At 36.1% G+C, this 72,089-nt stretch overlaps 5 protein-coding genes and 1 pseudogene across 7 annotated transcripts; 3 read left to right on the top strand and 3 right to left on the bottom strand.

Moving 5' to 3' along the window:
• Positions 1-12,905: 12,905 nt before the first annotated feature.
• Positions 12,906-14,168, bottom strand: LOC104597403 (NDR1/HIN1-like protein 1 pseudogene; annotated as a pseudogene).
• Positions 14,169-16,616: 2,448 nt separating this feature from the next.
• LOC104597404 (remorin 4.1-like) lies at positions 16,617-18,142 on the top strand. 2 transcript variants are annotated; one of them, XM_010258904.3, is made up of 2 exons: positions 16,617-17,470; positions 17,597-17,735. In XM_010258904.3, the coding sequence occupies exons 1-2, from the start codon at positions 16,886-16,888 to the stop codon at positions 17,615-17,617; spliced, it is 606 nt and encodes a 201-aa protein (XP_010257206.1). In that variant the 5' UTR covers positions 16,617-16,885; the 3' UTR covers positions 17,618-17,735. The 2 variants fall into 2 exon arrangements, with proteins under 2 accessions (XP_010257206.1, XP_010257205.1); XM_010258903.3 differs by having other exon boundaries at positions 16,661-17,470; positions 17,621-18,142.
• Positions 18,143-20,723: 2,581 nt separating this feature from the next.
• On the top strand, positions 20,724-25,268 carry LOC104597406 (translocation protein SEC62-like). The gene is made up of 5 exons (XM_010258906.3): positions 20,724-20,974; positions 22,528-22,842; positions 23,789-23,990; positions 24,304-24,532; positions 24,794-25,268. The coding sequence occupies exons 1-5, from the start codon at positions 20,882-20,884 to the stop codon at positions 25,047-25,049; spliced, it is 1,095 nt and encodes a 364-aa protein (XP_010257208.1). The 5' UTR covers positions 20,724-20,881; the 3' UTR covers positions 25,050-25,268.
• Positions 25,172-27,804, bottom strand: LOC104597405 (pentatricopeptide repeat-containing protein At2g33680-like). Its single transcript, XM_010258905.3, has one exon. The coding sequence runs from the start codon at positions 27,535-27,537 to the stop codon at positions 25,237-25,239; it is 2,301 nt and encodes a 766-aa protein (XP_010257207.1). The 5' UTR covers positions 27,538-27,804; the 3' UTR covers positions 25,172-25,236.
• Positions 27,805-45,431: 17,627 nt separating this feature from the next.
• On the top strand, positions 45,432-49,137 carry LOC104597407 (guanylate kinase 2-like). The gene is made up of 11 exons (XM_010258907.3): positions 45,432-45,901; positions 46,351-46,385; positions 46,583-46,690; positions 46,791-46,867; positions 46,944-47,073; positions 47,254-47,616; positions 47,922-48,043; positions 48,137-48,272; positions 48,407-48,452; positions 48,567-48,672; positions 48,751-49,137. Exons 2-11 carry the CDS (start codon positions 46,383-46,385, stop codon positions 48,866-48,868), a joined length of 1,209 nt encoding a protein of 402 aa, XP_010257209.1. The 5' UTR covers positions 45,432-45,901; positions 46,351-46,382; the 3' UTR covers positions 48,869-49,137.
• A 1,660-nt stretch (positions 49,138-50,797) lies between these two features.
• LOC104597408 (nuclear transcription factor Y subunit A-1-like) lies at positions 50,798-63,967 on the bottom strand. 2 transcript variants are annotated; one of them, XM_010258908.3, is made up of 6 exons: positions 63,675-63,967; positions 62,424-62,732; positions 58,759-58,880; positions 58,494-58,565; positions 56,951-57,115; positions 50,798-51,760 (listed from the first exon to the last, which is right to left on the bottom strand). In XM_010258908.3, the coding sequence occupies exons 2-6, from the start codon at positions 62,689-62,691 to the stop codon at positions 51,326-51,328; spliced, it is 1,062 nt and encodes a 353-aa protein (XP_010257210.1). In that variant the 5' UTR covers positions 62,692-62,732; positions 63,675-63,967; the 3' UTR covers positions 50,798-51,325. The 2 variants fall into 2 exon arrangements, with proteins under 2 accessions (XP_010257210.1, XP_010257211.1); XM_010258909.3 differs by lacking the exon at positions 56,951-57,115.
• Positions 63,968-72,089: the final 8,122 nt, after the last annotated feature.

Here is a 72,089-nt window from a genome sequence, read left to right as displayed (position 1 = left end):
GCAGTAGAACCTAATACAGTTTGGATGGACTGAAATCCAACAGCTTTCTTGCTTTCTGAAGTAAGCCCAACATGGATAACCTATGATCTATGTTTGGTAAAAAATCCAAAGAACCCAAATCCAATGTCCATCGGTCAGAAGAACTTTTCCTTCAACCTTTTCGAATAAATTATCTTGATTGCTTCAAAACAGCTGAGCCAGCTTAGCTGAATTTCAAAACAAACTCTATGGACATTTAGGTCATGTTTGGTTTAACTCTCGTTATTTCCCATTGTTACCCAAGATGAAATTCTGAAGTGAACAACAATGGGTGAAAATGGGCAAATGAGAAAATATTGTTATCAACCAAACATTTTTTTTTCTAAAAAATGATTTTTTAGGACTGACAAGTGCCTTATGTTGCTCATTTTTGTTCTTCAAAAAATCCTATGCAGTCATAAACTACTGACCTAGGTCTCCAAAACTAACTGCATAGGTGTTGGGTCAATGTCCATGGGCATAAGTTTCCATGGCAGTCCGCCAAAAAACATTTATAGTGACAGTTTTATAGACCTAGGCCGGCAGTTTTACAACTGCTAGCATAAAGTTTCTTAAAAGAATGAAAATGAACAAGAAGAGACATAATTATTTTTCATGCTGCAAATTATCTCAATTTTTATACTAGAGGTTGATTTTTCATTCTCAAAAGAATGAAACCCATGGCAAGAATTTTATAACTGAACGCTCTAATACAAGAATTAAAAGAATAAGACCCAAAGCAACAAATCAAACATGGCCTTAAGTACTTACACCAATGAAACCAATAAGCACATGGTGTTGCTCAATGTCTAATTTCTTATATTTTGAGTTTGTGACTAGCAAAGATGGGTTCAAAAATAATACCATACGCAAAAATTGTGTATAAGGCAAATTAAAGCAGTCATACTCTTGCATTAAACATATTTCGAAATGAACCATGGCATACTTGGAAAGGATATTGACCTTAAAAAATGATCAAAACCGATGCATTGCAATACTTTGAACCTTTGACAACAAGTTGAAAGGAGAGAGGGTAAGGATTTCAACCAAACCTAACTTATCTTCTCCCATAAATAATACATATAAGTGGTCACATTAACAAATGTTCCACCATCATCATCTCCAATATATGAATCCTATTGTACCACTTTGTTTAGTGCCATATCGTTATATTATAAGCACTTAATAAACCATTTATTACTATCTCAGCCTATATCTTTTTTTATCTTAATCCTTCTACAACTTTCTACTAGGTGCAATGGATCGCTTTCTCTTTTCACTTTTTAAGTTTAGGACACAAATGTGATTCAAAGCATTCAATTGACCGACATGTAATTAAATTGAACTAATGTCAGCCCAGAGAAAAAAAATTCAAGCATTTAATACAATACTGGTTTTTTTAATGCTGTTGAATTTCAGGATTTTCTTCGGGATCTAATCTCTTGAACTTCATGAAGGAAGACTATATGCGGTTCCCAGTCTTTAGGTTGGATTGGTGTGTTTTTTTACAGGGGTGAGTATGAAAGGAAATGTTTTCCTTTCTAATTCATTTTCCTTTTGATAATGACTCGGAGGGGGAGGGTTAAGTTGGTCACCCAGTAAATTGACCATGACCCCTTGCCGCTATATTGGGTCTTATAGTAGGTATTGATATCGAAAGGTGGGTAAACAACTTACCCTCCCATGCCTCTCTCTTTACCTGGGTAATTTGTATCACACATAGACTTGTTAAAGTTGGGCGCGGGTTCGGGTTTGGGCTTAAAACATCGGGCTCAATCTTTTTTTGAGTCAGGCTCAGGCTTTTTCAAAAAAGCTCAGCTTGAGTCCGAGCCTGGTTTGGTAATGTATTTATTCAATAAAAATATATTTTATTTCTTTATTATTCTTATTTTTTTCAAGTAATAGTAAGATCCTTCATTATTTTTATGATTTGAGATCTTTTAATATAAATAAAATTATTTTTTATTGAATAAAAAAAAAGTCTTTTCTTTTTTCAAATTTTGATCGGACTCGGCGCTGGGCTTCAAACTTTATATAAGGGACCTAGGCCTGCTGGTCAAGCCAGGCTCGAACTCGGTCCTGAATATATTCTATTAATATAGAGACAAAACTCAACTCGGCTCGGCCATGAATAAGTCTAATCGCTAGGGCTGTTCATAGGTCGGGTTGGTTCGGTTTACTGAGGTTTTTCCAACTGACCCAACCTGGTCGGGTTACCTAAGATGGAAACCGAAATCAACCCAGTGTTATGCAAAACCGACCTTGTCGGTTTGAGTCGGGTTGGGTCGGTTTCGGCTCTAAGTTCATCCATGCCCCCTATGGCCACCTAGTTTTCTGGAAATATATTTAAAACTGAAATATGTATTATATATATAAACAAATATACATACAAATATATTGGAATATATATTTTCTGGAAATATATATCTGACATATTTTATAATATAGATTTTTTAGATATAGATATTGGAATATATATTTTCAGATATTTCAGTTTTTAGTTAAGTAGAAACTAAGCCGGTTTGGTTCGGGTCAGTTTCGGTTTTCACACAAGAAAATCAAAACCGGCCTGAACCATCGATTTATGAATTTGTACAACCAAAAACTGACCGGTGCTGATGAAAACCCGGCCGACTCAAGTTGGGTCGGTACAAGTTGATCGATTTGATCGAATTGGGCCTTCTTATGAACAGCCCTACTAATCGCACAAGAATGTTGAGCGTCACTTATCTAAACAAGTTTTACCCAAGTAAATATACCTACCTATGTAAAAACGAATGGGGCCTATATTGCAGAAAGATAGTGGGCTTTTCCACATTATGCTAGTGGTGGTGGGCCTCATATGCATCCTGTTATTAGTTCTACTTACCAGTTACCCCTAGCGTCTTAACTAGTTCCGGTGATATTGTTTGGTAATGTTAAACTCTGAAATCTAAACATAAATCCAATTAAGGCTGAAACCCTGCCCGATCCACATATTGTTAAAAAACAATTAACTTTCATGTATTATGTGTTTAATTTATTAGTATTTTGAATTTTATATAAAGGATGATTATTGGGGAAAATCTATGATGCCGAAAATGTATGGTATGGAAAGAGTTTTGATCAATCAAAATTCACTCATGAATTTTGATAAATGACACTTTATTCGTTACAACGTTTATGGTTCCAATTTATTGGTCAGTTGTTTTTCGGATATCATATATTTTCTATATAATAGTTGAACCCATTTTTTATATATTTTAATCAAATAATTGAAAATTTTGATGTTTGTTTATGCTATTTTATTTATTTATTATATATATAACAGAAAATAATAAGAACTTATATGTGGATTCTAAACCTAATCCATCTTACCCATAAATGTGGGGAGGGTAGGACTAGATAAGGTTTGTATTTTCATGTACACGAGGGTTTAGATTCAATAAATCCAACCTGCTATGGATTTTGGGATAAGTAGAGGTTGGAAGGTTTAGGGAGACAGGTAAGTTTTAAAATTTACAAAACTCATCCCATTGCCATCCCTAATCCCTAATCAGGATTCTAATTTTGTTTCAACCCAGCACCATTATTTTCCAAAATAAAAGCTGTTGAATTGGTAAAAAAAAACCCCATTGATCAGGAACCGAACCATCAATCCATTACAGCTGACCCAGAAATCCGTGACCAAAGAGGTTTCAGTTTCGGATCGATTTTTGATACATTGCACGACACAAAGAGTTCCAAATTTGTCTTCAAATAATCGAGGTCTCGGTTGTCCAAACTCCAAACAAATAAATACGCTCTTTGGAATGGGTAGTTTTGTCAATTTACTGACAGGGCGTTTCTACAAAATGTAAAGCTTTTCGCGTGAAGCTTTTGACGAAGAGGGATAGTTCCGTAACTGAACCACAAGCATTGAAGCGGACCGCGGGCATCATCCATTGTTCATTAGTCAACATTTTTTGCCGACAACGTTGATGTCCAACCGTGGCCCTTTGGTATTTTATGATTACTATTTTTACACGTGGTTAGCCCTTATTGGAATGACATCAGTGACGTGGCAGTTCTTCTAGAAAGCCCATCCTAGATTTCGCGTCGCTTGCGTTACTCACGGAAGAAGAGTTCCTTTGTTCACGGAGTTGCTCTAAAGCATGATTGAAAAGTCAAATTTACCCTTTTTAAAAGGATCCATTAGTCGTCATTAGCTTACATGCGTGTCATTTGACGCTTAAGATGTCACAAGCTGACCGGCAACCGTTACATTTAAAATTTTAAATTAATTTATTTTATTGTTTTCTCGACTAAACCGTCGAATTCGGGTCCACCGGACACGTCGATTTTCTTCCGGGCTTTTTATGTCGTTCCCTGATTTCAATTCGGTAACGTGTTCGATATTTTAGCCACAGTTAGGGGCTTTTAAGTCAATGATAAATGATTAAAAAAAGATCAATTCTGTTTACAAAGGAAGTGGTCTCAGGGGTACTTTCGTCTTTTGAAATTTTCGTGCATGGAAAGAACAGATTTCCTTTTAGAAGCGTGCCAGTCAAACTCAAAGATTTTGACTTTTCAATATAACGTTTGAAAATTTTTCATTTTTCTTTAGTCTGCATTACGTTATCCATAGGGGCCTTTATTCAGTGCAAGTAGTAGTCCCATGTGAGGGATTCATCCACTGGCCATTGAATCGGGATTGGAATAATTGCATCAAATAATCTAAAAGGGTTTAGTCAAAGGTCTTTGTAATCAAAGCGCTCAGGCATTTGACGGGCTTCAGCATTGATTGACCCATTTGGAAGGGCTTCAGCATTGATTGACCCATTTTACTTTTGTGAAGCTACCCAAACTGGTGCCCGTTTGGGAGGGCTTTCTTGTATCAGCTTTTGGTGTTGCAACTTGCAAGGTAGGCTTGACATGGGAAACTAGGAAGTTGTGCTTGGTGAAAACCTTGAAAAGCTGAAAAGCACCGCCATAAAACTGAGAAATCAACTTTCAGGTGAAACTAGTTCAAGTAGCTTCTTTGAAGCCGTTCAGTCAACGCAGCCAAATCAACATAATAGCTAGCCCTCCCAAACGGGCTCCTAATTTCACTGGAAAGATCAAATAACTATAAGTTCAACGCAAGAAGTATTTCTGGGCTTTTTGGGCTTTTCTTTGTATGTAGCACCTATCTTGCAACGCCAAAAGCAGTTGTGTGAAAAACCTCCCACAGTCCCACCACACAGGTAGGTAGTCAAAAAGGCTGAACTGAAGCGGATAGTGCTTCAATTGACGGATCGACAGCCATTTTGCCTCTCTAGATTGATTTTTCGTTTTTCACTAACATAGGTTGTATAGGCCCCACAACAGACAGCCAGAAGGGCGCTGCACCTCAAGCCCTGCCCCTGCCAAGTCCCAAACACGCACTCAATCTCAATTGGACTTTAAATTCTACTCTAAGCCCAGCTCGGCCCCTTAGGCCTCTTAAAACTGCATTGGACTAGGCTGGGCTTGAACCAACCCAACAGTCTATTTCGATTTTCGACGGGCTGACATTTTCATATCCTAGGTGAGGGAGGCATGGAGACTTAACGCCTTTTACGCATCTACAACTACAAAGAGGATATAGTTAACTAATTCCAAGATTAATCTGATTGGGTGAATGGGCCTGGTTTTGACCCAACAAGCAACAACTAGTATTAGTTTAAGTTAAATAAGTTGGCTCTAAGTTAGACTTGGGTTGAATTTAACAAATCAAGCAAAAGCAAAGCTCAAGCCAATGGTTTGGTTCATATAGCTGGGTTTTGGTTCATCAGCTCCAACCAATCCGGACCAGTTTCTTGTGATAATGGAGAATACTTAGTTCAAAAATGAATTGCATTCATTGGCGTTGGCTGTAGTTGTTAAATCTTGTATTTTGTATTGTACAATTGTTTTACTCTTTCCAAACTGAGCCATAGGCTTTAACTTGGAAAGTAGACAAAATCATTTAATTTAAGGCCTACAGTTTACCAAGTCTGTAGACTGTAGAAGAATATTCATATTTATTAAAATGAAAAAGAAAAAAAAATAGTCGAGAAAAGAAAGAGTCTGAATTGGACATAATTGGTCAAAAATTTTACTTTCTATTTGCTGGGGGTGGGTTCAGAATTTTAATCATCAGTGGTGGGTCAGCATTCTTGCATCCACATGCAGTCTTTTGCAACACTAAGCAAGGAGGATCGACTCTCCCTTACACATATCATTGAGTATGGTCAAAGCCAACGTGACAAAACTTGTCATTTGATTTTAAGACTAATGGAAGTGGTCCACCACACACAAAATCAGGTGGCTCCTTAATTTGCACTTGCTTCGTTGTCTAGCTCTAGACTGGCCAAGATTTATCCAGGTTTCATTAACCAGTCAAACTGGTTTAGCCCAGAATAGCCCCTTTATGGGGGTGTCTCATCTCATCTGGGATTCTGGGTTGCTTATGGTTTCTCTTTTTTAACTCCTTTTTATAGTTAGGATACCACCAGTCAAACTGGTGGTGATGGCGACTCCTGCACCATCATTACTGCAATTGTTGTTTTTCTTATAACAGTAGGAGCCGGAGCTGAATCACTTCGATACATAGAGTCGCACTCCTGCCAAACTGTAAACAAATAACTTGATGAAGGGTGATTTGGCCTGACCTAGCGAGAAGGGGACATGTGGACACGATCAGATTAAGAGATGACAGTTCAGCCTATCAAGCCTACTTCGCAACATTTGAGTTCGGGTATTCAGTCACCTCGGCCCAAAATTCACCTTGGTGTCGAGGCACCTCAGTATTCAATCCAGTTTGAAACTAAAGAATCGAAGTATCAGCTCGGGGCTAATAACCCGAATCGCCACGTAACCGACTCCATAGGTCTCTCCAACGGATCTCAAGTTACTCGAGATCACGATAAGCTCACAGATCCCGATTTTTCCGAGATCACGATGAGGACTCATCCCGGCCCCGCCAGAGTCGGAAGTGAAACGATAAGCCTTATCTATGTACTGCTCATTCGGAAGCAGAACGAACCCTATTTCCACACCCCAAAGATCCTGGAGCTCTTTCGTGAGACACACAACTACTCCAGTATATAAAGACGAGAACCTCAAGACAAATGTACGCGTGATTACTCTACTCTCTAGCTCTCAAGCTCTCAAGCTCTCAAACACTCAACTCGCATTTATAGCATACTAACTTAAGCATCGGAGCGACCTCGCCAGGTTAGCCACCCCGGGTTCTCTGATAGATTGTTTTGCAGACCGATCCAGCTCGCCATCCACCTGGAGTTCGGATCGTCCTCCAGCTAGGAGTAGTTAAATTGCGCACCATCAATTGGCGTCATTTGTGGAAAACGATCGACAGGCAAAACGAGCAACCGCCACGACAGTTGCTAGAAGAGAGACCGACCCACGGGGTAATTAACATGATTACTGACGGGTCCATTATCGCGGGGTGTACCTCGGCAATCGGGAGGACCTCGGTGCACGAGCTAAAAAACAAAGAAGAAAACCCACCAAAACGACCTCGGCTTGAAGGACCGATATACTTTACTGAAGATGATGCACACGGGATCCAATATCCTCACGGTGATGCCCTGGTAGTAAAGCTACAAATCAATGACTTCGAGGTAAAGCGGATACTGGTAGAGTCGGGCAGCTCGGCCGACATACTCTTCAAAGAGATGTTCGACAAATTACAGCTACAGCAAGGCGACCTGAAACCGACAGACACCCCTTTAGAAGGGTTCAGCGGCGAGGAGGTCAGACCTCTCGGAAGAGTCACAGTACTTGTAGAGGTCGGCACGTGGCCAAACATCATGCGGTTCGAGCACACCTTCCTGGTAGTCGCGACTCCCTCCCCCTACAACGCCATAGTAGGTCGGCCCATCACGCATGTTTTACGTGCGGTAGTATCCACTTACTATCTGGCAATGAAGTTCCCGACTGATTACGGGGTGGGAGTCGTGCGAGGTGACCAGCTCGAATCGCGCAAATGCTATGTAGCTGTTCTTAAAGGGAAGGCGAAGCTAGTAGAAGACATCGAGCTCAAGTGAACTGTGGAGTACACTGATGAGCGAGCTGCCCCGACAGAGGAGACAGTCCACATACCGGTCTCTGTTGACGAACCGACCAAGACTTTCTAGATCGGTGCCTCAATCAACGAAGCACTTCGCTCAACAAGCAAGGACCCGTGCGACGCACGGGATTTGTTAAGGGTCATTTATTAAAACACCCCTTATAGTTTCATGGATTTACTAAAATTTACCCTATAGTTTGTATTTTACTAAAACACCACTTATAATTTACTATGGATTTAATCAATCTTCCATTAGATGATAGTGGAAAATGATAGTGTCAACCCTAATGTTCATTTAAATAAATTTTATCAAAAGAAAATAAAAATGAAAATACCATTTTTACCCCTAATATGACACGGACAACCACTCTATTGGCTATATTTGGTCAATTTTGTTTTTCTATACATAAAGTGATAAGGGTATTTTTGGAATAAAAAACCATGGCCCTAATGGCAAAACAAACACTCCTTAATAAAAGGTTGATTAAGTAAATGAGTTGTAAAATATATGAGATATTTTATTAAAATGAAAACTATAAGGTATGTTTAAGTAAATATGTAAAACTCTAAGGTGTATTCTACTAAATGACCCTAATAGAAACACAAAAGAGTATACAACTATTTTATATTTTCAAAATTTTAAATAATTAATAATTATTCATATTTTATATACTACTTTTAATAAAATTTTTATAATACAAAAATAACAATAATTAATTTCAGTTAGATTTATACATTAAATTGATGAAACCAACCAACCCGATCAACTTGACCTGACCATATTGGATTAGTTTCGCTTTAGCCATTTGTAAATCGACCAAAATCGGATGACATGACCATTGATATATATTAATATTTTATATTTTAAACATAATTTTTAATATGGAAAAGTGGGAAATTTCCCATATTTCTTAGTATAAAATGTTTTATATCACAAATTTCATTTTTAAATTTATTTTTTAACAATGTCACTATAATTTTTAAAATTTAAATTTAATTTTCAAGTTCAAATCTTTTGAACAAACTATCCAAACCAAAAAATCAACCCAAACTAATACAACTTGAGTGGGTCAATTTTCACAAATTGTCGGTCAATTTCAAATGACCAGGTCAATTTGGTTGGCAAAACAACCTACAACCGAAACGAACCAACTCATGAACACTCATAATTTCAGATAAATTAATAGTCTCATCTTTGATAAATAACAATATTTTAATCTCCAATAATTGTTGAAAATTTATAGCAAAAATACACAAATTTTGAAATATATATTGATAATGAAAAAATACAATAATTGCAAAAATACAATAAGTATTAAAAATATATTAAAGTAGTCAATAAATAGTATAATCTCAAATAATAGTATAATCTCTAATAAATATTAATTAATAAGTTATATAAAAATACAATAAATACAATAAGTACAATAAACAAAATTTAAAAATTTCAATAACAGTAGTTTAATCTCCAATAATTATTGAAAGTTTTTGATAAATAACAAAACAAAAATAAATTTATACATAATTATATTGAAAATACATTTATCACAAAAAACAATAAATAATTACTGAAATACTAAATATTATTATTAGAATATATAATTATATAATAAATATATATTAAGAGTTTAAAATTATTATTAATAAATATTAATTTTTATCAAAGTTACTTTCTCAAATTATTAACTGATATAAGTGAAATTAGTTACTTTAAATATTATGTAAAAATATTAAATTATTATTAAATTTATTTTTTTATTAATTTTGTAAAAATATTAAATTATTATTATTTTAAATATTATGTTATACTTATTTTTCAACTATTCATATTTTTTAAATTTATTACATAACTTCTTTATTTTAACAAATTTAAAATCTAGTTATGTTAAATATTTGTTATTAAAATATTTAGTTATTTAACTACTTAAATAATATGTAAAATATTAATTATTTATTGAACTTAATAATCCATAAAATTATAATTTATACTATTATTACATAATTTTCTTATAAATTTTGTAAGATATTGAATTATTAGTAATTTCAATATTATGCTATAATTATTATTAATTTATACTATTATTACATAATTTTGTTATTTTAACTATTTAAAATCTAGTTATGTTAAATATTTAGTTATTTAAATATTTAAATAATATGTAAAATATTTATTTTTTTTGTAATTTACTGAATTTAATAATCCATTAAATTATAATTTATATTATTAATAAAATATTTCATTGTTAATTTTGTAAGATATTAAATTATTATTAATTTCAATATTATGTTATAATTATTTTTCTAGTTTTATTAATTTTTTTTAATTTATTACATATTTTCGTTATTTTAACTATTTAAAATATAGTTGTGTTAAATATTTATTTAAATATTAAAATAATATGTAAAATATTTATTTTTTTATTTGAATTTTATTTATTTAAAGCTATGACATACTACTAAATATTTTGTTATATACTTATTCATATGTTTATAATATTTGTTATTTAAGATATTTATTTATTGAAATATTTAAATAAGATTTTATTTTTTAATGTTAAATTTTTATTATTTGAATAACATTTAAATTGATAATCCATAAAAACAGAATTTAAATTGTTACAATATGCTTTCATGATATATTTTATAAAAATATAAAATTATTTTCTGTGTTTTTAATAAATATTTTAAAGTTATTATATAATTTTGTTAGAATATTTAAGTAATTATTAATTTTTTTAATCCAAACTTTCTTTGGATAGATATGGATAAAATGTTGGGGAGAGGATAAATAGGAATTAGAGATAATTTTGGAGAAAGTGGGGGATAGTGGGGGATGTAGTTTAGGAGAAATTTTTGGAGATGAGATTATTTAGGTTATTGGGAAAGTGCATATCATTGGTTGTTTAAAAAATAACATGTAGTAAAAAAGAAAAAAAATGAAAAAATTTCTTGACCGCTTTGTTTTAATATATATATATATATATAATTATTCATATTTTTATATATTACTTTTAATAATTTTTTATAATACAAATTAACAATAATTAATTTCAGTTAGGTTTATTCATCACACTGATGAAACCAACCAATCCAATCAACTTGACTTGAGTTGCTCGGTTTTCTAGTATTTTAGGTCGGCTTTGGTTCAAAATTTTTTCAATTCGACCAAGTTGGATCAGTTTCACTTGGGCCATTTGTAAATTGACAAAAATCGAATGACCTAACCATGGATATATATATATATATTATATTTTAAATATAATTTTTAATATGGAAAAGTGAGAAATTTCTCATATTTCTTAGTCTAAAATGTTTTATATTATAAATCTAAATTTTAAATTTATTTTTTAAAAATTGCACTATAATTTTTAAAATTAAAATTAATTTCTAAGTTTTATTCTTTTGAACCAACTAACCAAAGCAAAAATCGACCCAAACCAATACAACTTGAGTGGGTTGGATTTCACAAAAGGTCAATCGATTTTACTTGACCAACTCCCCAACCTAACCGAGTCAATTTAGTTGGCCAAATAGCCTACGACCAACTCAACCAAGTCACAAATACTCATAATTTCAACTAAATTAATAGTCTCATCTCTGATAAATAATTAAGAATAGTTTAATCTCCAATAATTATTGAAAATTTATAGCGAAAATACATAATTATTGAAAATATATTGATAATTAAAAAATACATTAATTACAATAATTACAAAAATATAAGTACTAAAAATATATTAACATAGTCAATAAATAGATAATCTCACATAATAATTTAATATCTAATAAAAATTAATCAATAAGTTATAACAAAAATATAATAAATACAATAAGTATAATAAATTAAATTTAAAATTTTCAATAATAGTAGTTTAATCTCCAATAATTATTAAAAGTTTTCTGTTAAATAGCAAAACAAAATAATCTTATACATAATCACTGAAAATACATCTATCACAAAAAACAATAAATAATTACTAAAATATAATAAATATTAATTTTAGTATATATAATTATATAATAAATACAGATTAAGAGCTTAAAATTATTAAAAATAAATATTATTTTTTGAAATTTATTTTCTCGAATTATTACTTGATATAATTGAAATTAGTTATTTATAATATTATGTAAAAATATTAAATTATTATTAATTTCAATATTATGTTATAAATATTTTTCTACTTTGAATTTTTTTTTAAAAATTTATTACATAATTTCGTTATTTTAACTATTTAAAATCTAGTTATGATAAATATTTAGTTATTTAAATATGGGTAAATTACAAAGAGTCCCTTGTACTATGGGGTTAGTGATAAAGTCCCCCCTGTACTTTAACCGTTAGACAAAGATCCCCTTGGCCGTTAAATCAGATGACGAAAAGCATTAAATTACCAAAATATCCCACTAAACTTTTTCAATTTTCTTTTTCTTTCTTATCCATTTTCTTTTAAAATCTATTTAACCTATTGTTTTGCTTATTTTTGAGTTTCACTTCAGATACCTTGATGTTGTCTCTGATTAAGTCTTCTAATTCATCATTCTTCCCATTTTCCTCTTTATTCCGTCATAAAAGGCGCCAAGAGAGAAACGGAGATATAAGGATACAAACGGCGATGGCTCCTCGTTCAGGGAGTAAATTCCCTGACCTACCCTTCATCAGACATCAACCCCACAGGTTGGGTTGCCCATTTGGACGAAGAGGGAAGAAGAAGAAAAAACAAAAAGGAGAGAGAAATATCGATAGAGATTGCGTGTACCGGTGGCACAACCATCCCCGGTGAACGGTGTAACAAGGAGAGTTTAGAGCAGAGGAGGCATGACGAGCCAAAGAAAGAAAGAGGGGAATCTAATAATGATAAAAAGGTTTGGTGGGTATTCGAATTTTAACAAAATAATAAATTATTCATTTAAAAGTCAAAACGGCTGTTAAATATTCCTTTCCACTGCTCCATCACTTTAATCTGCAACCACGATGCAGACGATGTGAGCTCCCACAGGGTTGCACTAGCTGATACTTAAAGGTGGTTCCGACGTGAATACCGGTGTTCCGGCTGCCAAACGTTAAATACACCGGACAATTGACGTAGATATGGTAGTGGCCTGAGATCCAAGTACCCACCTTCCATCTGACCCGTCCATCGACCTTGATTTTGATCAAGACCGTCCCGATGTTCTGATCTTGAGACAGCGAGGCCGCCAGATAAGGTGCAATCGGCACGTTTGATCCGTAGACGAACGGCGACCCGATGTTGATGTCTTTGTGACCCTCGTACTAGTAGGGAGATTGATCTGCTGGTTGCTGTACTCCACGAACACATCGAGCCTGTCGTAATATATGCTGATCTTGTCGTTGGGGTTCCTCGACGAGAGGGTTATCTGCATTAGTTGAGCAAGTTCGAACCGGTGACGTTGAACTGGAAAACCGTCACGTCTTGGAGCGTGAACTTAGGCTTGGTTGGCCGAAGGATCGCCTATACGAGGAAGACGACGAACAAGATTAATAGGATGAAGAAGAGAATTCCGGCACATATTCGCCGGATGAGCTTCTTCCTCTTATGGCCGTGTTTGCCATAGTCCCCCTTCTCCGACATCGCTTCTCGCTGAATTCCGGCCCACTTCGCTTCCTAAAAGCACCGTCTCTGTTTCAAAAGACAACTTTGTCTCTCGAGCCTTGTTTGAGAGCAATACGATTGTTTCGCAACAACCCGGAACGAATGAGATACACCTATCTCGAGGTTGGACCATTTTATTCTGTTTCTTTGCTTTGGTTACTTAAGCTCATATTTATTGGTTTATATCTATGAGCTCCCTATAAGATACAACACGGATTGGATATTGAATGAGAGATGCAGCAACCATCTCTTTGCAGCGGAGGTGGCTATACACAAAGGATTGCTGGATAGTGATGTATGGACACTCAATCCATGGGTAGTCCGGACTCATAACACTTGAATGGAGAAGACAATGAACAGTATAAAAAGGGTAATAAACAATTGAATGAAAACATTTTTTGAAGTTAACTGACAGAACATTAACGGAAGGGGGTCTTTGTCTAACACTTAAAGTTCAGGGGGTCTTTGTTGCAAAAAATGTACAAGGGGGTCTTTGTAATTTACCCTTTAAATATTTAAATAATTTATAAAATATTTAAAATTTTTTCTTATTTGAAGCTATTACATATAATTAAATATTTAAGAAGCATTTCAATTGATAGTCCAGAAAAACATAATTTAAATTGTTAGCACATAATTTTGTGATATATTTTGTAAAAATATAAAATTATTTTTTGTATTTTTAATAAATATCTTAAAGTTATTATATAATTTTGTTAGAATATTTAAATACTTTTTAATTTTTTTAATCTAAACTTTCTTTAGATAGATATATATAAAAAGTAGAGGAGATGATAAATAGGAATTAGAGATGATTTAGGAGAGAAACTCTCTACTAAATTACACATAACTTTGGAGATAAATAGGAATTAGAGATAATTTTGAAGAAAATAAGGGATAATGGGGGAGGTAGTTTAGGAGAAATTTTAGGAGAAGAGATTATTTAGGTTATTGGGAAAGATTGAGAAAATTTCTTGACTGCTATATATATATATATATATATACATATATAAAGAGAGAGAGAGAGAGAGATGCATGTAATGTCACGTACAGGTACGAGTTGGGTATCAATTTGAAGATTTTACACTACATCGACCTGGGATTTTAAGCCAGCCGGATCCATTGCAACTTTAATAAAACCCTAATCTGCCCAAGTTGCATCCCTATGTCTTAACCTGATCCAAACCTAACTAGAATTAAAAAGTCTAAACCCTAACCCAACTCTCGATCCAATTAATCCCTATCCTCTTATAACATGAAATTGGCTTTCCTGTACAGCGCTTTACCTCAACAGGACTCTTAAATCAAAGGCTTAAAAATTGACTAGCAGAATTAAACTCAGTGATAATTTCTCTTGATATGTAGTAGACTAGTAGTGTGTGGAAACAATATTTAAGATGAGTTGTTACGCATTGAATGGTGCAAGGACTGTCATTGTCTTTCATTCAGATTTTTGTTGACACAGTCTGTAACATAAGCATTCATTCCTTCAACTCTTGAGATCTGCCACCATTAATGGATGGCTGAGAAATGTAGTTCATTCTTTTTTTAGCTCAGAACCACAATTTAATAATTTAATTTAGGGCCCAGTATTTTTTATTCTTATTTAAATCAAACAGACTATGACAATAGATCATTCCAATTTCGATTCAAGAAATCTTGATTCCGACTATGAACAAAGTTTTACTGAATTGAGTAGGGATAATCATAAAAAACGGAATCGAACCGAAGAAACTGAACTGAAAAAAAAAAAAAAAAAACTCATTAACCAGGTTCTTAGAATGGTTCAACTTCAAACCGTGAAAACTAAAACCCAAAAGGTCTACCAGATCATCGGTTCACCAGTTCGATACTTACCAAAAAAGAAAAGTCACCAGTTGGACCGTCCACTCTAGGCCGAGCCTAACAAGGCTGAGTTGAGGTATAGCATAAGTGAAGAGTCTACTTGGATAAAAAGGCGGTCTCCTTGGCATTTCCCGTTTATTATCAAGTATAAAAATCTAAACCAATAAACAACAGACACGTGTATCGAACTTTGTAGTAAGGATGGACAAGTGGCACCAACCACAAACATCAGTTCACTTCCAAACAAAAATGGAAGTGTAGTGATGGTAATTAAGATTAGATAATCATATTCTCTGATGTTTCCCAGAAGCTAATACATGATACATACATCCATTAATCAAAGCAACTGCTCTGGATAACATGGATCACACGTATGACGTGGACTTGCCAGCCAAACGCGTCCTCCCAGATGTTCTCAGCTTACATGCATTACCTCATAAATTGATAATTGATGTTGGACTCACCACTCTGCCAAGATCCACTACGTGTCATCCACATATCCGTGTATTCAGCAATTCACATACGCGTATCATAGTGGTGGATTGGGCCTAGCCCACTACGTTATACTGGTGGGATTCCTCATTCCTCCCCCGATCTCTTGTGGCCGACAGTCCATAAAAAAAAAATCTAAAAACAGTTTTTTATTTAATGATTATTTGCAATTTATTTGACCAATTTAATTAGGGTTATCGATCAGGTCACGTCATCTCATCATCTACTCATCTTTGTTCTTTCTATATAAAAGACAAAGGTTTTGATTGGATGGGGGAGGTGGTAACCCATACAGATTATAATTATTCCCTGCACGGGCCAACCCCTTGCAAGAGTCGGTGGAAGAATGATGTGGACAGCTTGGCCCATGGCCCATTTCGGAGTACTAATTAGGGGAGGGGACCCATTTTAAGAACCTAACGTGTAACCAGTTGACAATAGCCGCGCGGCATCTCACCATGAGATAGGTCTCATTTGGATTTGGGTACCTACCTCTGACTCTGAGCCTCCATGAAGCTTCAGAAATTTTCATGGAAAGACAGCCTCTAGTAGGAAGTCTGCCACGTACGTGATGTAGGAACTAGGAAATAGAGTGAAGCTTTCTTCTGAGCTGCCACATGTAGGATTTACAGTCGTGAATAGCCCTGGACGGTCGATCTAGTCTCTGTTCAACGTGTGACGAGAGCTCATGTGTGGCCAAAATTCCTGAGATGCTTCAGTGGAAGAATGTGAGAGTAATCCTTTTGTCCATAAAAAGTAGACTTGATTATGCTTCGTCCTACTTTCCTCCTTGTTAATTTTTTTTTCGAGCAACAGTTGCACGCTTCTACTACTAGCTAGCCACGATCTTTGAGTTCTTCACATGTCGAGTGATCAGAGTCAGAGAGATACGAGCAATGGAAGAGAAGATCAAGGTGACCATCAGGTTAGGGACATCCACGCTCTAACGCCTCCGAGTAGCGGGAATCGAGTTCGGCAGAGAGAGTCCTGGGATACGAGTAGCGAAGGAGCTTCCAGCGAGAATTTTACAACCATGAGTCGTGAATTCAATGCTCTCGTGCTCGCGGGCTCTGTAATCGGCGGGAACGGTGCCAACGAAAACGACGGTGGTATCACCGTAAATAACCTTGCGAGGATTGGGGAGGAAGAGCAATTGCCGGAGGAGACGAACCCATTGGCCATTGTCCCAGATAACAACCCACGGCCGGACCCCGTCCCTTCTCCGAGACGCGCCACCGCCGGTGGTGGTGGGTCTTCGACGAGTCTCATAACCGAGGAAGTGACCATGCAGAGGGTAAGGCGGGAGGAGACTGAATCGAAGATATCGGCGTGGCAGACGGCCAAGATTGCGAAGATCAATAACAGGCTCAAGAGGGAGGACGCCATCATTAATGGGTGGGAGGGAGAGCAGGTCCAGAAGGCAACATCTTGGATGAAGAAAGTTGAGGTACGTACGTAAGAATTAAATTAAACCCTGGCCTTTTTCTTCTCCTTCGATCTTGATCGTTCATCTTATAATAGTAATTCTTCTCTGTAAATCCTGGATGGTTTAATTGAATATTGATCTCATCAGGATGCTGTTCAAATGTTGTAACAGAGAAAGCTTGAAGCGAAAAGAGCGAAAGCACTGGAGAAAATGCAGAACGAGGTGGCGAAGGCACATAGAAAAGCAGAGGAGAGGAGAGCATCGGCGGAGGCCAAGAGGGGAACTAAAGTGGCTAGGGTTTTAGAGCTGGCCAACTTGATGAGGGCTGTTGGTAGAGTTCCTACTAAACGATCCTTCTTCAAGGCTTAATAGATACCAACAGTGTTTACAATAAGCAGCTAGCTAGCTTGCTAGCCCAGTAGACAGTACAGTAGTGGCGCCCTTCATCTTTTGAATATTGAAGGGTGCCCTGGTTATTGAGAGGTTTAATTTATATTTATTAAAGACTTTATCCCATCAAATAGAACACAAATTAAGAACTGTAAATGCTTGCTTAGGGTTTAAGTTGATTTTTCGGGTGTGGTTTGTTAATGTTACATTGTTGGTTATGTGGGTGATGATCGAAAAAGATTTTCTTTCTTTCATCTGTCATGTACAGTTAAATTATATAGTCAGTATACCAGTTTGCTTGCTTATGGCGGTGCATCTTTGGTTTGATATAAGGGAAATAGAAGGCTGAAGAAAAGTTGTTAATATTTTGTTTGTCTCTGCGTTAATTGCAAATGAAGTAAAAGATTAGTATGAAGCAAAGTAATTAAACTCTAAAATAAAAACCAACCAGAATGTAAATTCTTTTCATTAATTTCTACTTTCATGCATTTGTACCAGTACAAATGAAATTTGCATTGCAAATAAATGGAGCGTTAATTCGAAATTTGTAAATTGTAATATTTATTTGTACATCTACAATTCTACTCGTAAGAATTGTGATACTTGGCCAGTCTTGATATATACAGTGTAATTCTGTATCATGTAGGCACTCCTAAATACGGATTGGATTTAGTCCTTACAACACCGAGCTAACACCATACTTGTGTATTGGAAATATCTTCATAATTCTATACTTTTATTGATGGGGAGATATTCCTAATGCAGAGATAGGATCTCTAACTCTTTATAGCAGAGATCATCCCGCTGTTTTGATATATACAATCTCATATGTGTTGGTTTTTAGGCTTACCAATGTAATATAGGTGGGGTGGTCTCATTTCGTGGGGAACGGATTAAAATATTGATATACCCTATACACTCTGGTTATTGATGCTTAATTGCTTATGGATATGACTGATACTTTTGATTTTGATTTTTTACTTTTTTTTTTAGTTTTATTGGTCTTAAAGGGTCTCACATATTATTTTAAAGTTAAAACAAAAAAAAACTCTTATTTTGATGTATTCAAGTATTTCTAGATACACCAATATAGATATTTAATATGCCCTGATATGTTATAATTTGCTACAAACCAATGGATATATAAATGTAATTGCTAAGAATTGGACGCAAATGATTATCCAAATGAAAAGAGGAAGGTTTTTAGATTTTTCTACCACTAAGGTGATGTTTGGTAGTGTATAAATATCGTGGACGAGATCGTTTTGGTCCTGTTTATGGTAAGATATCGTGTTTTGCTATGTGTGGATGGTCCCGTCCACAAAATAGCGTGGATATAGATGGGTAACACCCCAATTTATCATCCATAGTATTTTTCTCGTGGATGGTCCCCACTATGGTGTGAAGATTTCAGTGTAATACACCTGTGTTACATTGGCCCAATTACTCACATTTTATTTAATTTTTTAATATTTTATTAATAAAATAATAATTTTTAATATTAATTCTAGCACAAGTTAGATGGTTCTCCTTCTCAACTCTTTTTTCATTATTTAAATATTATTTTTTAATATTTTTATCAATAAAATCATATTTAAAATATTAATTTTTTATTTTTAATATTTAAAATAATATTTTTTAATTATTTAAAAAATGCAATTGTTGTCATGCATTTTTTTCAATTTATTTACCATATAAAATGCAAAAGTTAAACATTTATGATCAACTGTGTAGATCTCTCATAAAATGTATATGAGATACATGGAATCAAAAAGTGTGGTGTGAGACAGTCCACAGTCCACACCACTAGGCCTGTTCATGGGCCGGGTGGCCCGACGGGCCGGCCTGGCCTGGCCCGACCCCCGGACGGGCTTGAATATGCTTATAGGCCCGCGGACTTAAAGTCGGGCCAAAAAGCCCAGCCCGCAATAAATTCGAGCTGGGCTCGAGTTTTGTCAAAATAGCCCGACCTGACCTAATATTAAACTTAAAATTAGTTATGTGATTATGTCCATTTGAATAAATTTTTTGATTTAAGAATGTAAAATTGTGTTTTAAAATATAAAAGAAAGGGAAAAATACCATCTTGTAGGCCCATTGTTCATTTAAATAGAAAAAAAATACTATTTGAATTTTTAATTCTAATTTGAATAGGGAAAATTGTTTTTTTTTTCAATTAGGTCGGGCTTCGGGCTCAGGCTCGGGTTTCGGGCTTTTTACTAGGGCGGGGCTCGGGCCCAAGTTATAGGCCCGTTGGTCGGGCCAGGCTCGGGCTTGGGCCTAGTATATTTTCATTAGTGACAAGTGAAAGCCCGACCCGATCCGACCCATGAACAGGTCTACACGCCACCGTGGGTGTGGACTGTCCACAGCTTAGAACAGCTGTGAACTATTCGACTATGGCATGGTAGTCCACACCAAGCAACCTCTCATCTACACTATATAACACCCCCTCATGCCTCAACTATCTTAGTATAATTTGTTAAAATCATAAATACTTCACATTTTAACTTTTTATGCCATCTTTATCAACTTTTTTAAACTAATACTATAATATAAAACAACTAGAAAAAGTAAAAAAATTAATTAGTCATTCAAATCAGCAGTTTCCAATTTCCTGGTTTAAGTCATATTTAAAAATTTACGAAATTTCGGCTGAAATAAAAACATCCTGAATTTTTCATGTTGCCGCATCCGAAACAGAAATTTCGCGAATCACCGAAACTTGACATCATGGACAAAAAACAAAAACAAAACGATACAAAGGAGTCAAGGACCGTTAATCGGTTGAAAATACGGAGTGGTACATCAATACATTTGTGTGTAGAGAGCCGTTGGCGAAGGGTTTTGAGGCCCGGGAGACACCCGTCAGTCCATTTTAGGTTTTAATAAGACTCTGAACTGTGAAGGGCCTGAAGGCCGAAGCCCGAAGGGAAAAGAGAAAAAAAGAAAAAGACGGAGAAAATAAGAAAACGAAAAAGGAAAAAGAAAGAAAAGGAGCCATTAAAACGTCGGAGGAAGGAAAGAGGGAGGAGAGAAGAAATGACGAAAGCCGGGACTGAGAAAAAAAGAGCCCGACGATTCACAGCAGTTGCAAACGGCACCAGAGATGGAAGCGGCGATGCTCCAACTAGGGTTTGTCTTTTCTGTTTCTTGTTGTTTATCTATCTCCTTCTCTCTTTTGCCTTTCTTTTTTTTTTTTTTAATTTGGTTTTCTGCGATTTCGAATGTTGAAGTTGAATCGATCTTTTCCAAGGACTGTGATTTCGAATGGGTCGAGCACTGTTTCTGAACACTCGGTTTTAGGACGTACTAATTTTTGTTGATTATGAACTGGATGGGGAATTGAATTTGGATACTTTTTCATTTAACTAGGGGTTTTCTTCGTTCTATTTAGCTTGAGCTTTGCCTTAGAAATGCTATTTTTTTCTAGTCTTTCTTGAATTCTACTTGCTTATATGGGCTTTTGACATCCTATGGTTAAGAGGATTCGTCAATTTTACCTGAGAAATGGGGTTGTGTCTCTTTGACACTCCATAATTAGATACCGTTTAGACCTTACATGCCCAACGTCAGAATAAAAAAAAAAAGTGATTTTGGATTCCTGAGATATCACTTGGCGCTGGTGCCCCCTCATCTTTGTACACTGAAGTTCCTTAGGCAATAGAAGGATGATCTCAGCCGGAGTGCCAATGGTGGGAAAGGATATCCAGCTCAAGTACACAAATAGTTGGTTTTATTGGAAGGGCAACTTATCTGAGGAGGCATTCAACATTTTTTTTTTTCCTGAGAGCTTTTTATTTTATCAGCTCAATCGATACTGTTAATAATATTCATGATTCATATAGTGAAGCTATGAAAGAATAATAGTAAAATGGCTACACATTTTTTCTCAACCAGTAATAAAGATCAAGGCTTTAATGATGAATATGCGAAAACCTCTCCTATAAAGTGCATAATAACTAGGGATCTATTACAACTGTATTAATACCAAAGCAAAGAAAAAATACAGCCTACAGAAAAATGCGGACAAGCCCGTATACATGATATCTTAGTTGATTTGCTACCCCTGTGATTCTGGTACTGCCAGTCTTCCTGTTCCTTCTCTGGAAAGAGAATCTTCTAGGGTATTAGCTGACTGTTGGATCTACTTGAATGAACTGTTCAATAGGACAGCTAAGACTTTAGCCTCTAAAATAGAAAGCCTGAATGACCAAGGACATTTCTCAATTCTCAGCCACTGTCATCCACCTTATCACTACTTCATAGTCCCACTCAATCAATAGCCGACTCAAACATGAAGAATATGGCAATGTTAAGCCTTTTGTGAGGAGCAAATGGTTCAGATATAAGACACATTCCTTATCCCAATCAACTCTAGAGTGTCTGGGGTTGTCTAACAACTGACCAAAGCACATTTTTCCTTAACCTCTTGTACTAACATAATTTCATACAAATCCTCTCCTTGATATTGGCTTGGATGTTTTGACCATTTCCAATTGAGGAGTTAAATTTATACAGAACATTTCATACAATTCTCTCTCTCTCTCTCTCTCTCTCTCCCCCCCTCCCTCTAATGGATAAAATTGTGCTTTGGCTGACTGAACTGAGAATAATTCTTTGAATGCAGTATTTCGGTTGCTTTGTTAATACAATTTCCTAATTTGTTCATAATATTCCTGTTGCAGAAGCAAGGTGCCAAGAAGGATGCGTTTCAATTGTTTGCTGATAAGGTGAGGGACCATAAGGATTTGGAATCTAGATGGGCTGTTTTACAGGAGACACGGGTTGAATATTTCAGAGGAAAGGATTTTGTTAGCTTTCTGAGAAATCATCCAGAGCTCAAGGAAGTACTGGAATCTGATAAGAATTTAGAAGCAGAAGATATTGCTAATATTTTGTTAAGGAAGAACCTTTTAGTCCGATGTGATCGTGTGGTCAAAACTGTTCGGCCTGGGAAGAAGAAGTTATCTACTTGGCCTGCACATTTAGAGATCTATTCTGTAAGTTGCGTTTTTCACATCTACAACACCCATAAGAAGAAGTGCAATCTGTTGCAATTTGAAGGGGCTAGAAGGGCTAGGGGCAGACCAAAAAAGGACATATTAACAGAACAGAATGGTGAAACAGGATTAATGTAGCCAACCTCATATAGTAGGGGATAGGGCTTAGATTATGATGATGAATGCATTTTTCGCCTTTCTTTCTGCCACTTTTTTTTTTATCTTCTTTGAAGGAAAATTTGAGCATTGATGGTGCTTTTTCTAAGTTATTCTTACTTCAAGGAGCATTTCTTGTCACTGGATGTTCTTTCTGCTTATATTGTTTTTGGTGCAGCATATGAATTAGTTGGATATTTAGTTATTCAATGTTCTGCTTCTCCAAAGCACTGATTTTAAATGTTTTTCATGACTTGATGAAGCCTTTATTTATGTATTAAATGGTGTATGTCAACATAAGATCATTCTCTTCCCCTGTTGGTATTTTTAATGTTGGGATGTTTATCTGGTGCTATGGAAATAGGTTAAATATGATGTGTTTTCTAAATATTTGTCCAAATATTGCTTTTGATGAATTGTCATGTTTCAAAAATTTATCTAATATGTTTATGGTTCTTCTATACTACAAGTGCATCTCATATAATTTACTTTCTCATGGTGTATTTTGTAAATTGATAGATTTGAAAGAGGATTTTGGTAATGTGAACGTAACAACCCTTTGTATTAATATATGGAATCTAGCCTTTCGTAAACTGGATATGCTTTTCTGTTTTTCCTTTCCATTACAGAAGTTCTGAGTCTCCAATAGCAGAGAACAACAGATTCCAGGTGTCTTTGAATAGTTAATGACATTATAATGAGCTTGTAGCAGGTCAATAGCGTGTCCCATCATTCCTATGTGCATCAAATTCTGTTTCATAACTTGTCTTCATCACCTTTTGTTGTGCAGGATCAAGTGTTCTCCGAAAATGATGCCTTTTTTGCATGGACATTTGCAAAACGAAGGCCACTTTGGCAGACAATTCTCTCATTCCTTTGGCCTGTGTTGACACTGGCAATTTGCTTGTTCCCTGTGTTTCCCCATCAATGCAAATTGCTAATACTCTACTCCTGTGCTGGGGTCCTTTTTCTTATACTCTCCCTGCTTTTTTGTAAGTTTTAATCTTTTTAGTTTAGAATTTGTGCCAATTTTATTTGCAAGTCTATATCTTATCTCTTTCTTTTTGTGAAAAAAAAATTGTTAAAGAGTAAAGAGTGTCAAAGAAAACATAGCATCGGCACATTTTGTTCCAGAAATAATCTCCCTTTCACATAATATTTGGTATATGTAATTAGCTGCTAAGTGAAAAAGAGTAGATACTTCTCATTCCTGTATTTCAGTTATAGTGTCAATCTTTGTCATCAGTTGTGAAAAAAAAGCTTTCACTTGCATGTATTTGATGGTTGTTTTCTTTTAACTTGCAGTGAGATGTGTTGTATTTGGTGCTATATGGATCATTCTTGGGAAGCGTGTATGGCTTTTCCCCAATATACTTGCAGAGGAAGCAACATTGAAAGAACTATTCCAGTTTTGGCCCAATAAAGATGAAGAAGAACAGCCTAAGTGGACGGCAAGGCTTTTCTATGCAATAGTAGCTGTGCTGGTCATATTACTACTCAGGCACCACGCACCTGATGAGGCTGCTAGAGCCAGGTTAGTTGTAATATCTGATCTTTCATTTTGTTTGGCAAAATCACTTGTGCATGCATGGTGCAACACTTAGCTTGCTGCTGTGGTTTGAGTCATATTATACAAACATGTAGTGGAATTTATCTGGTGGCTACACAAAATGTTTTGAGGGCTAATTAGTCTCCAAAAAAAAAACAACATACATGAATATAGTGGTTTATAAAGTCAACAATTTCATTTTTTCCCCAAATGTTTAGTCTCAAGAAGAAATATTACTTTGTGCAGATATCAGAAGCGGGTTTCAAACATAATTGATGATGTTCTGGAGTGGTCACCAAGACTAGCTTTGTCAGGAATGATGGAGAAGCAACAGACTGTGGTTAATGTAACAGAGGCCAACAGTCATCCCAGTGAAGGGAGCACGGCAAGTAAAGAGGAGGCAGCTCCACCTGATGGCATGCAAGAAGAAACCAGCTCATACCAACCTGATGTTGAAGTTGATGAAAATGAGGGTGTTGATGATCATCATCATGATAATTAATAGCTTCTTTTTTTCCCTTTTTGTTTCTTCCCAATCTATTTCTAGAGCGTATAAAACTGTGTAATAGGGCCATGAGCATTTGGAGTTAAAAAAAATTGTGTTTCTTTTCCCTAACAAAGCAGTTGATCTCAATCCTTGTCCTTTATTTTCATTCATGGATAATAAATTTGGGGTCCCTTCCAAATGGCTATTCTAGATTCCAGGGCAGTTTAAGGTCAATTGTGGGATCACATTTTTCTGCCATCTGTGCCCTTAATTTATGCAAACTTGCATAGATTTCTCTACTTGCTGGATGGTCTTTCCCACTTGCCACAAACCGATGTACTCTATTCTCAATCTCAATCCAGCTGCAGCCTACTTCTTTGCTTACCTTCCTGTCATTCATCATTGTTCTCACTTTTGCTGCCTCATTCAACATTCCCCCTGCGGTATACAAGTTAGAAACAAGTATATAGGAGGCTGCTTCTTCAGGTGCCAGATCTAGTAAAAATTTTGAAGCAACCTTTCCAATACTGAAGTCCCTTTGTAGCTTACACACATTCACCAAAGTTCTCCAAAGCAGAGGTGACGAGGCAAATGGGCTTCCCTTAATAAACTCCATTGCTTCGGATAAACGCCCACCCCGGCCCAAAAGATCAACCATGCAGGCGTAGTGCTCAATAACCGGCTTTATCCCAAAGCTTGGTACCATAGCATTGAATAAACGAAACCCATCTTCACATAGGCCTGAATAACAGCAAGCTTGAAGAACAGCCAGTAGAGTGAGCTCATCAGGCTGATATCCTCTCTTTTGCATTTCTTCAAAGAGAAACCATGCTTTTTTCCCTTGCCCATGAAGGGCAAATGCAGAAATTGCAGCATTCCAGGTGATGGAATCATGGGTGTCCATTCCATTGAACATCTGGTAAGCATCTTCTATGCTACCACATTTGGCATACATGGTAACTGCAGCGTTACCAACAGTAGTCTCAGATTCAAGTCCCGCTTTGATGGTGTATGCATGTAAGCTCTTCCCCTGAACTAGAGAAGCTTGATCAGCAGATAAATCAAGCAGCAATGAAAAAGTAACTGCGTCTGGTCTTATTCCAGCTGATCTTATTCGACTAAACAAAACCATGACATCTTCGTGGCCTCCATCCGTCTCTATGTATCCCGTCAGAATTGCATTAAATGAGGTGATGCTATGATTGGATAAACTATTAAAAACCAGAGCTGCAGACCTAATATCTTTGTGTTTGGCATACATGTCTACTAAAGCAGTCCCCACAAATGCATCTGATATATACCCAAGCTTTTCTACAAACCCATGAACTTGAAGCCCTAATCCCAAGCTTTTGTACTCTGAGCAACCATCGATAATAGTAGCCAAACAGTTAGAATCAACGAACATTCCCATGTCAAGCATCACCATGAACCCGAAAATGGCTTTCTCACCATAACCATTTTTAACATATCCAGATATAAGTGCCGTCCGAGAAACCAAATTCCTCTCATCCATTGTGCAGAGCATTCTCTCGGCATCTTCCATCAACCCATGCTTCCCATACATTGTAATTAGTGCATTTCCAACCGAAATTTCTCTTGTGAAACCATATTTAATGGCGAGTCCATGAAACTGCCTGCCTTCTGCTGCACCAATTTTCCCATGGCAAGCACTAATGACATTGGTAAATGTATAATCGTTTGGCTCCAAACCAGAAGCTTGCAACTGAGAAAAAGTCCTAATTGCTTTCTCCCCATCTCCTGCATTCCTGTATTCTAGGATCATCGAATTTAAACACCGAACATCAACATCATCCAGCTCCTTGAGCACTCTCTCTGCGTCGTCCAATGAGCCACTTCTCGAATACATGGAAACCAAAGAGGTACCCACGAAGACATTCTTCTCGAATCCGCTTTTAATGACCAAACCATGAATCTGTTCTCCTCGACTTCGATCTTGAGGGAACCCACATGCCCGCAAAACCACCGTGCAAGTATGTTCATTGATCTCCTCTCCGGACCGATGCATCTCCTGTGCAATCCGAAAGACAGACTCGAAATCATTGACACCAGAGTACCCATTCATTAGTGAAGTCCATGTGATTGTGTTTCTTATTATCATTTCTTCGAAGACCCCTTGTGCATCTTCCAACCGGCCAAACTTGGAATACATATTGATGAGGTTATTGCCCGGGAAGGCATCATTTTCAGGGCCCGATTTAACCAGAAGCGCGTGAGCTGCCAGTCCTAACAAGATGCCTCTAGATTCAATTGAGATTTGGAGGAGCCGAAGCCAGTGGTTGACCAAAACAGGTGGTTGAGTAGCTGAGATGCTCGACCTAAGACGTAACCGGGTTGTCCTGGGAGGTTGGTTTTGTGGGTGGAAGAGTTTACAGAAAGAGCTGAAGCGGCTGTCAGGCGGTTTCGTTCTCAACGGAGGGAAATGGTGATGAAACTTTGAATTTGGAAGACAAGGAGAAGGGGTTGAGGGAGAAAGGACGGACATGGAATTCTATCAAACGTTTGAAATTTTGGTTTTCTCAATGAGCCAGTTTTTTAACCATCGGCTCGCGAAAGGCTTAAAACAACCGACTGCAAAACCCGTTTGTGTTTGGCAACTCCCTGCCTTGGGTTCATTTAAGGAGGCAACAGTCAACAGAGACGCATGATCTTTGATTCCTGTATCATTGCAATGGTAGGGGATGGATTGGACGGACCAATAAAATACATTGAACTGGACCAGTTCAGACTTGATGATGGTCCAAATATTTATTAGATTGGATCGAACCTGGTGCATCTGTAATGAATTTATATTGGATTAGGTCAGATTGAACTAATATCCTTATCCATCGATAAAGATAAGAATGCAGGTGTCAATGGATCAAGTTTGGGTTAAAACCAATTTGAACAGATTAAATGTTTAGACATTGAAATGGATCAGTCCAAAATATTCTAAATATTCATTGAATTGGACCTGATCCATCTGTAATGGACTCATATTAGACCAGATTGAATTAGACCAATATCCGGTCAATTGAGATGGTATCTTTTCTTATACAAGCAGTAAGAAGGGATAAAGGTGATCTGAGTTCCCACTAACTATTGGACGGGAAGCAAACAGAGTGATTGATGCACCTGGGATGGGTTTGCTCGAGATGAGAAGTGGAAAAAAAAAAAAATCAAATTCCTCTCTGAATGACCAAATTTTCTGCCTTTTTCAGTAGGAGTGCTCATGGACCGAGTCGTGGCAGGCTTTCTACCTATGTTATGTTAAGGGCTATAGTTCAGGCCCAGACTCCGCCCGGGCTGGGCTTTGAGAAATATCATTTATATTTAATGAGAAATATTGAACTGCTTTGACTAATAAAAAAAAAAAAAAGAAAACATGAAGTTTTGATGAATGGCACCTACCACATGTCCACATGTCGGTTGATGGCAAGGCTTAGGCACTATATAGAGAGAGTCAAGTAGGTATAGTTTGATATGGGGGTTTGAATGGATTTGATGGTGTCTTGTTCATGTATTACACTTGTAGAAGTAGAACCTTTAATAGGGGATCTAATAAACGTCTAAGGTTGGGCTTGAGGCAGCTGAGGTTTCAAGTGAAGCTCAACCTGAGATAGGATGAAGTTCAAGCGGCAGGTTCTACTTCTACATTGTATGCATGGGCAGTGTGAGTCATGTGTGTACCCACTACCCTGCTCTGTGCTCTGTCCTTCCCCCTGAGTTTGCTGTAAAGCAACAGAAAACTATATATATATATATATACTGCCAAAGAAAATTACATATTCACATGGTATGGTAGAGCTGAACGAGGGGGAGGGGATCCATTCATCCACCATTCATCCAAATTCCAAAGCACATGCTGACATGCCCAAGCCCAACGGAACGGTGGTTCATCCATTCATCCAACAAATTCATCTTTAACGGAATGGGCGCCTTATAGGCACATCCACGGAACATCTCCCATGAATAACAACTAATAAATATGGAAAATGTTCCCAATGCATGATACCTGTGAGAAGCAGATCCCGTCTCATTGGCAATTAGCATTCTTGGGTGTTGTACATTCATCAACCATGCATCCTTTTTTCACTTATTAACCACACACGTGAACGGATGGTGGTTGCGTCCTTCTTTGGCTTGGCTGGACTATAGTTAAAATGCCTCCACTCAATTGGACTTTTCTTTAATTTTCAAAACCGAAACCTTCCATGTGGGATCCACATATTAGGTTGACATGATCACATGATGGATGGATAAATTCGTCAATTACCTGATTAACTAATTTATCTTCTATAGAATACCAACAAACAAACAAGACCTTAATTTAAATTCAATTTGACACCTTAATTTAAATTCAATCTGACAAAGCCACATTGAGGGAGAGACCAGATGATTTCAGGACAGGTCTATTATTATAACAGCTAAGTTTTCATTAGAACAGAAACAAGCGAGAAAGAAGGGATGAGACACGATGGATCATCATCATTCATCAACACCAACAATTTTCTGAATCAATTCAAGCAATGACCTATCAAAGGAAACGACACAGCAGAGAGGCTTAGTTATCAACAAGAAAACGAAACCACTCTTTAATTGAATTGTTGTTGAGGCCTTGAGGGAATGGTCTCCAATCTCCATCTTTCATCTTGGGGTCGCCCACAGTCTTGTACTCTTGGATTATTTGAGCTACTGTACAACGTATTGATGAGCTCAGGTGTTTCCCAATTTCCAATTTGTGCTTCCTTCTTCATGATATTTGGGTTGAATTTGGTCCAAGATAATTTATACACTGGCCCCACTAACGGATGGGTTTGGATTTTGCAATCTATATGTCTTATCATTTTTGCTTTACTATATGTATATATATATATATGTCTCCACAAGTTTCAAATATTATAACTTTTAATCATTTAATATTGATTTTTTAATATTATATGTATCAATATTTATATATATATATATATATATATATATATATATATATATGATTTTCTTTTCTACTCAATAATAAATTACAATTTTTAAATAATTACTTATTCCTAAACCATCCAACAATCTGTTATGCTGCAAACTAGTTTGAAGGTCAAAATTGGAAGAGTCCAAATTCCTGGACCCACCCTCTAAGCTTTGGAATTTGCGCTTTAATTTGAAAGTCTAAAAGTACAAAAGCCACCATTTAGGCTTTATGCTTTTAGGGTTTCAATATCCTGGTTTTAGGTTATTATTTTTGCTGCCAAGATCTGCAACAAGGGAGGAATTTGAAACCCTTGAGTTCGAATTCTGTGGACTCTTCGATTAATGGAAAGCGCGCACTTGCAAATGAAAAATGAGCATGCTACCTTATCAAGTTAACAGAAATTTAACGAAATTGCTCTGTTAAGGTTGTTGGTTCGGATAAAAAAGTGAAAAAGCGACAAAACCCAACAGTACTTTTTCCTCCCCGAGCAAAAACTTATCTAAACACATTTCCATTACAACACAAAAACAGAAGGGTTAATTTCTAATCTAGGATCTTCTGATAATAAGTGGGGTTATTTTGGTCTAATTAATATAAGAAAAAATTTGGAAAAATTCTCGATTAGTACCTTGTACTTTTTACCTAGTGTCACTTTGATCCCTAAACTTTAAAATACGATAATTTACTATACGAACTTTCAAAACGTGACAATCCAATACCTACCGTTAATCAGATGTTTAGCTCCCATTAAGTGATATTTGAAAAAGATACAAATGGCCTTCAAGTGTCATTTAATTTTCTTTATCAATCATCTAAATGTTGACAAAAAATTAACAGTCCCAAATCCTTGCTTATTCCACTCAAGAAAGTTGGGATCACGTATGAGTGGGCATTCTGGTGACTCCAACTTTCTTAAATAGAAGAGGCAAGGATTTGATACTATTAATTTTTTGTCAATATTTGGATGATTGATAAAAAAAAATTAGATGATACTCGAAAACAATTGTCTTTTTCTAATGCTATTTAATGACTGGTTAACAACTATTTAACGGTAGGTATTAAATTAAATTGTCACATTTTAAAAGTTTGAATACTAAATTATCGCATTTTAAAATTTGGGGACCAAAGTAGCATTAGACCCAAAATACAGGATACTAATGGAGAATTTTCCCAAAAAGATTATATATTAAGGAACACTTGCAAAAAGTAGAGAGCACCCCTCATTTTGAGTGTTTTTTACTTGAAATTAAGTGAAATCCTTCGTACGCAGAGCAACAATCACGGAGCAAATAAAGAAAAAAAAAAAGGAAACGGAAAGTACGTTACGACTCAACTTCTAACAAACCAACTTCTTCCAAAAAAAACACAACAAACTGGGAAACTAGTTGAGGTGGAACCCGCCGGGATATGAAAGTTGATCTAACACGGTACTGACCTCTTTGTCTTTGGAGTTTCTTCTTAGGTAGAGAAAATTTATAAATCTTATCGGCAACAGCAAGGAATTAATTCTACCGGCATAGACCACAAAGTTCTATCTGTTTCTAAAGCGACAGAGGACCAATTGGCTGGATTCCTACCGTTTAAATCGAATATGAATACTTCTGCCATCAGCCTTTGTTCTTTCACTAGAGATTCACGATCCATCAATGGCTGCTCCGTACGCAATAGAAAATGAAAAGTTGTTTGTTTCTACTGGGTGTTGATTGGTTCTTTGGGAGAACAAATAAGCTTATTCTCCACGTATCCTTGTAGGGTTGGATTATGATACTGAAAGGGATGATACCAGAAAAACTTGAAACCATAAAAGTGTGATAATCAATGATGTGGTATTCATAATAGAGATGTGTGGTTGTAATTCACGGCGGGCAGAAAAAGTGAATAGGAAATCTCATTTACAAAAGTTTACCCATAATTCGCAAAAAAGTTAGGGCCCATCAACTGATATCAGTTTGATTGATCAATTCAAAACTCTTCTGGTATCATACCTTTTAAGCATCATAAATTTGTACATAGGTTCCACTATTATACCAGAAAAACTTATAACCAATATCAAAGTGGTATTCATCAAAATTCATGGAGAATTTTGATTGGTCAAAACTATTCTGATATCATGCATTTTTTTTAGTATAATAGATTCACCTATGTATTTGACTATAATAACTGAAAAACTTTTGCCTTTTTTTTCTTGGAAAAGCACAAACAAGCCTAATGCAGATTTCTGATTCCCACTGTAAAGCTATAAACATTCAAAAGGTCCAAAAACCACACTCTATGCACTCATATCTGTCCGTAAATTGGCATCTGACACCTATCAAAAATATACTTTACGCCTACAGATTCTGAACTTGGGGCTATCAGTCATTCTCCCTTCTTTTTTTACTCAAAGTGGAGGGGCAGCCACGATTTTATTAATCAATCAACCTCCAACGAAAAATCATTTAGAGGGGAGGATGTAGCCTGCCTTGTCCCAAGAACCAAACAAGCACACAACCTTACCCATTCAATCCTGACTAAATAACATTATAAAAAGCCAAAGAGAAAAAACCATGCCCATCTCATCAATCAATTCTGAAGATTGGAAGATGTAATATATCCATCCTCGCTACCTCAAATAAGTCCAGGGATTTGGGGAAATTTAATGTAGGAGGTGAACACATGAATGCCCAAGTTTGAACACATGATAACAGAAAAAAACTTATATAACTAATCAACCAGTATTAGAAAGCGGTAATCAATCAAGTGATACCAATTGAGCCACCATCAGTTGGTTTTTTTAAGGTGTAATTAATAAGGAAGCATACTGTTATTCATCTCACAACCTGTTAGATAGTATATTAACTTCACTAATAGATACGTATTAGTATATTATATAAAAAATTTATTGGATTTGATTTGGAGTGGATCCATATTTAATCAAGTTTATCATCATCATCTGAGCTTTGTCCCAGGTATATGGGATCAGTCAACATGAATCCTGTTTCATCATTCTGCTCTCTCTATTCGGCGTCATATGCATTGGTTTGGTCCAATTATACAAATAGATCAATTTTGAATTGCTTTAATTTGATAGAACAAATTGGCACCACTTCTGACCTTAGTAAGCTGATCCTAGGTCTATAGTGACTCTGTGCATTGGGATGCCTGGATAATTATTAGATATTTTTGGAGCTTTTATTTCTTCTTACTAATTTCTTTCTCAATATTCTCCTTTAAAATCCTGTAATTTCTAGAAGATAAGGGCACCAAGTGTTAAATTATTATCTACATAGATACATTCATACAAATATACATATATAATTATATATATATATATATATATATATATATATATTGTACACTTCATCCTCCCTTATTCTTTTATTTATTTTTATTTTTTCATTTTGATAACGTTTAATAAAGTCTTAAGATGGCCGTCGGGTAAATTTTGGAGTTAAAAAAAAGAGTAGACAATGTTAAGAGAAAGAGTCACTTAACTTATAAATGAAGTAATAAGGGCACATGCACCAATTCTTTATGCTTTATGGTTATAACAATTAATACGGCTCAGTAAGGAGTATAAATAGAAATAAAACCTTGTATTTTATATTATTTTGTTTGTATTTATACTCTTCAAACTAAGCCTAAAGGGATATATAATGAGAAAACCTTTGATTGTCCATGTATGAAGAATACCTGTAGATTAAAGAAAGGTTTCAAGACTGAATCCTACAGTGAGTAGACATAACCCAGTAGGTAGAATTTAGGCTCAGTTTGGAAGGAGTATAAATACAAATATATACAAAATACAAGGTTTTACATTATTTATACCCCTACCAAACTGAGCTTTAAAAAAAAAAAAATCTGAAACACAACTGTGACGAACCAAATTTATTTATAATTTTTCTTTTATCTAAGTCTAAGCTCTGTATAGAAGAATATGGACACTTACAGAACTCAATGTTCTCAATAAACACTACAGTATATCTTTCAAACGTGGACGAGATTAGTACAGTTTGAGCCTAGAAGCATTGGGTCTTGATTGGATCCAACCCTTCCTTGCCCCAGTAGCATAAATAAGAATTCTGGTCTGCTTTTCCAAGGTCACCATCTCCTGAATCCTGATGCCCAATTTAGATTGTCTATTTGTCCTTCATGCATGTGAGTCACATGTTTTCTTTTAATTATTAAGAGCTTTTTCTAGACATGAAATGGGAGTCTAAATTAACCACAAGAAGCCACGAATAACTTGTGAGAGAGGTGATTCAAATGCCTGATCAGAAATTTAATTTAATTTCCTGTATGTATTGGACTTAAGAAAGGAAAGGAACTACTCAACTTTAAACCAGACATAGGCATAGATTGTCAAAAGTTATGATTCTTGAATAATAATAATATAGACCGCGTGCTTCTTGAAACAATCCTCACTATGCTAATCTGACTTTGGTTGGGTGGTTGCTAGACATACTCTTGTTAGTTAGGGCTGTAATTGGGTTGGATTGGGATCCATCTGATTTGGCCTTATTTGAGTTTGATCCAATTATTGAGATCTTAATCCCCATTTGATCTATAATCTGATTACATCTAAGAGATTTGAAAACGGATTTAGACCCTATTGGATTTTTGTATTTAATCTGTTTTATCATTTTTATAATAAAGAAAACTAAAATGTTATAATCAAATCAATTGTTCTTTAATTCATACATATAAAAAAAAGGGTTCACTTAGGCTTTGGGCTGTGAAAAATAAAATTAAGCAAATAAGGTAGTATTGATTTTAATTTTTAACTTTACTAGCCCCCTTTTATAAACATTCTCCTATTGGTATTATATCAATCAAAAATTAAAAAAGTATAATTAATAATTAAAATCACTACTTTTTAGTATTATGAGATTTATTTATTTTTGCTTCATAAGATATACATATATATATATATATATATATATATATATATATATATATATATATATATATATATTTCAATTCATCTTCTACCATTCCCTAACGATATATACTCTTTACTATACCAACTCTTTGAACCTTTCCCTGAACTCTTAACATTAAACACATTATTTCCTAACTCATATATGGGATCTGCTTTCCACCAAAACTCTGCATATACCGCAAAAGCAACAGCATCTAGTTACACATTGAGAATATCTCTTCATGAATTTAACATACAGAGATACTTGTGGATACATTCAAGGTGCACACAGAGTTTTGTGGAGAGGTAATACGAACTCCCTTGCTCATGCTTTCAAAGGTTGCATTCATACTCTTCCTTGAACTACTTTGGTAGTAAGAGATATGCAACAAACAACATCTTTGGTTTCTTTCCCTCATGTGAAAGAGGAATTGGGCTTCTGTCAGGGCAAATCAGTACTCGCACACCATTCGAGCAACCCCTTACAACCTTGCATTGAAAATATCTCCCATGAAATAAATGATATTCCCAACGTACGTTAGGCTGTTGGAATGGGCTTTGCCCTGACGGAAGCCGGACTCATGAAAGAGGGGAGAATATCATTCACCTCACGTAGAAGTAGGGGGTTTGGGGGACCAAAGGCAAATGATGATGATGAAAATTGCTATAATGGTGACGGATAGATTGCAGCAACTTGTAGTGGTTGGAGGCTTAGCTTGGCTTATTGTACCAATTGATAGATGCTGTTGAGGAGGTGTTTGTGGTTGTGGGGGGTCACTTTTTGGCTTTTTCAGATAATTGTTGGCCACTCGAATTTCTTTTTACTCCCTGTCCACTCATTGTGGAGCAATCGACAGATCAATCTGGACTTCGGGAGGGATCATCAACGTTATACAGGACTTCCCAGTAAGGGGACTCAAGCCTCTGGCCACCAAAGAGGATCCCTTAATTAGTCATAAAAAGTAAAATGCAGGAGAAAGGAGATAGGGAGGGAGGAGGGTTTTGTACATGAATTCAAGTTGGGTATTGGTCCAAGTGATTTTAACTCAACACTGGGGCTCAATTTTGCTGAAATCATATGAGGACATTGAAAGGTAGGAATGCAAATGGATAGGATTGGATGTAAATCAGGGTATATTTGAATCCGATCCGATATTATTTATGTTGTATCTGATCTAAAGATTTGACTGAATTTGATAAAACTTGATTTAAATTCGAATCCTATAAATAAATTGGATCTTCGGATCTGATCTGATCTAACTTGTTTTCTTTAAAAGTTTATACATTATTAAAAGAAAAAATAAAATATATTAATAAAAATAAAAATAAAAAATATAAGTATTTTTAATTAATTTCATTATATATATTATATAAAAAATAAATAATATATAATATCTATCGAATTCGACCAAATAGAATGGGATCGCATCTGCCCCCCTATTTGAAGGTACAAAAGCCCTAGAATTTTAGGGCACTGTGGACCTTACAAACAAATAAATCCTGTGATTCTGATTGGTGGATGAAGGGAAGGGGATACGGAGTTGGGTGTGAGGCCAAAGCTTGTCTGATTGATGGAGGGAGGGAAGAGGATTCCAAGTCGGGTCTGAGCTATGTCTGTCTAAAATTGTACGTGTCAGCTCCGCTGGGGGAGGTAATGGGACCAGCTCTGTTGATTCATATGCGATTGTTTGGACGGTAATAAGCATCCTACTTCCTAGTGCTTTGAAATTTGACACAGGACATCTCCTATGTGTTATTGTCAATGACTCAAAGTAGTGTTTTTTTCCACCCAAACCACATGCGATGCATGTGCAGTTGAGATGTCTAGAATCTACTCATTTAAGAATTCAGAGAGGAAAAAAAGGGGATTGACTGAGCGATGTACATCTCTTCAAATACCCAAGTTAGATAAAAGTATCACAACTCCCCAAACTAATCAAAATCTTCAATTATTTTTGCATTGAATTTGAACATAAATCCCAGCAGGAATCCATTTGGTGGTCTCTGGTTTCAAAACCCAGAACAAATTGTTCCTTTAGGTTTTCTAACAAAGTATTGTTATTTATGAATTTTGAGCTTACATATCATGCAAGCTTCAGGTTCTTTCTCCTTCTGTGGTATAAAGTAGCTTTTGTAACTCATGAAATCCTTTTGGGTTTTCTTAAATTTTCATAAAGAAAACTTTTGAATGTTTCTTAAAGTTGGTTATATTAAGAAGAGTTATCCTCCTGGAAGATTGTTTCTTCAAGATAAACCATTAACTTTTCTTAGGAAGAAAGTATTGAACCACATAACTTTCTTCAAGATGCTTTTTATTAAATGTATGGGAGTTACGATTAGAATTGGAAGCTAGCCGGCAGTCGACCTTGAGTGTGAATTCTGCTTTGCTCTTGCTTCAAGTTTAATTCTCTTTTATTTGTTTTAAGGGGTAAAATGGGAAGTAAAATGAGGTAATCCCCACTTTAAGTTTTAAGGTGTACAAGCAATCAAAGTAGGACAAGTGTCCAATAGGCATTTAATGGTCTTTAAACAAGTACAAATGGAACACATGTTAGCACATGAAATGGTTCTACGCCTTGAATCAAGAAATAAAATAAAATCTTTTACGCCACAAAGTGCAGCAAATGTACACTGCTTGCTTAATTTCTTCCTTAAAATTGTTAATAAACCAACAATCATGATAGTGTGGTTCTTTGGCGTTTATTAATTCTAGACTTGTTCATTAGTTCCTTCTCTTCCAGAAAAGGAGTCAATTTTTTTTTTTTAACATATAACAAGTCCATGTCTAAAACCCCACTACTATTGCCATTTCAAAACGTTGCTTCTTTTGCATTTGCGGAGGCAGGATGAGTTGGTTTCAAGATTTAGAAGAAGAGAAATAAAAAGAATCATTTGCTTTGAATGGCTCCATTTTGGAGATGATACCATTATTCATGATGATCATTATCGAAGTTTTAGCCCTTGTCTGAGTTGTCTCAACTGTAATGCCTCCATTTTGGAGAAAATGACACCATTATTCATGATGATCATTGTCCAAGGTTTACCCCTTGTCTCAACAATATATGAATCCTATTCTGCTATTTCCTTCTATTTAATGTTACATCTTTTGTTAAATTATTAACCTTTAAATAATTTCTTAACCTAAGAGTGGGTAGAAGATGAGTCGAGCCAAATATTAGATTATTTGAGCTCGGTTTGGCAGAAATGCATAAGGCTTGAGTTCAGGCTTCGATTTGATTCCACCATCAAATACTAGAGGGAGTTCGGCTCAACTTAAAAGTTCACATGTTGGGCTTCGGCTTGGCTTGAGTTTGATAGTGAGCCAAGCTCCATATAAAATATAATATATTTATGCTCTATTAGGCTTGCAGCAAGTTTTATGAGTAAGGGTGCAAGTCAAGCAAGTTGGGTTGGATTTATGGTCAATCCAACCCAACCCAACCTTTCTAATTTGAGCCTAATCTGCATTGTAATTTGATGCACTTGAGTTAGGCTCGGGCCTAGACCAAGTTCAAGTTGGTTAATGAATTCATTCTAAAATTATATATACACACACACATACATACATACATACATATATATACAAATATTTATGCATATATGTAACCAAATATCTATATATATCTATGTATGAATGTGTATGGTTGGGCCAGGATCAAGTTGAGACAAAGTTGAGTCAAGCTCGGATCAAGTTTGAGCTACCTAATGGTTAGGCCTGAACCCATCCCAAAAAATAAAAAATACGAATTCTTAAACTCAAATCCAACCCAAAAATTAAAAATCCAAACTCAGTACGTATAAAATTTCGGAATAAATCTTATTCCGAATCGGGTTGAACTGCCCAAATTGCACCCCTATTTAAGAATCGAGCTTCATACTACTTTTGCTCAACGCCATTAGCAAAGCCTATATACTGGGCTCAAACTTGACTATCCAAATCTAGCTTTTCGCAAATCGAACTTGAATGGCTCGCAAATAATATATTGGGCTGCAGTTAGTGCTTCTGCCGGTGGGTGGAATGACTGGTCGAGTCCAAGTCCCCCTTGGATGGAGATTTTCTCAATTTTGAGAAATGATATTGTTTTGTCTGTTTTCGTTTAATTAAAATAAAAAAAAATCACTGCTATTTTAACCTATGTAATTATTGGTTTGCCCTATAAATATTTTCTTGGCCTTTATCACTTATTAGTAAAATTGTAGATGATTTTCTATACATGTGATATGTCTACTTGGGATTTATTGTATCAACAGTAATGTCAAAAACATTTGTGCAAATAAATTCATGTTGATAAGAGCTCTATATGGTGGATTGTGGGAGGAAAGCAAGGTTTAATGCATCAAAATGTATTTTCTGATACGTAATGGTTTTTGAGCTTACATATCCACAGTATCAGTTATAGCATCAGCTAATACACATACTATATCAGACCGAATTGGCGTATTGGCCAATCTGCTACTAGTTTTTTTTATTAAATCTTTTTGGTAATAGATACTGATGTAGGCGCACATGGCCGATTCAGGATGGTGATACATGGCATCGTTTAGATGGCATCCTGACTGTCCGCTGCTAATAAATTTTAGGTAGGTTCAAGTATAAATAACTGGTGTCACTCCTTAGGTAAACCATCTTGGTTTTTCTACTCTCAAGCTCTCTAGTATTTTGGTGACTTCGTCTGAGCTATCTCTCTTAGGTCTTGTCCGCTCTTTTGCTACACACTTACTAACTTGACCGTCAGAGTCTCCACCCAAGAATAACATCCGGGGCTTCTGATATGCTTCCTCTTCCACAAATCCAACTTATAGGCCCTCAGCTTCATCAGCCCTCAAATGTATCAATCCTTGGCTAAGAAAGTGAAATTATATTATTGCCCTTAGGCCAACCTTAGTAGCAACAGATTTCGTTTTCTATCATACCACGTTCGGCTCCATTCTCTCTCCTACCTTTTTGTAGGCTATTCAATACCTTAAAATATCAAATCATGTGTTATATATATATACACATATATATATATATATATTATGATTCGAGATTTACATTTTATTTGTATTTTATATATTTTTAAGATTTATTTGAATTTCTCATATATCTTAATTTATTCATACATAGCCAAATTGTATGTCTACGTCTTTTAAAATTTCCTTTCCCATGTTATTTGGGTGTCAAATGCTTTGAACCTTAATGGAAAGAAAAGATATTTTTTATGTTAATGACATCAGCATTGAACTATATGAAGTACCCATGATTCACATTGGAATATTCCACTGTTTTCAACTGTGATTACTCTAGATCATCCTGTCAATTAAGACTGCCTAACTTGAAGTCTCAATCTCAAGCAGATGAAACATTTCGAGCAATGACTTTGGTCAAGCAGTTTGTTAATTTTTCAATTAATGGGCCCCTTCTAAAAGACCTATGCCAAACTAGTTGCATAAGAAGACTTAGACTGTCCAATCCATAGACCTTTCTTCTTGAGCGCAAACATTATATTTAAGGGAAAATCTATAATATAGTATGGAAAGAGTTTTCATCAATCAAAACCCATCCATGAATTTTGATAAATAACACATGATTCATTATCAAGTCTATGGTTTTAGCTGATCGGTCAAGTGTTTTTCGGATATCATATCTTTTCCATATCATAGCTGAACCCTAGGGGTGTTCACGGGTCGAGTTGGGTCGGTTTATTGGGATTTTCCCAACCGACCCGACCTGGTTGGGTTACCTGAGGTGGAAACCGAAACCGATCCACTGATAGGCCAAACCGACCTGGTCGGTTGAATCGGGTTGGGTCGGTTTCGGTTTTGCTCTTGTACAAAATGACACCTAATTGAATTCTAATTGTAATTGCCTAATTGATTGCTTTTTTGGTATAAAAGATTATAGAAAGTTAGAAACTATGATAGATTGCCTATTCTAATTGTAATTGCATAATGGGCCTTCTAGTTCTAGTAGAAGACTAGTTATAATTAAGTAGGAAACTACTCAAACTAGGAACTACCGAACTAGTCTACTAGTTCGGTTCGGGTTGGGTTAGTTTCAGTTTTCACACAGGAAAACCGAAACCGACCCGATATATCGGTTTATATATTTGCCCAACCCGAAACCGACCGGTACTGATGAAAACTCGGCTGACTCGGGTTGGATCGGTTCGGATTGGTCGATTTGGTCGGGTTGGGCATTCTTATGAGCAATCCTAATGAACCCTATATTTAATTTCTAGTCTTCCAACAAGACAGCTGGGAAAACTTTGGCTGTCCTCATAAACGTGCGTGGCTGTAATGTGTCGTGCAGGAAGAACCTTCATTCTTTATAACTGTTTGATCTTGGATATCCAAAAGTTTCTCTTTTAGATGGAAAAATCTACGACGCAGGAAAGATATGGTATGGAAAAAGTTTTAACCAATCAAAATCCACCGATGAATTTTGATAAATAATATCTTATTCACTATCATGTTTAAGATTCCAATTTATTGATTAATTATTTTTCAGATATAAGTAGAGGCCCATGCAATGCAGAGTCTAATGTTAAAAAGATGCCCGTGTTTTATTATTTATAGAGAAGTGATTACATTCAGTTTCTTAATAAAAATATATTGTTTCTTCAATAAATAAATAATTAAATAAATAGAAATTACATTGAATTGACTGTGAGTTTAAATAATCCCATGATTCATTTTTTCATTTTTTTTTTAATTTAAAAGTACAAAATTAGATCTAAAGGGGTTGAAGCAACATGAGAAAAAGAGATCGAGAATAAGCTGATATGGACAATAGCGTACGTAGCGTATCGAGTACATGGCAACAACGCCCCTATTTTGGTTAGAAACCACTACTCATTTAGTAAATTTGGGTTTAATTTCCTATCTAATTTAGGAGATAAATAATGTTTAATTTGTAATTAATAATCCACGTTATTGAAATTAAGAAGGAGACACACATCAATTAACAAACTGAAAATCTGATGCATCTTTTAATATACTAACAGTACAGTGTTCATTCTATATGCTATTCAAACACTTCAGCCTCTCATTTCATGCAAGTTGAGATAAAAAAAGTACCACCACACACACGTGGCAATACAAGGGAAGTTGTGTGGTCACGGATTATTCTTGTATCATATAAAACATTATTCCCATGTATTATGCTACTAGCATTTACCAAAAATTAAATTAAATTTGTTGGTTAGGGCTGCAAACGGATTACGGATGGGATCAAATTAGGTAAAGGCTATATCTTATCCAATTCCATAAGAAATTCGACTACTCTGAATTTTATAAGACTATGTCCTATTTTCAAAACTATGATTTGAATCCGATTCAATTTGGATTGAGTAAAAAAAAAGCTTATTAATATAAAATTGTATTATTTATATAATATAATAATATTATTGTAAGTATATAGTGGTCATTAAGACCCTCAGAGTATAAAAGTTGTCAAACCAACACTATGTTGATGCTTGCGATGAATTTAGAACCCCTCGTACATTTGCGATGAATTCATTGTAGATCTGCAATTGCGATGAATTCATACTTGGGGCAAGTCACGATAAACTTTGGCTAGCACGAATCTGCGATAAAACTAAGACATGCATTGGTTTGTGATGAACCCCAAACACACATGGATTTCCAATGAACCCAAACATGCATAAAGCTGCGATGAATCCGATACCATTACAAAACTGTAGAATCACGATATAACATGAATAGATACCGGTTACATGTACACCTTTAAGTTACGCATGTGGATAGAATACTCATTCCCTAATGGAAATGATTCCCTTTCCTAATAAGAAAGAACTTCTTCCTTGATAACCTTAGCTTTCTCTCTATAAAAAGGGGTGAACAATCATTCTCAAAGAGACAACACAATCATAACTCTGACCTAGGGTTTCTCACAAGGGGATCCTCCCTTTTCTCTTCTCTTCTCTTCTCTTCTCTCTTCCTCACATTCTCTCTCTTTTATGCCATCATCTTCGGACCTTCGGAGATTGACCAACTTCTGCCTTACCATGGTAATTACAATTATAATATATAATATATAATATTTCATAACTTATGGATTTGATCAAATTGTAATGACATATTCCGATCCTTGGATCCACTTTTCTAATTTGATCCAATTTATTAACATCAAAGAAAGTATCCGAATTCAATTCTTACTTGATCAAATTTGAATTTGAATAAGATATGATCCAAACTTATTTTGAGCATAGTCATCATTTATACGGGTATAGATAATTCCTCTTTTTTTCATATAAAAGGTAACCACCAAGAAAAGGCATTAACAATCACATCGGCCCAATCTGAGCCGAGCACAAGAAGTTGGAGCATGTACCGAGGCTCCTCCATTTGGAAGGAGTATAAATACAAATATGTAGTGTAAAATCTTGTATTTTGTATATTTGGACTGTAAATATTTGTATTTGTATTTCTTTTAAACTGAGCTTAAGGTTGTATTTGGATGCGATATAAATCAAGAACCAATGTAAAATTATCGACGTAAAAGAAGCATTAATAATTTACATCGGTTCGCTTTTGTATGTGTTTAGTAAAAGAGTGTAATTTTGCATGTGTTTGGATGGAGTGTAATTTTACAAACCACCAAGAAAAGGCATTAACAATTTACATCGGTTTGCTTTTGTATGTATTTGGTAAAAGAGTGTAATTATTATTGACGTAAAACTACACTCCAGTTCAGGTTCGTGTGTGTTTGGATGGAGTGTAATTTTATATAGATAATAGATGTAAAACATTATCACCTTTAAATTTTTTATTGATGTAAAACTTTACATATTTTTACATCGATTTTTAAAATGCAACGATCATTATATATATGATTCAGTGTAAAACATCATAAGTGTATTACACCTCTTCCAAACGCAACCTAAGTACCATAACAATCTTCCACTCAAATAAGATTCCGAGAGATCGGTTTCAATCAGAGCAAAGCCCATTTGAACACTGTTCGAACAGTCTTTATAGCCTTGCATTGAGAATATCTCCATACTTCTATGCTTTATTTCATGGGGAGATATTCCCAATGCAAGGCTCTAATGGCTGTTCGAACGGACTTTGCTCCGACTGAATCCAGTTTTAGATTCCGAATGCAGTAAATATACACTAAATTTGGCCATAACCCGATTGGATCTAAAACCTTAATTGGATCGGTATCTTCCCAATTTTGGCCCAATATATGCGTATATGGACCACATTATCCCTTCATTATTTTGTTAATGTTCATAATCAACGGAAAAGAAATGAGGGATGATGCTAATCACACAGGATCTGCCACACACACACACAAGATGGTATTAACATAACTTCTAATGTGAACTACAACCGCACATCTCAAACTTGTATATCTTGTGATTGGAATCCTAATTGAAATGTACCGCCATACATAATGTTGAAAGCATTGTGGGTAGCGGATCCGGATCCGGACTATGCAAAGCTGTACGACCACGGTGAGCCCCCGGCTACTGATCATGTAATCCACATCCGGGCTCTCATCCCAAAGCCTGAATCTTGGGTCAGGGGTAGACTTGTTTTTGGGCCGGGTTCGAGCCGGGCTTGTATATGTATCAACAGAATACATTCAGGCTTGAGCCTGAGCCCGACCCAGCCATTGGGCCTAAATCTTGAGCCTGAGCCCATCCCTCATATAAAGCCTGGAGCTCGGGTCTAGGCCCGAGTCCGAATCCGGTCAAAAATTTGAAAATAGAATTTTTTTTATTTAATAAAAAAATGTTTTATTTATATTAAAAACCTTCAAAACTCAAAAATAATAAACATCTCATTATTACTTGGAAAAAAAGAGAAGAAAAACAAAGAAAAAATATTATATATATATATATATATATTTATTAAATAAAATATATTTTTATTATTTAATATATAGTATCAAGTTTGACTCGGGCTCAGGCCGGAATTTTTTGAGAAAGCCCGAACCTGCATTCCTAAAATTATGATCAAACCGAACTTAATAACAGGCCAGGGCCAGCCCATCGGGCTTCCCAGCCCAGGTCTAGTCAGGGGACACCATTCACAAATAGGTCCTAACATGTCCAATATTTCCAGCCTCCAAACCTACACTTGATGGGTCTACCTAGTAGATTAGTTTTGATGGGGAATAAAGATTGAGAGAGAGAGAGACATAACTCTACAAATAATCCCCCACATTGACTTATTTAAAACCATCTGATTATCCTGATTTGCCTTACCCCATGTGTTTGTTGGGACCTAGTCAATGAAGGGTCCTGATTTATATCACATAGAGCAAGTTGTAAGTTATGGAGGGTCCAGATTCATTTTTAAGTATCCCAAGTCTCATTCCCTAATATCCTCCCCCACCCCACCATAAATTTGAAGAGAAAAGAAAACCCTAAAAAGTAGGGGGTGCAAAGGCTGCTAGCTGAGAGAAACCCTAAGCTTGCAAAGATGGTGTCGAGCTTATAAAAGAAGCATTTTAGTTCTATTGGTTATAAATTAAAGACCCAAAAGGAAGCTTCCTAAAACCCGGGCTATGAAGTCCGGTTTTGTGGTCTGGTGAATTGAACGAGACTCAAAAGGAGGTAAAGACAAGAGGGCCAGGGGAGGGACAAAGACAGCTTTTCTTGAAGACCCTTTTTCTCCCTTCTCCGTCTCTCCTTACATATATACGCCATGAAATCATGAATGCAAACCGTGTTTCTTCAGACCCATTCCAGTCTTCTCCACTCACTCTTTCCTAATTCCTTTCGAAGTTTGAAACCCAGATACTCGAATTGAGAGGACTCTCGAGTTTTTGACTCAAAGGCTTAGGCTTGATTATTGACCTATTTAACAGCAACTCACCTCTCGAGAGAAGAAAGCAACAAAAAACCTTCGCTTCTTTTAGCGGTTGTTGGTCTCATTGAAATCATATTTTTGTTGTTTTTCCTTACTCTTGTCATTGATTTTAGCTCTGCACTATCATTAATCAAAAAATCCCATCGAGGTTCAACTGGGTTTTAAATTTCTTTCTGCCTGGTAAGTAGATGCACCACGCCGTTGCTTTTGCATTGTTTTCCTGGATTTCTTTTTATTGTCCTCGTTGGTTGGTAATGGTTTTGTGAAATCTAGGAAAAATACGTATATGTTTGTCTGAGAATAAATAGCCTATGTTTTCACAGAAAGGAGATCCTCTGTTTTTATTTTTCTTGGCCATTATGTTCTTCTCCCTTTTTTTTTTATTTTACTTTGTGGAATTACATTTTCTTATCTAGTTTCGTTGTAATATGGGCATCTGGGTTCTGAATTTCCTTTTTTGTTTTTCATTTAACTTTTCATGTTTTGACTTCTAAGAATGTTAGCTGTTATTTCTTGTGTTTACTTAATGGACTTCAACTCGTGCTCTGTTCTATTTCCATATTATCCATGGAAAATGGTGGTATTTGTGTTTCTGATCTTCTCTTCCTTCTCTTACACCTCTTCGTCAGGTTGAAGCTTGAATTGGAGAGCTAGATTTTCCATGGTGAGATTATTATTTTTGGTTGAACTTCTATTATCACTTTCTTCTGACATTATAAACCTAGTGAGAAAATAAATAAAAGATGCAATTTTGGTAGACTGATAGATCTTGGATATTGTTGTATTTTTGTAGAATTCCAATCCTTTGATATTTTTGTACACTAGTACCGAGCATTAATTATTTTGGGTTTTGACGATCAGGGTGAAGTTCAAGAAATCTTTTCGGATGATGTGAAGGAAGTTTTCGCAGTTGGGCTTGATTCAGAAGCCAGAGGCTACCAGACAGCAACTATCTTGGGTGAAAAGATTGTAAGCAAATCCGACATGAGGATTGTATATTCTTTTTGTTTTTTTTTGGTGTAATCTCCCCTATTCTTGTTTGTAACGAGAGTGCTTGTGTTTTGTTTAGTTTGTCATTGGTGGATCTTCTGATGGTTCAACTTTGTCAATTGACGTCAAGGTTTTCCACAAATCAACAGGGAAATGGTGAGTTCTTGCTCGTGCATTGATACATTTGAATCTAGATTGAGTGGGAATCACTGATTTATGGTAAAATTGGCAGGAGTGTTCCTAAGGTGTTAGGTACAAAACCCACCCCATGTAAGGGTCATTCGGCTGTGCTTCTGAACAAGGAAAGAATCTTGATTCTCAAGAGGGACTCTACCCCAGAAGATTGTGCTTGGTTTCTTGAGGTTTGTGTTCTAAACCTATCATAGATCCATGATCCAACAATTTCAGATGAACTTTGATCTTATGCAGTTATAATAATCTAGTTCACATCCTGCCATTTTCTATTAAGTGTAAGGTGATCTAAAATTTATGACCCATTCCCACAATCCTAAGCTGTTAGATCTTTGTTTTATTATTGTTAGGTGGACACACCATTTATTAGAGAGCAGAAGAAGATCTTGAATGTGGATGTGGTTGCTTGGAGTAAAGGGGTTAGAGGTTATAGTCCTAAGCCAATAGTTATCAGTGGTCCCTCTGGAGTTGGTAAGGGAACATTAATAAACAAGCTCATGAAGGAATTCCCATCCATGTTTGGGTTCTCTGTGAGCCACACAACCAGAGCTCCAAGGGACAAGGAGAAGGATGGAGTCCATTATCACTTCACGGAAAGGAGCATAATGGAGAAGGAAATACGTGATGGCAAGTTCTTAGAATCTGCATCTGTTCATGGAAACCTGTATGGAACCAGCATTGAAGCTGTTGAGGTTGTAGCTGACGCAGGAAAGGTATTACTGTTTGAGATAAATGGAGAACCTCCTGATAATCATTAATCTTCAATATTTTAAACCACTGCACACACACTGTAACAAGTTCCAACCAGCTGAACATAGGGCTTAATTTTCAATATTGGAACAGTGTGGGATTGAACTATAACCTATCCATGGCCCAACCTTGCATTAGGATGACACATTTGGGTCACCATATACACTATATGCATGAATTTCATGCGCAGACAGTGTTCTTACCTATTATCTCTGATATGCTAAAATGTTTTATATCCACATTTGATATGCCTTCAGTTTTATTGTAGAGGTGCATACTCGACATAGATGTTCAAGGTGCCAGGTCCGTAAGGGTCAGTTCTCTTGATGCAGTTTTCATCTTCATTTGTCCACCTTCATTTGAGGAGCTTGAGAAGCGACTTCGTGCTCGGTTAGTCATACAGCTGAAAGTCCAATATATTGTAATATCAGGACTGAAATTATTATGGTATAGTGGTCTAAATAAACTCTTGCTTTGTTATAGGGGCACTGAAACAGAGGAACAGGTCCAAAAGCGGCTCTGCAATGCAAGATTAGAGCTTGAGCTAGGAAGATCTTCAGGACTTTTTGATCATATTTTGGTAAACGATGACTTGGAAACATGCTACCAGAGCCTTAAGGTGCTTGTTTCTTCTTTACTAAATTTACATATATACTTCAATCCTTTTATACCTCAAACTTGGTCAATTTTGGCAAGTTGGCTAATGTCTTCTAAGCACTTGGCCTGATAACTGAATATGAATCTTTGATGTAGAAACTGTTGGGCCTAGATGTGAGCATGGAGGCCACCCAACAACAATGTGAGTACTCTTGTATTGTTTAGTTCCAATGAGATAATTCTTCTTTTGTATTCTGTTTGCTGTATAAACCCTCTCTGAGAATTCAATTACTGAGACCTTAAAAATCCCATCCAGCTCAAAAGATGGTTGATGCTCCTTTGGGAGATTCAGAATCAGAAATGGATCAGAAAGTCTTGATACAATGCAGAGCTTCTGAACTAGGAAAGACATCGAAGAACTGGTAAGCATAGCTAAACTGTGCCACCACTAAATTGATTCTGATATCCAAATAAATTCTCATCCTATGTGGGTTGAGCAGGTTTGTGCTTGACGTTTCTTCCATCAAAGGAGGGGCCCCAGGCCGGACAAGAGGAATAAACATGTATGCAATCGACCCATTTGCAGATGGTCAATATGGGATTAAAACATCTTCATGATATTGAGCGGATTGACATTGAACTAGTTAGTACTAACGGTGGCCTCTCGGCTTTCGGTTTTGGATTATTAACACAAGGAGTGAGGATTGGTGATATATCTCTTATTGCAGTGCAATAAACCAGAAAAAAATCCCAAATTAATTCACATGCTGTTCTATTTCCCCCCACATTTTTTATTGTTTATTGCTGAGATAAGAAACTAGCTCTTGGCCTCTATTACTGTAGTAGAGTTAGGCTGACAGAGAAATTTGCTTTTCTTTTTCCTAGTATGGAGATTGTGGCTGATGGTCCATGGGCTACGTAGTACATACATATGTATCCTGCTTTCTAGATATTTCCTCGATCCTTGCTAAAAGAGGAGAATAAAATATGAATGCAACAGTGATACTAATTAACTATACAAACCTGATCTTAAGTGGGTTTTTGGCTGCTTAAAAATTGTTTTGACCTGACTGGCAGACTTGGAAGGATAATTAGCAATGAGCCAGCCACTGGATATGAAAAAGAAATGAAATGTTTGACTAAGGATTGAATCCGTATGCCGGCTTGGCTAGCATTTGATAATTGGTTTCCACCTAAAATAAAACAAACACAAAACCAAAGGAGTTTCTTCGTCATGGTTTGATGTTTCGGCCCTGAAACGAGAATTCCTTGAATTAATGGACAATGACATCGGATGCTTGAGGATATGGACGAGTTTCGAGTCGGTGCTCAGTGCTTCCTGGTTGGCAATAGGCTTTTTTCTGGGACTGGGACCATTTCACCATTTAAAACAAAAAGAAAGTAAAAAAGTTAAACAAACACCAGTTGTTTAAACGCCAGCGTTCAAACGCCAGCTTTCCACAAACCCAATTTGACACTTGACTTGAAGCATAACATCACTACAGAATACAGATGGATGATTTTGAAGTGTGGCTTCGAAAGAACTCGAAGACAACAGTTGTGAACGCACCCTGTCACAGGCCCCACCAGGACTAAGGACCCCATGCCACCGGCACCTGGACAACAGTCGTGAAAGAAAAAGAATGAATTAGAAGAGCTCTTCTTACGAGTTGTTGCCTCCACGAAGTCGGACGTGGTGGAACCGACGATGAGGTGTGTCTTGTAGCCAGCTGTTACTACTCTTGGTCTTGGGAAGTTGGCCGACTGGCTTGGGTCGTCAATTGCGGTGCACGAGACAAGGGGGGGTCTTCTCTTCGTGCGGCTTGTATTTTTCCACGACTGCCGACCTTTTTACCTCCCACTTGTTCCTTTTTTCTTGTTTTTGATGGGATTCTCTTTAGTCTACTGGTATTCCGTGTGAAGTTGAACTGAGAACTCAGAAACACTCTGACCTCTACGAACACTGAGACTGCAAGTTGAAGCTCAGCCTTTTCAGTTTTCAGGTCTATAGTAGGGAACCTAAGCTAGGCATCAGGCAAGTGGGGTACGAATCCTCTTTTTCAGGTTCAGTGGACCCCCCTCCCCGTTCTCATGAACAGAACATTAGCAGGCCCTGGCACCAGAGTCTCTGTGTTCTAAAGACTGACTGGGTTATTAACAACCCCCTTGCTCCCTCCCTGCACCTTAAGGACAAAGGTACACACCAATCACATTCACATTGAAGGGGATTTTACAGAATCACACACACACACAAAGTGATCAACAGCAAAACATGACCACTCCACTGATTGTTGGACCATCTTTCGAGTTGACCAAGTACCAACGGATCAATCAAACCACACATTGGTAGGTAGGCATAATAACACTGACCACTCCACTGATTGTTGTTTCTTAAAATCACCATCAGAAGTTCAGAATCAACATGGTAACCAGAGTGGCAATTTGTTCTACTGTATGTGTAGTGTACATACGCGTACATGTTTCATACATGCACAAGTGCATATATAACAAAGGAGCAAGGTTTTCATTCATTTTAGAAAACAGATCTACTGCCAACGAGGCTTCATCTTTTAAACAGAGACATTTTCACAAACCTGGGTTCTAATTGTTCGGAATCTTCAAATCCGACAGAGATGAAAGGAAAAACAGATCTTTGTTCATTATCCTTCACATTTGCTTCGTCTACTACATTACTTTCTTTGTACATGATAACATGGGGAAGTGGCAGTGGGTGGATGGTGGACTAGAGAAGTGGCACATCACACCAATACATTCCTACTGCCTATTCCCCTCCAAACAAAAGCAAAAATACCAAGCCAAGAATGAATTGCCTGAGAAACACCAGATAATAGTGGGTTCCCTCCCTGGTTACGTGGGGGGCCTCATGCCTCCAGTGCCACGTTCTATTACCTCTTCCATGGAAGATGTAAGGAGCCACGCACGAGAGAAACCTCTCCACAGAGCTACAAAATTATGAATGCAAGACCACCACCACTAAATTGGTTACAGAGGTAGCAGATATGACCAGTAAAGTGACGCTGGGGAGACCGACCAACCCCATGCAAGGGGCGGCTTTCACTGTATGGTGAGGGCCCTATTTGGGGCCTGATTCACAGGAATACTTCCCCTCTGCTGGCCCAAATAGTCTCCTTCTTCCGCTCTCTCTTCTGAGAGAGAGGAATGAAAATTGGACAATGGAAATCCCTGATTATGTTGGTAGCAGCCATTGCCATTGGAGTAGGTCTGTTGTTGGTGCATATCCTGGACCGAGGACCCTTTTCTTTCTTGCTGATTATTGGAGGAATTCACATTTGTTGCACAACCAGAAGGTAAGGGTTCTAAGGCTGATGAGCTTGCCGATTGCGTAGAAAGGGGTGCAGAAGAATCATTGCCCTTCTCATCTATGGACTTGGCAGATTCCTCATTGAGTTTCTTTGTGTTAAGAAAACGACCCCCACAACCCCTTGCTCTTCTCATAGCATGTAAATGCCGAGATTCATGAAGGTAAGGCTGTAGAAAATGGCAAGGCAATCCACACATCACATAATTCAAGTTTGCATACAGGAAATTAACACTATGAAAACATACTTGCTATGAGAACACTGATGTTACAAGTCACACATAACAAATAAAGATTCTCATAAAATGTACATATAGGGATATCATCTAGCCTAACCTTGGACCTTGAAAACTATGATAGAAATATATAGAACACAGAGAAACTGAAAAAAAAAAAGGGAAAAAAACATTATCTTCCACTTAACATGTAATTCCATTATGTTTATAATCCTTGCTTAAATTCTCTTCATACATATAACTAAAATTACACAAGCAACTAAACATTCATTTAGCGCCACCTCCCTGCCTCTGGCTTTTCCGTTTTTCTCTGATTTCTCTTTATTCACTAGAGAGACAATTGAGAAGAAACATGTACAGTATTCATCCTTGAGCTAAAATGAGTCTTAAGAAAACCCTTCACCATTGGGTATGACTCCACTTATGATCATACCAAAATATGTAAAATATATTTTTCCTTTTTTCTTTTTTTTTTTTGGGGGGGGGGGGGGGGGCTTCAATATAACTTTACCAACTGCTTAAGCTGTTTTTCCTCCCCCCCCCCACGCCCCCCCAAAAAAAGCAGTGAACAAAAGCCAATATGTAATATATGTATGTAGTCCTTTATGGTGTCCAACATGATCACATAGTTCCCATTTACCAAGACAATCTCATACAGTAAAACACTCAAAACAAGACCCAGATTCCCCTACTTCTATGACACGTTCAGGGCATGCTTGCCCCATCTTGTCCATCAGCTTAGAGAAATCAAATGGGACAAAAATAATGAGAAAACAGTCTAGTGGGAAGGCGCCAAAGACCAACTAACTAATTAATGCAGGGCCTCGTAGATACAAGACAAGATAGATAGGTAGCCTTGCTTCAAAATCCAACAAAGTATGTTCTAAATATAGGGAAATTTCCAAATAATAAATGCTAGGTTTATTCTAGTTGGCAGAGAAATACTAGAAAATAATAAGAGCACAGAAATCACAAGTTTCTCTAACACTGATTTCAAGAGGACAAGAAAAACAGCACCTATAGAGATGAACAAAAAATAACACGTTCGATACTATTGTTTTGGACAGATTTACATGTATATGTAATTATGTAGAAATCCTCAAATCCTTGATTTAAATAGAAATTTTGCAATTACTAAAACTACAGATGATTTCTAATAGGGATCCTAGAAGCACCTAAGAAAAGAACCTGAGCAAAACAGTAGTTGATATAAATTAATAGTTTCCTAAAAAGTTAGAAACTACTAATTATAGACCTTCTAGAAGATAGAAAACTTTCAAAATAAAATAAACGATGGTTTTGAAACATAAAATTAGAAACTACTAATTAACAAAACTGCTGTCAGTTTCCAAATCTGGGTGCAGCCATTTGTTTGTTGATTTATTTATTTATTGATCAGTATAATCAGAAATGACTTGGGTATACACAAAGCTCTACTAGCCACCTGTCTCAAATAATGATCAATACAACTAGGCCCTAAACATTTGTTCCCAATAGAACCATGTTAGCCAAAGCATCTGCCAATAATTTGCTGATCTTTGCACCCATTGAAAGATTACACCTGTTCCCATAGCCAGCCAATTTAACTCAATTGCTTGTCTGTGCTGCCACATCGCCTTGCTATCCTTGGCCAATTAATTACAACTTGGGAGTCTATGCAGCCATTTATTCCCCCTTTCATTTGTTTTAGTGCTTGTCTGGAAGGGCTGAACGCAGCCGCTTCTCACTTCTTGAGGTGAGCCTCACACAGAGAGTCCAAATTTTCCTTGAATAGCTTATCTAAAGTGTTTCAAAGCGGCTAGATCAGCTTAGCTGAATATTCAGCTCAGCATTCCCAAACGAGCCCTTAGTAACTTTGGGATGCTCAAATCTATCTAAAAATTGATTTGTTGTATTTTCTATTGCTATAGCCAATAGGAGGGTGAAATATCACTAACCTTCTATTTCTACCGACCCTTCACTGACTGCTCCATTTGTTTCTCGTAAACATTCTAGCTACCTACTTCATACAAGACATTCAATTGTTGTCTTCAAGACCAATGCCTCACAGGGATCAAATTTCTGTTTGTATCAATATAAGGAATAGTAACACAGTATCGAGTCCAAGCCTGACAACACTGGGTGAAACTGAGGTTTTAACCTAACTACCCCCTTCATTTATTTATTTATTTTTTGATTGTTAACTGTTCGCTTTTATTAATTAGTGATTAGTGATAAAGAATGGATATATTATTGCAAAGAGATTGTGCCAAGAACTTCATTATCCCTATGTAGCTTCTGCTACCTTACCTGTTTGTCCCCATCAGTTTACATACATACTAGATCAGTTTTCCCACTAATCATCCGCCCCCCAAATACAATCTGTCCTGTTACTCCCTAACTGCTCCTTATTCATTTTAACATCATAAATATTCCCCTTAAGTTTCACTAAAAGATCCTTCTATTCAAGATATTAAATTTTCTAATATTCTCTCTCCAGATAGCTTAGTGGATATTGCAGACCCAAAAGCTCTTCTAGATCCAATTGCACAGCAAAATTAACTATAACAAACTTTCTTTCACCTTCAAGTTATGTTTCTTGTGTCACACAAAAGCTCTTCTAAATCCAATTACACGGCCTAATTAACTATCAAGGATCAAAATTTTGCGAAGTATCGACCCCTACATATCGTATTGGCAACCCCCTGATACACCCTTTTTGGATAGGTTTCAGGGTTTGACCTGTTTCAGGGGGTAGACAAACCTTAAACTGACCCCCCTGAACAGGTTTGAAAAACAAATTAAAAGAAGCGCTCCACGATACATACACCCCATCCAGCATATTAACCTGTATCAATATTTTGAACCATGTTAACTATAACAAACCTTCTTTCAATTTCAGTTATCTTTCTTGTCTCAATCCCCCTCCACTTCCCAAGTACTTCTAGGATTACATACATACATATATAAGGCATTTAGGCCTACATTACCAATTCCTTTTTTTACCAACTTAAGGCCTACATTACCTCAAAATCCACTTTAGTATTATTCTTGTGTCCCAGGAAGTAGCATACTTCTACCACCCAATAAATCAAAGGATTTCTCACATCATCCCCTATTATTTTCACGCCAACTAATAGATATATGAAACAAAACTGGAAATAGTTATCACTCAATGACATCTAACTCTTATTGTCTCCTAGGATTAAAAGAAGAAGCGCTCAACAATACAGACCGATACACCCCATCCAGCATATTAACCTGACTTCTACCACCCAATAAATAAAAGGACTTCTCACATCATCCCCTATTATTTTCATGCCAACTAATAGATATATGAAGCAAAACTGGAAATAGTTATCACTCAATCACTCAGTTATCTTTCTTGTCTCAATCCCCCTCCACTTCCCAAGTACTTCTAGGATTGCATACATACATATATATAATGCCTACATTACCAATTCCTTTTTTACCAACTTAAGGCCTACATTACCTTAAAATCCACTTTAGTATTATTCTTGTGTCTCAGGAAGTAGCATACTTCTACCACCCAATAAATAAAAGGATTTCTCACATCATCCCCTATTATTTTCATGCCAACTAATAGATATATGAAACAAAACTGGAAATAGTTATCACTCAATGACATCTAACTCTTACTGTCTCCTATTTAGGAAAAATGTGAATAAACTTGGCTATAGCAATGAAGAAGGGACCTAGACTAACAATTGAAGACATGGGCTCTAAACAACAATACACAATGACAAGTCATGATATGTGTATGATTTCATCATGAGAAAAAAACCATTGTATTTTGCTAATAATGAAAAGCAAACAACCTGTCACCACACTAGTATTATTCCCGGGCCTAGAAAGTAATAAAGTTTTACCCAGTGTTAAAGTGAAAGGTACAAAAAAAGTGCAAGGGGCTTTTTGCATCCAAAGCACAAAGCACAAGGTAAGCGTGTGCGCCTTCTTAAAGCAAAGCACAAAATTTAAAAAAATAAAAAAATAAATTGCAAAAAAAGCAAAAAAAAATAATATATTAATTAAAAAATGCATACTTAGATTTTAAACTAAATGTTTTAAAAGCCTATTAGCTCAAATTGAAATGCATAAACATAACACATAAAGCATATGCACCTTCAAAAAAAACACATAAAGCATATGCAAAGTGAAAATGTAAAAATAAAATTAAACATAACATATAATTTAAGCATGCAAAATTTATTTCTTTCCCAATAGCATTATTCTAATTCTACAAGCTACCATTTATTGAGCCCCTTGAGGCAAGCCCAAATAAGTCCATGCTAGGGTTTTATTCTTTATCCCTACTTTAAAAAAAAAATGGTTTTATAATTTAATTTTAGTTCCTTATCTGTAAAAAAAATGACTTTTATTAGGAAGGATGAAATAAAGAATACATTAGCAACAACGGAGTTCTCAAAACATAAGCAAGCAAGCGGGAGTGGAGTAGAACCCCTTTTTTGCTAATACAAGACATTTTTAAAAGATAAGGAACTAAAATGAAATTATAAAACCAATTGTTTATGTAGGAATTAAAAATTTAAGACCTTAGCATGAACTTATTTGAGTTTGCCTCAAGTTTTTTTCTTTTTTTTTTCTTTTCTTTTTTTTTTTTATCAATGCCTCAAGGGGTTCAGTCAGCCACAAGGGCTGAGGTGCAAGGTGCACCAGGTGTGCACCTTTCTAAAATGGCTGCCTGGGCCTAGGCGATGCAAGACTTGAAATGCACCTCTCTTCAATCACTGGTTTTACCACCCAATAAATAAAAGGAGTTCTTACATAACCCTTATTATTCTCGTGCCAGGTTGCATGAATGAAGAAAAACTGGAAATAGTTGTTACTCGATGATATCTAACTCTTATTGGCTCCTGTAGGAAAAAAAAAGGCCAATAAATTTCACTACTGCAATCAATAAGGCACCTAGACTTCAACGGTTATAAAGATTTGACCTCTGAATAACAATGCATAATAGCAAGTCATGATGTGTCATTTTCATCATGAACAACAATCATTGCATTTGCAAATAATGGAAGGCAAACAACCAATACCCAGAAATGTGGACATGTAATCAAGCTGACACCAATATCTCAAACTGATAGATCACAGCACCAATAATACCTTTCTAACTTTTATCAGTTTCTTTTCCAACTCAGCCTTGGCACGTGACTGTCTTCGCCTCAGGATTCCATGGTACTGCTTAGCATTCACATAAACAGGCTCCTCTGCCATTTCAAGAGGCAAAGGCATCCTAGGGTGGTGCATCCCAAGTAAATGAGGATGTGCCTGTCACAATTTCCAAAGTAATCAGGGAGAAAAGTTCATGTCTTCAACCAAATTTCTGGAGAAAAAAATTCCTAGTAGCCTTCAGTAGTATAGTGTAGAAGATATCCCTTTCATAAATACTCAAGCCCTCAAGGGGCACTATAATTCATTCAAATTAGGTTTTTAATGTAAAAAATTAAACAAGAAAGAAAAATGCTATATTAAGTACAAAAAAGCAGGATAATCTAATAGAATGGTAAAAATACATTTCACCAAAACAGACAACCTATGGATATATTTCTGCCCTTTGAGCCTCGTATTTACCAGCTCAACAACCACGCCAGCCTCTCCAGGTACCAAGAAAATAAGATCTTCAAAGAGGACACTAGAGCATAGTTTCTGCTTTACAATTTACAGCCTCCTTATTCCTTCCTTTCTCGATTCCCATTTTCCAAGATCATAATATTTCTAGAAGCACTCATTACACCAACTTCCCCAAGAGTAGATCATTGGCATATTTTAATCCATGGATAAGAATAAGTGTCTCTGCCTTGTCAGAGTCAAAATAATTAATGTGGCACAGAATATAACTCCCCCTCTAGGATTGGAAAGGAGCTGACTAATGACAAATTCACCAGATTTCAGCAAAAGACTTTCATCAAACTTAAGCTCCACCTTATCCTCTTTAAATACAAAGCAATGACTGTTCTATTAGAAAAAAGGAAAGATCATGCTATCAATAGCCAAACCGTCAAGATGTCAATATCTCAATCATATTGCTTCATTGCAACCTGGGTGACTAGGGTTCAGATCTTGGAAACAGCCTCTCTGTATCTGCAGGGGTAAGGCTGCGCATATCTGTCCCTCTCCAGACCCTACATCTAAAGGAGCCTTGTACACTGGCTACCCTTTTCTATGCAGCAGTTGTGGTAAGATATAGTGGTCTTGAATATTTATTTTGCCAAAAGATGTTGATTTTCTTATCACATGGTTGATAGTTCCTGCCAACTACGTTCAAAAGGCTCCATCCTCATGAGGAAAATAAAAGCAAAAAAAAAAAAAACAAACAGACAAACAAGCAAGCATAAAGAGGGACCTCTTATTGATAACTCAAATAGCAGGTTAAATTTGAGTAAAATTTTAGAATAACAGAATCTTATTCAGATTTTTTTCATCAGCAACAAAACACAAGGTTTATTCAGAAATATCGGAGTCAACAATAACAGAACCCAATACATGAAAGCAGATTTTATTCAGGTTTTACTTTTTGGTTGGAAGGGATAAAAGGGGTGGCTCCACATAACAATGACACAAATACCAAATCATAACCAACTAAGGTAGCCATTCATAAAGGAACAGTAACTTTTGAATATATGTGAAAATTTTACTGGTCACATACCAGAGCCTGAGTTCCATAAGCAGCCATCATTCCCCCATAGTATGGATCAGAATATGGATACGGTGCACAAGCCTGTAAAGAGTCAAAACAAAATTGCAATATGTTTGTTATTCTTTTATACTTTAAAGTATGCTAGGTGCCGAGTCCATAACAATATAGATAAAAAATGATTTATAAACAACTGCAGTAACTATGTGCACTAAGAAATATGAACAAGAAGTAATAAGTGAGTCCATAAAAGGAAAAAAATAAAAAAAAAACTTACAATTGAGTGGCCAACAAGTTCCAGCTGGGTAGTTGGTACAAGGGGTTCACTTGTCGTATGAGGTACTGTAGTTGAACCATGCTGCATATGTGGACTCTCTTGTCCACAATTTCCATTAGAGCCTGAATGAAAAATCATCATTAGTGCCATATAATATAATTATAACCACTCTACTGGACAGAACACATTCAAATGATACCAAGCAGTTGAGAGAACATAAAGCTTATTAACTGAACCTTGTTAAAATTTAATTTCACAGGCCAATAGGCCTATAAGTCTTATACCAAAACACTGATATAGGAATCTCTATATGTCCATTATTCCCCCCTTGCATATAAAGTAGAGCATGTATTTTTTATGAGTTTTATCATTTTCCTTTGATCAGTAACAAAATTGTGTCTTCTGGACATGTTTTTTATGTTAACATTTTTTTGAAGCACTTTTCTATATTCTGAGATAAAATTTAAAACTTTAATTACTTGATCTTTAATGGAATTGTATAAACATAAAGTTAAGCAGCAGGCCTCATTTTCCCCTAGATGTATTTTTGCTCAAAGTGCAGTATCTACCAAAACCAAGAGTTCGTCAACATCTTTTGCACAATAGCATTTTCTCATGGGAAATGCATTAAATAACATAAAGATGCTTTCTCCATAGATTGTTGCTCAGATCCATTTTACTTTGATACATTTTCTGTGGAGAGAAAGAAATCCTAAAGTTACACACCATTTGGCTTAATGGTTGTAAAATATGTTAAAATGGTTCTGAGCCTTTCCTTTTCTTTGACATGATTTTGTAGGAAACTTAACAACTAGAAAATAAGCAGACAAGCAACACTTCATCAACATGCTTTCCAGATATTACTTACTTATATATGATTGAACATCTAAACAAGGGGTGGGAAGAGATCAACTATTATGGGCACAATTGTAAAAATAAGAAAGAGTTCTTGAGGAAGAGATAGGAGGGTTTATCTCTCACTGTTTGTATACATTTGTTGTATTCACTAGTTACTCTCTTCTATTAATGAAATTTCACAGTTATTGATAAAAAACATAATTGAACATCTAAAAAGACCACATCAATTTTTTTCAAATCCATGTTAACCCCAATATTCAATAATGAAGGGAAGATATGGTCACAAAAAATGAAGTGAGTGTTACTAAGATAGGAGGAAATGGTGTAAATGGCAAGAAATGTGTCAGAGGAGATGCCTGGTTTGAGGCAGGGAAATTCACTGTCCCTATACCCATTCATGGGCAGTTTTTTTTAGTTCAAGAGGTTTGAGGCAGGGGGACCCACTGCCCCATGCCTATTCATATTTCATATATGCTGCCAACACTCTAAAAAGCTGCTTCTGGGGCAGCAGAAGGTGACCTTTTGGAGGGTTTTCAAAGTGAAAGGACTGAGAAATTTTCTTTTTTGCAATTTGTGGGTGATATGCTTTTTCTGTGGGACATCTCAAGGGAAAATAATACATATAAAACGTATCTTAACATGGTTTAAAGTGGTGCTGGGCCTATGCATTAACCTAAACAAGAGCAGGATGGTGGTGATGGGTGCTATACACGGAGTGGAAACTCTTGTAGACTTATTGGGTAAACTGCTGGCTTCCTCTAGGGTAACGGTGCATCTCCAAGGCTATGTGATGTGGGATACAATACTAAAAAAAAGGTTTTATCAGAAATTGGATTTTGGAAGCTGAGATACTTTTATAAGGAATTGCATCTCCCAATTCCAACTCAAGTGGCATCTCAGTTAGAAAGGAAGATAAGAGATTTTCCGTGGAGAGGGTAGAGGGAGGAAGATAGATTTCATTTAGTTAATTGGAGCAGGGTGTGTTTTCCCAAGAAATCGGGTGGACTGAGTTTGAGAAAACTGAGATTGTTTAATGAAGCCCTATTAGAGAAATGGCACTGGCATTTCAATGAACAACCTGATAGTCTGTGAAGGAGGTCCAATAGTACCCAAATATGGATCAAGGAATATGGAGTGGGACCTGGGTCTTTCCAGGTAATCTCATATGGCTGTTGTCTATGGAAAGGGGTGGAGAAGAGCTATGGCCAATTTGCAACAGGTATAAGACACAATGTAGGTAATGGGCAGCGAGTCAGATTTTGGAGGAATGCATAGGCTTTACTTTGGGCAGCTAGGAACAGAAATTCATTAGCGACTGAATGTTTTCAGGTGTCCAATGGTCAAGAGGTTTGGAATCCCGTTCTTAGAAGTAATCTTAATGATTTAGAGGTAGATCAAATGGTAGAGTTGCACACTTTGCTTCAAAGAGTTGATATTGATGTGAATCAGGTAGATAAAAGGGTATGGAAATTTGACTCTTCAGGTGCCTTTTCAGTTAAGTCTTTTTACAATCATGGAACCATCTGCTGGGTCCACCCTCCTCTCTATTTCCTTGTTCAATGGTATGGCTTCCTCATATCCCATCAAAGTTGGCCTGCTGTGTTAGGGGACAGTTTGGTCAGGAGAGGAATATCACTGGATTCAGTAACCTGTGTTTTTTGTCAGCAATGCATGGAAACAGCTGACTACTTGCTCCTGCATTGCCATCTGTCATATGCTCTATGAGCCAGATTTCTGATATCCTTCAGGGTAATGGTTTGTTTCCAAGCATCAGTATCAGATCTTCTTTGGATCTGGAATCAGGCTCGTTTAAACAGGAGGGATAGGATCATATGTGACTCCATACCAGCTGTGATCATATGGAACATCTGGAAGAAGAGAAATGATCAAATTTTCAATCAAGTGCAGGCATCACAGGGAGAGAATAATCAACAAAATCTGTGGTTCAACATACTGTTGACTGTCTGTTCATCCAATCTTTAGGATATGTTTGGTTTGAAGGAAAATGCATGGAAATGAAGGGAAAGGTAGGAAAACCTTTACAAACCTTGTATAAATTTCCCAGTCCTTCCTTTCCTTTCCCTACCTTTTCCTTCAAACCAAACATAGGCTAAGGGAGTCTTTACAAGCCTTTTGGACCATAGCAGTCTTTTTTGGTAAAGATTATGTATGGTTGTACGGTCTCAGGGTATAGAATTATGTGTTCAGGGGGCTATAGTGCTATACGTTGTAGTATTTTTTGTTTTCTTACAGTCAATGAAAATTTTTCTTACCTTTTTCAACAAAAAAGGAAAAAGGAGATGCCTGGTTTGGAAATCCTGTTTAATCATTACTAAGAAACCTACACACAGATGACTGTTTAAACTCATAATATTAAGAGTTTGTGGAATGACAAAACAGGATTCATCTAGCCAACCCCATATAGTTGGGACAAGGCTATGTTGAGTTGAGTGTGGATATGAAATAATTTTCAGTGACAGTGGCCACAGTTGAATATTTTAACAAAAGTTTGTAAACTTTATTCCGCAAACCCTGAGAAATTTAAAAAAACAAAAAAAAAGAAATATGCCTAATATTATTTCTCAATAAATGTGCAGCATTTTACATATATAAGTGCTTAACAAGTAAAAACCTTATAAGATGGAGTCATGGAGCCTTTTCTGTCAAAAAGGATATTTTTTATGAGGACTCTTATGAAGCTAGAAAAAAGGGTCGTCTGATCCAAAGGAAGATAAATGTACTTTCCTCTAAGAAATTATAATTGTAGAAAGCATGAGACAGCATGAATAACAGAATTGAGGAATTACCTAACTGTGGTGCAGCACTTGTCTGAGTTTCTTTACTAACATCAGTTCCGTTTTCTGGGCCACCATTTTCTTGCGCTTGCCCAGCTTTTGTTCCCCCACCACCACTTGGAGGCTCCAATGGAGGTAATTTTGATGCACTCTCTCCTACGACAGGAGAAACAGTTTTATACCCAATTGGACGCCACCATGGTTGAGCACTTACTGTCGATGGAGAAACAGTTTGTGCACTGGGCTCTAACTGACTCCCATTATCGGATTTTGAGTGCATGCTTTCCTAGTCCAGAATTTCTTCAGAAAACCTTCAATTTTCTACAAAGAAACAGCATAAATTTAGTCAGACAATAGAGAACAAGGATAAGCAAAAACCAAAGAAACAACAAAAAACAAGAAAGATTTTAATTAAACCACAGTGAAGAGAACAATTTCTAAATTCTAACCTAAGGAACGGCAATAATCCATGCAAGGCATAGAAAAGAAGCAAGCAAGGAAAGATGAGAAAGGAGTAAAAAATGTAACATAGACAGCAAGTCTTTTCAGATAAGCCCTGCTCTGCTCTCCGAGACTCCGACAAAACAAAAAGACTCATCTTTCCCAATTAAAGCAACAAGTCATAGCCGAAACTTAGAAATTCGAGTAGTACAGCAGAGTAAAAGTCAAACTATGATAAATAAGCTGTAGACAAAACCCACGAAAACTCGAACGAATTTATAAATCCAACACAGCGAAGAAAAGGATGAAAAAAAAGGATGTAACAGCAAAGGAGAATTCGTACTTGAACACAGCAAAAACCTCAAAGTTAAAAAAAATCCATTAACCATAAACCTAAAATCTGCTCAAAAATCAAATGCAACTTCTTAAACTCGAAAAAGATCATCAAAACCCTAATTCTCAAAAATATCACAAGGAATAAGAAAGTAAGCAAATTGCCAAACAAAAACCATCTTTTCACTCTCCGTGCTGATCAAACTCAAAACCCAATCAAACAAAAAAAAAAGCAAAAAAAAAGGACAGCAATTCACGAACTAAGCATCAAAAGAAAATTTTCCCAACACAGATGACCAAGGAACCAAAATCAAATTCAAACTCCCCATCCACCCACAACGAAACAAGAAGAAGAAGAAGAAGAAGAAGAAAAACAAAATCACCAGGAACCCTAACGTCCACGACCCAGCGAATTGTCAAAACTAAGTAGCAAACAAGCTAAAACCCCACGAAATCAAAACCATGAAATCTGATGAGCAGAAAACTCACCAATTCAGAAAAGTACTCGAAGTAATCCTACACTTCCCCGTTACAGAATTCAAAGACATCGATATAAATCCATTCCTCTCCGATTCTCAACGAGAAACTGAAACCGTAGCGAAGTGCGAATAATAACAGTACCAATTGGTGGAACAATATAAAGGATTGAAATAAATATAAATAATAGTTTTTTACAGCCACGAAAGCGTCGCTCTCTCTGTCTGTTAAAATAAAAATAATTTTCGCCAGACCTCCAAACAAGCCTCCCAAAACATTAAAAAAGACGATTAAATAGACCACCCGCAAAAGACAGCAACCTCAGCTCTTTTTAAACAACAAAACTGTATTTATCTCAACATCCCCTCGCTTTTCGATTATGACGAGTTTGTCCCTTGGAAACCAAATTCCGATTATAAATTTTTAAAGTTTTTTAAAATAAATAAATAAAAAGAAATCTTTTACTGGACGGGTCGTTTAGCCGGAAGAGACCTTAACAAGGTGGGTATCTTCCACGAGTCAACATGGTCGGGGGTCTGAAGACACCCTACGTGTTGCCTTGCCTTCCCACTGTCTGTCAAGATGCAAGTAACAGCCCTAAGGCTGTGTTTGGTTTGATGGAAGATAACAGAGTTTTTCTAAGCACTAAAAAATCCTTTTTGTCACACTGTATGTCTGTTTTTCTGTTATTTTTTATCAACCCAAACACGGCCTAAAATCTATTGTGTCACATTGTATGTCTGTTTAATGTTTTGCTGAAGTGGCTGAACTGACTGACTTATTACTTTTTTGTCTTTTAGTGAATTAAAAATTGTTTGTAATTAAAATATTTAGGGATGTGATAATCAACCCATCATGCCTGCCACTCAACCATTAATGAACTCACAGCCCACTTAATAACCTATTCACTAAAAGACAATTTAAGAAGTCGCCTAGTTCAACCACTTCAGTTGTTATCAAATAGACCTTAATCTGTTCACTTCACATGATAGAAAATGAAGTGATTTTGGGAAATATGGGAATGAATAGAGGTCAATATCTAGGGTTTGTGGCTTTGCTTAGTTGCAAATAAATGATTTACAATTTAAGCAATGTATAGAAAATTGATTTGTTGTATGATTTGTATCTTAACAATTAATGCACATTTATACCCTTGAATTGAGCAAAGCTACACTCATACAAGATGCATTTTTACAAGGGGCACCAAGAAACTGTATCATTAGCAATTTTCTTAGTTTTTGTAGAAGAATAGTCTTGATTGGTAGGTGTGGGTTTCAATTTAGTCATTACTACTATTCCATCCCCAAAATTATTTTATTATTTCACAAATATGAAAAAAAAAACCTGTATCTTGCAAATTATATTTGGTTGTAGAAATGAACGCAAACAACAAAAGTCCATATATTCATCAAATGGGCTCTTGCCAATTCCGATTCCTCCCTAATCCAAACACAGTATTAGGGTTTTTATTTTGCCAAAAAATCCCAACTTGTTCCAAAAATGTACTATAACACTATTAATTAGAATTATTCCCCCTTTCATTAAGATTGGAATGCATCCTACTTATCACCTTACCCATTTTAAATTTATTATAAAGCAAAAGAAACTATTTATCCTTAGCATTTAATAAGTTACGTTTGAGAAAAAAGCTTCAAATTTTGGGGAAACAGGTTCCCCAATTGTATGATATTTGGGTTTATTTTCATCTTACAAATTTGTAAAATGAATATCAAACTTATAATCATGTTGTAAGATGATCAATGACCAAATTAATCGCTTGGATGTGACTCAAATGAATCCTGTGTACTGAGCTTGTAAACATGGAACATGTGCAAGCTATAGAGACTTGAGGACTGTTTAACAAGTATTTTGTACCTGCAAATCAAGCTGTTGCTTTTGTACTTTATGATAAATTGTTGCTTATTGTTGAAATTGTCAAATGAGGTATCTGATATTTTAATTAGAGTTGGAAAGACTTCTGGATGTTTCTTGCTTTCTTGGAATATATTAAAAGATAAACCAAGAGGCAACAAGGTATAAGTAAGTCCTTGTGAAATGGGCAAGGATATGAAGACAAATGTTACATAACAGCCAACCAAACATAAATTAAAGAATGCTTAATAACTTCTTTTGCAGGCAATTAAAAAGAGAATTAAGTCATCACACCAAACTATATCAACTAAAATTTAGGTCCTCAGCACGCTAAGCCACAGAATGGGCAGCATAGTCTATTAATATGAAGAAAAGCAAACAACTTTTGTTAGAATTTCACCCTACTAAACAAGGTTTTAAAAGGTTTAAAAGGCGGAGACGAGGCAATTGGGTGCTAAAGAGGCGACGCGTAATCCTTGAGATGGTTTAAGGCATAAGTCTTAAATTAAAAATTTAAAAATTATCAAAAAGTAAATAGTTGAAGTTTTATATAATTATTTATCACTTAATGTGTCAATGGTTCAATAATTGCTGACTGTTCAAATCTTTTTGAAAGTTTTAAACAAATCCTGAAATGAATTAGACTCATTTCCATGGCTGTCATGACAAAACTTCATTGACGGTTGTGACAAGAGTTGTTCATGAAAGATGACAAAATGGATCGAAAATGAAACTAAAAGAAACTAGCACGCCAACACCTCCAAGTCTTTGACCTCCCACAAATATGCCGCCCCACCTAGCTGATAGTTTGAGACAAAAAAAAAAAAAAAAGAAAAAAGTGAAAAGGAAGAGGAGGAAAACCTGTACGCAAGATTGAAGAAGAAGAAGAAGAAAAGGGAGGAGGAGGAGGAGGACTTGTATGCACTCGTACAATTTGATTTCGTCCAATATTCTTATCTTCTTGAATCTTGAATTCGGCCTGAGAAGTATAATATAGAAGATAGAACAGAGAATAGTAGAAGAGAAATGAGTTTGGTCTTCTTGAGTTCGATTGAAAAACAAAAACAAAGAAATTAGATTTTGGTCCTGGAAACCTTACATTTTGGGGTTTTTATTTTATTTTTTACTTTTTTCCAAAATTGTCCATACTAAAATCCAATTTTCCCCACCCAAAACCCCTTTAGCTTAAGGCTACCACCTCATGTAAATTGAGGTGAAAGGCCAAAGTTCTACGCCTCACTAAAACTGAGGCTTATGCCCCTTGCTCCGAGACTGAGGCTACTAAGGCCAGGCGAAATTTGGCTGCCTCACCTTGAGACGTACACCTCTCGCCTCACCTCAGTTGCCTTTTAAAACCATGCTCCTGAAGATCTTTCAGTTCCACCTCCAAGGAGCTAGTGAAAACTGAGGTGATCCCTTTTTGGGTTGCTTAAAATGATGAACTAGAGTTAGAATTAACAATACAACCATAAGACCTAAATTGATCATCAATGCTACCTCTATCACAGTTGATTTTAACACAATCAAAATGGGGCAATTACAGCCCAAAAAAACACTAGGTTGGCCTTCAAAAGCAATTAAAATTGTTTTCTATCCGACTAATGTAGCTTTGTTGTATGTACAATATTTAGAGGATTGGGACTCAGCTACTTTAATGGAACCCACCATGGATGTTAATTGGAATGAATTCAATTTGAAACATGATTGCAGACTTTGTTTGCTTGTGGTTTTTTATATCTATCACAACTTTGCTTCCTTTCACATTTGGACATGGAAAACAAGTTTTAAAAAACCTTAAAGAATAATGCATAGATTCAGGTTGCGTTTGGATAAGATTCAGGATTTATATTTTTAAAGCCCAAAAAGCACAGATGAGCCTATATTTTCAAATTATGATGTTTCTAAAAGCAATTTTTACTGAATTCTCAAAACACTTTGCATAAAGTATGGGTCTTGTCTTCTCAGTGAACTTCACATATAGATCTTGCCAGAAGATGCAAATGCACCCTGTACATGAAATTGAAAACCACCATCCTTCTTCAAAATGTATGCACGTAAAACAAATAAAAGGAATCTGAAAACAATATATCCATTGGTTCCATGGGGCAATACATACAATGCCATAGCCCATCCCCCAAACCCATAACCTCTCCAACCCTAGTGAAGGTGGGATTTGATCTCAAGTCTCCGCTACAATCAATGGGAGACCTTACAAACTGAGCGAATTAATTGGCACTTGGACACATATACATTGGGAGAGGTAAGAGATGTCACCGATCCTAAAACATTGGACCATGAAAATTATCTTAGACTATGTTTGGTTTGAAGGAAAAGATAGGGAAAGGAAGGAAAAAGTAGGAAAACATATACAAGGTTTATAAAGGTTTTCCTACTTTTTTTTTCAAACCAAACACAGCCTTAGGGTATATGCCAAATGAATGATCCTACCTCTTCGCCTCTAGCTACTTCTATTCCATACAAACAGTTCTTGCAAATATTTGGATAGTTTGGTGTAAAATATTAATCTATGAGTGTAGCCCTTACATCACCCCCTAAACATGATACCTGACCTAGTTGAAAGGAGAGTGTAGGTGTTTGAGGTTAGACTTTAGAGAGGGTAAATGTCTCATTTAAGAGGTATTGTGAAAGTTGCACATCCTATATGTGTGTAAAATTAGCAGTCGTGTAGTTAGATTGGTGTTGTATTCACTTCATTGAATTTGGCTCAGCTCTCTTGAAATTTTCTAGGGATTTGAACATATTAATATTCAGTTAAAGTTTGGTTCACATTATACATAGGAGGGTATATTTATTGAGGGTGGATGCATGAGCTGTAATTGCAGTGTAGAAACATTATAATTCATTGTGTGTTGAATATTTAAAGGATACCTACCATTGGGTATCTCTTGCCTAACAAAGTGCCTTCACTATAAACTAGAGTGGTTAGATAACTATTGCCTAATTATTTATGAGTTATTTTGTCTTGTCTTTTACAACTTGTGATGGAGATTCGTGTTCTATATTGAAAAGTACATAATAAACAATAAAAAAATTACAACTAAGTTGATTTTTGGGTAAATTCTCTTAGTGGTTTTGGGAACCTATTTAGATCTAACGTTTACATGAGAGAGAGATGCTTCCAAAGAGGCTTACAAATCACAAAAAGACAAAATATGAATTGAGCTATTTTGGGTATATGTTTCCGTGTCCAATAAGTACCCTCTTTTACTTTTTAATTGTTATGACTTGTAAGCCTAAATGGCTAGAACTCCTAATAAGTAATAACCATATTTTATTTAAGTAGTAAATGAATGAAAGAAATGCTATTTTTTTTCAGTTCCCTTCAAAATAACACTACTATGAAGATGCCGGCTAGCTTGCCGATAAGGGTTTCAATTGACCTGTTTTGGATTGGACCCCATCCAAACCAAAATCAATTTGGACGGATTGAAAGGACCAACAATACATATTCGATTGGACCTGGTCCATTCATTATGAATTTATATTGGATTGGATTGGGTTGAGTCAATATCTAGTCCATTGATATAAGATAAGAATATATGTGTCAATGGATCGGGTATAAGTTGAAAGCAATCTAAGCTAAAACAAATTTGAACAGATTGGACGGTCCAGACATTGAATTTGACCAGTGCAAAATATTTATTGGATCAGATTGGATCTGGTCCATTTGTAATGGATTCACATCCGACTGGATCAGATTGGACCAAATCCAGTCCAATTGACATCCCTACTTGCTGGTGAGGTTTTTGTCTAGTCTTAGCAGAGACTTGGGATCGAATCCTACCCAAGGTTCAAAGTATCGATACGTATCGGCTCGTATTAGCCGATACATATCATGTCGATGGCTTCTCGATACACCCCTCCAAGGGTTGTATCGGGTCAGACCATGGTTCAAAGGGTAACCGGGCCTTAAACCAACCCCTCTGAACCGATTTTGAAAAAAAAAATAAATAAAACCTAGAAAAAAGTATTGATACAGGCCGAGCGTATCGGCCTGTGTTGATACTTTGAACCTTGATCCATGGTTTTCAAAACTAGACCCGACCAAACCAGACGGTCAGGCCGGGAAAACCGGGAACTGATCACCTGACCAGTTCTGTTTTTCCCCAAAACTGTTGATTTTGGTCAGCAAACCGTTGAACTGGCCAGTTAACCGTTCGAATGGTTTTGACCGTTTTTCAATTATTTAATTTTTTTAATTTTTTTGTCAAAATGGGCCGACCGTTCTACCCGGTAACTGGACCCTTAACCAATTTTGTCACCGGGCCGATTTTAAAAACCATACCTTGATCCTACCTTCATTGGAATAGTCATTCTAGTACCCTATCATATAGCACATTTGCCTTCCAAGAAAAAAAAAATAGTTCTACCATTAACATTCTATGGATTCAAGGGTACAAATATTGTCTTAAAGAAGGGAGAAGTGGAGACCAGATCTGCTCCTCACACCAGGCGCCTCACACGCACATCCTATCATGTATTGGGAATATCTTTCATATTTATTTATTATTATTCACGGGAAATATTCCCAATGCACGGTAGATGTGCATGTGAAGCGCCCATTTGTGAGGAGCAGATCCCGTCACAGAGAAGTGCAGTTTTATTACAATCTTTTTTGGTTATCACACAGAGAATGATGGTGAATTTAACAATGTAATAAGAGTATATTTAGTATGAAAGAAAATAAAAGAAAAACAGAAAATTGAGGAAATTTTCTTAACAGATTTAATGAAACTCCTTGTATAACTTCAACTTTTTGTTTCCCTCTTATTTTCTCTAACATCAAAAACAACCTAAGAGAGATGGTTTCAGCAGAACCACTGCATTGTTAAAAAATCAAAGTGTAGCACATACAACTTGCTTGTGCAGCAAGTATTTGGGATGAAACCGGAAAGAAAGTGGGGATAGAGAGGATAAAGAGTGTGGATTTGTAGATAGCTGCAAGGTCATCCTTTAATTTTAATTATCTTTTGAGTATACAGAATATGCTTAATTTATAGCTTCAGATTTTTTTTTTTATTTCTGCATGTGCAAAGATGGCAAATATCATAAGCAAATACAAGTGGAGACTCACCTTGATTTCAGGATGGTCACTAACTTATATATTAGGGGGAGTTATTTCTTCGGATTTTGAGAGGGGGAAAGTTGGTCAATGGGATTTTAACCAAGAATCTCATATTTTTTTTTCAGATTTGTGTGGGGATTAAGGAAAGTTTATTTTCCCGGATATCACTTACCCGAGTAAGTAATACCCATCTCCTAGGTGGGTAAATAACTTTTCCACATAAGGGGGAAGTTGCCAACACTTGAATGGGACAAAAATGCCCCTTTTAATAATGGATTTTTATGATTAAAATGGTCATTGCCTTATTTACATAAGAAATAAAAGAACATGGGTAAATGCACTTACTCGAATAAGTGTTTCCTAGGAAAAACTTACCCAAATAACTGCATTTATCTGGATAAGCAACTTACCAAAAAGCGAACGGGACCTTAATATTAGATAATAATAAAATCTATGAGCCCTAAATGCTAGTGGGGTCTCAACTCTCAAGGAGATTCTAGGAAGATACTAGTTAACTAGTTTATAATTAAGTCTTTGGCTGGTTGTAACAGAGGTTTGGAATCAAATTCTACCATCACCAGAGTTGGGAGTTAGGGTTTTAGTTTAGGGGTGTAATTCTGGTATCCTACTTAAAATATTTACAGTGCATCAGAATTGGACTTTTATATTGGGCCATTGAAATTTTATCAATTTTCCGACCTAAGTCTGTCAAAATCAGACTGAATCCTCACAATAGAATACTCTTTCAACACATTCTATACCCGCACAACTCAAACAAGTTTTATAACTGAACACAATACCTGTTCAGTATGACATGTTTTATAGCTGAACTGCTGTGGAACCAATAATAATGTTGTTCCACGTTCAACTCTTTACTGTGGATCCCATATCTTTTACCATTATCATTGGCTCCACAGCCCACCACATCACTGAAGTTTTTTATATGGGTATAAATCATGATTTTTTTTTTTATTGGGAGTAAATCCAGATTTTGACCAAATTGCAGTCCGAATCTGATTTGTTCACATCGTTCGTATAGTCCTTCGCATTTTTGTATTGAGAATATTTTTCTATAAAATAATTCAATAATTATTATAAAAAGCCATAAAAATAATCAAAGCACGGTTCTTATGAGTACTAAATCCGATCTCCGTTGTGTAATTTATTAATCTATAAATTTTTTGAGGTTTTTACCGTTTAATCTATCTTTAAAATCCTAACTCCACCATATAGTTAGAAATAGATATCAATTCAGAATTGATGCTAATACACAGATGGGTATAAATGTTATAAATGAAAGTATTCATAAATTTGAATTGTCGTAGATCTATAGTTAAAATCCATTTTAATTCTGAGATGGAATGTGGTCTAAAAATCCAACTTTTTTCAGTAGTGATATGCTCAAGAAATGAAGCTTTCACATGGATGTGATTAATACTTTTAGTATGTGTGCCCACACTAGCTCACAC

This window comes from Nelumbo nucifera, chromosome 7 (genome assembly GCF_055504915.1).
Source record: "Nelumbo nucifera cultivar China Antique chromosome 7, China Antique-T2T, whole genome shotgun sequence".
NCBI classification, from domain to species: domain Eukaryota; kingdom Viridiplantae; phylum Streptophyta; class Magnoliopsida; order Proteales; family Nelumbonaceae; genus Nelumbo; species Nelumbo nucifera.
The sequence above is the reverse complement of the archived record's forward strand: the minus strand, read 5'-3'. Positions and strand labels throughout refer to the sequence as shown.

Coding starts and splice junctions, on each gene's coding strand:
- LOC104597404 (XM_010258903.3), top strand. CDS start 16,886: ATGTCGAGTGATCAGAGTCAGAGAGATACGAGCAATGGAAGAGAAGAT. Junction 17,471..17,620: donor CTTGGATGAAGAAAGTTGAG/GTACGTACGTAA, acceptor ATGTTGTAACAG/AGAAAGCTTGAAGCGAAAAG.
- LOC104597406 (XM_010258906.3), top strand. CDS start 20,882: ATGACGAAAGCCGGGACTGAGAAAAAAAGAGCCCGACGATTCACAGCA. Junction 22,843..23,788: donor CACATTTAGAGATCTATTCT/GTAAGTTGCGTT, acceptor TTTGTTGTGCAG/GATCAAGTGTTCTCCGAAAA. Junction 23,991..24,303: donor TATACTCTCCCTGCTTTTTT/GTAAGTTTTAAT, acceptor TTTAACTTGCAG/TGAGATGTGTTGTATTTGGT.
- LOC104597405 (XM_010258905.3), bottom strand. CDS start 27,537: ATGTCCGTCCTTTCTCCCTCAACCCCTTCTCCTTGTCTTCCAAATTCA.
- LOC104597407 (XM_010258907.3), top strand. Junction 47,074..47,253: donor ATTGTGCTTGGTTTCTTGAG/GTTTGTGTTCTA, acceptor TATTATTGTTAG/GTGGACACACCATTTATTAG. Junction 47,617..47,921: donor TTGTAGCTGACGCAGGAAAG/GTATTACTGTTT, acceptor GTTTTATTGTAG/AGGTGCATACTCGACATAGA.
- LOC104597408 (XM_010258908.3), bottom strand. CDS start 62,691: ATGCACTCAAAATCCGATAATGGGAGTCAGTTAGAGCCCAGTGCACAA. Junction 57,116..58,493: donor CTTATGGAACTCAGGCTCTG/GTATGTGACCAG, acceptor AAATTGTGACAG/GCACATCCTCATTTACTTGG. Junction 51,761..56,950: donor AACTGATAAAAGTTAGAAAG/GTATTATTGGTG, acceptor CATTTTCTACAG/CCTTACCTTCATGAATCTCG.